Here is a 72089-nt window from a genome sequence, read left to right as displayed (position 1 = left end):
TACTTTTTTAATTTGCAACATAATTTTGTGCCTTGAAAAGTACAGAAAAGAAAACAGCAGTCAAATACAGAAGTACAAAAAAGATTGTAACTAATCTGTCATATCAAGTTCTGTACCTTCATTCCTAAATTCTTTCGGATCAATCACCTCCCAAATCCTAATAGTAATACTTTGCATTTTTATAATGCCTTCCATTCAAGGTGCTTTATAAACATTAATAGAGCAATGAAGTAATTTTGGTCAAAATCTTGAGAGGCAGAAGGCCACGGCACCAGGAGAACACCTCCCTTCTGTGCAACCCGAACACAAATTGCAACACAAGTTCCTCTCTCATCCTTCCATCCCTCCTCACTCCTATTTAAAAACACCCCTAAAACCCAGCACTTATTTGGCCTCCCCCAGCCCATCTTCCCTATGATGCCATCTTTGATCAACTCTATTCCCAAACTGTAGCAGTCTTCAGAAGCAGAGCTGTTCAATAATCATTTTGGTTCACTAACAGTTCCCCTTCCCCTTTCTGCCCGCCCCCCTCCTAATTGTTTCAAGTTGAAATTTTTCAGCACTGAAAAGCCCAAAAAATAAATATTTTTGGTCCAATAAAATGTTTTGTTAATATTGAGTGTTTAATGGTGTTTGATTATTTTTAAATAAAATTAAAGGCAATGCCAAAAGGTGATTAAAATAGGAAAAAAATGAAACATTTCATTTCAAAATGTCAAAACAAAATGATTCAATTCTTTTAATTCTCTCCCCCAACACAAACAATTCACTCCTTTTCACTGTTAAAAGTTTCAGATGAAAAATTGTGCCTACTTCTATTCATAAGTCAGGTTGTATTTCCATCCTCCCACTAACTCCCCCAGTCTCTCCTCTTTCCCCTCCAGAACGTCTCAAACTCTATTTCCTACAAACTCGTCTGTCTCCTCACTCTCCTTTGAGCCTCCCCTCCACCTCAAAACCCTTCCCCAAAATCTCAGTCTCTTATTCCATTACCCTCCTCCAGTCTCTCCTCTCTCCAGACTCATCTTATTTTCTCCCTCTTGGCCAAATCTGTTGTTCTCTTCCCTAAAATATGTCACAGCCCAGGCACTTTCACTTCTCAAAAATCCTTCCATCCCTAAATTCTGCTCTAAGCTGCCCCATCATACTTGGATCCCCCACAGGGGCCCTCTTTTCATGATGTCCACTGCGCTAGGTTTTGTGTAGTTTCATGTGTGAGGTTTTATGCAGACTATTTAGTATGCCAATTTACATATAACCATACATTTCAACTTATGTTCAATACACCTTGCCCTAAGTAGGGGTCGGGTTGGTACATAGCTGCACAAGCTATGGCTTGGGTTGGGAAGCTGTTGAGAGGTGCTGGACAGTGGGGATTCTTGAATTGGAGGGTGTCTGAAAGGTACTGAGATTGCTAGAGTGGGTTTATGCTAACGTGTCTGTATACTGTATAGTAGACCGAAGGGTCAGATTGTCCAGGAAGTAGCTAGGTGTTGTCTGGGGGTAACTGGGATAGGTGGGTGACCGTGTTGTTGCTTGTCTGGGAAGGTTTCTAGGATCTTTGGGGAAGGGTTCTGTTTAGAGAGCTGAGAGGAGGTAGGTAGTTTTTAGAGTTTGGCTGAGAGACCCTGAGGCTAGTTTTGAGTGCCCTTATCTGCTGCCACACCTAGCCCCTATTGCTGCTGTAGAATACTTCTTCCCTGCTGGGTGCACCAGGGAAAAACCCAGTGGTCACCCTACAGGCCTGCTCAGCACATCCCGCAGTGTCCCCATAAGACAGAAAAGCAGAAGTGCATGCAAATACCTTCTGCCTCCACACCACACAGCTGGATGTATGATGATCCAGATGAGATGTGGTAATGTGGAACAGAGCTGCCAGATACACGATACTTGGCAGTCCAAGGTAATTATTACTATCTCCATTGTACAGATGAGGAAACTGAGGCATATACAATAGTAGAACAGTGAAAAAGATCCCATATCTCTTGGGTCCAGAACCTTTACTATACCCACTAGATTATGTCTTCCCACTGTCTGGGAGGGTTCTTTCCCTCAAAGCATAAGAAATACTCCCTAGATTGTGCAACAATTCACAGAAGACAAGCACTTTCTCTTACTCCCTCAGTCCATGAGCCTCATGTGTAAAAATTTCACTGTGTCTCAAATGCTTTAATTAGAGATTGTTCATTTAAAGGTAACATTGTGAACATTAAGCTAGAATGAAGCTCAATATGAACAGCTCATGCTCTGAAATAGTTACTCAGTCCATTTAACTGTATCCCAAATGACTATCATAATGGGTTCTATATCTTGAGAGTACTTGGGTACTCTTTTCCAGGCATTTGAGGAGCGGGTGTTTTGAATGGGGAGTTTTTATTTAGTTAGAACATTGGCCGCTAGCTATTTACTTTTGATGGAATGAGCAGTCTAATTTGCTACATGAGACAATGATTTGATTGTTACTTTTACTTTTTGTCAGAGTGCCAAAGCACAGGATGGGTGCCCAACAGTTAGAACATCTTTATTATAAATGGAAAGAATGAATCAAAATTAATTCACCATCACCCTGGGCAAAATGTTGAGGTTTTATTCAGGCAAACTCACATCAGAGTCCAATGGTCTATATCAGATGTGTGGTTTTCTTTTTTTTCCCTGCATGAGGCAAGTACAATTTCTCATATAAACTATCACCCTGCAAACTGCAGAGAACTTATTTTAGTCAACAGGAGTTGTGGGGCCCTCAGTGTCTGTAGTTTCAAGCCCACACTCAGGCTGTCCTGCCTCACTGTGCTCGTGGTATCTGAGACTTCTCTGTCATGGAAGATGCAGCTATCCCAGTGCTCATCTTTCTGCGCTATAGAGGATTTTGAAATAAAGTGCCACACAAGCCTGGCATAACAACTGTTTAAAATGTAAAAATAGCAGAATCTGTGGAAGCAGCTATTCTTTTTGAAAGTCAAGCCCTGTGACTAAAGAGAGCTGCTTAGCAACAGATGGAGAAAATTAGAAGATTATTACATCATCTCTCACTGCAGATTAGGAGCTAGATTGTTCACTCCCAGTCTGCCCTAGGAAAAGGGCATCAGGTACTCATCTAAGCACAATTCCTTCCCTGTCCCCACTCCCACTCCTTGTTTCAGGGGTGTATCATAGCTTTCCTACTCAGATTTGAACCTTAGCGTTCATAAACTGAGAAGCTAGCATGAAACCCTCTAAGCTTAATTACCAGCTTAGATCTGATATCGCTGCCACCAAAAATTCCAGTGTTTTGGCTCACTCTGGTCTCCCCAAAACCTTCCCTGGGGAACCCCCAAGACTCAGATGCCCTGAGTCTACAACAATGGGAAATAACCCATTTCCCTTCTCCCTCTCTCTCCCACCCAGAATTTCCTCTCTGGGCTAACCTGAGAGTTACTGATGCAACCTCTTTACATCACAATACCAAGAAGCATGTCTCCTCTCTTCCACAAAGAGACAAACCCAAAGACAAGGAAACAGAAAAGATTCTCTCGTCTCTTCCCCCTCCCACCAATTCCCTGGGCTTGCAGAGATCACCCTCCGTAGATCTTACACAAAGAGAATTTCCCTCCCCTTGTTCCTTAAGCCTACCCAGAGAGAGAGAAAAAAAAACATCACCCAGTCTTAAAAAAGAACTCTATGATAAAGAAGGAAAAGACATAAAAACATGATCTCTGCATTAAGGTGACAGCTAACAGGGCTATGCTTTAAAAGAAAAATAGTGACTAAAACAGCCTTATTCAAAAAGAGAGTCCCATTTTTAAAAAACATTCAGCAAACTACACCATGATAAATACAAAAAAAACAATAACAGCTATTGTTTTTTCACTTTGTACTTACAACTTTGAAACTGAAGATTAGAAGCTTGAAGATAGAAAAGATCCCCTCTCATAGCTGAGAGCCAGACAAAGACACCGACCCAAACATTCCCTCCCTCAGCTTTGAAAAATCCGGTTTTCTGATTGGTCCTCTGGTCAGGTGTTTGGTTCCTTTTGTTAACCCTTTACAGGTGAAAGAAACATTAACCCTTAGCTATCTGTTTATGACAGGGTGTGGCACCATGCAACTGGTCTAGGCCCCAATGCCTCTGTTGAATCAGAGGTGCTGGCTGCTATCTGAGAGACTAGAGCCAAGGCTTCACCAGTTTGCTGCCCATCTGCCCTGGCTAGTGCTTGCTTACCCCTGGGGGCAGGTCACCTCTGTGCCATGCTTATCAATAATCTTTTAAAAGATTGTCATTGGTGGAGACCGCAGCATGCTATCAACTACCTTGTCCTTACTCCTCACACATGGCTACCTTTCATAAATTGTGTATTAGAAGAGGTGGATGAGGACAGCTTTACTTCATGTGCATTATTTCACAACTCCAGTGAGGCTAAGGTTGCTTATGCTTCTTAATTTGGTTTTACCCACACAGCAGTTCTCAACTTGTGGGTTGGGACCCCAAAATGGGTCATGTCCCCATTTTAATGGGGGTGCCAGGGCTGGCTTAGACTTGCTGGGATCTGGGGAGAAGCCAAAGTCTGAGTCCCACCATCTGAGGCTAAAGCCTGAAGGCTTCAGCCCAGGGTAGTGGGGTCATGTCACAGGCCCCCTGCCTGTGGCTGAACCCCTTGGCCTTCAGCTTGGGCCCCCCACCCAGGATGGAAGGGCTTAACTTTTGGCCTCCCTACCTAGGGGAGCAGGGCTTGGGTGGGCTCAGGCTTTGGTTCTGCCTCCTTGGGTCATGTAGTAATTTTTGTTGTCAGAACGGAATTGCGGTGCAATCAAGTTTTAAAAACCCCAGCCCTGACATACTATCAATATCCAATGTTGAAAGCCCTTATTTCACTAAAAAAATTATCCCCAGAATATATGTGGTAAGAATCATTACACTAAAGAGTTTGTATTCCAATCACTCCTGTTCACTTAATCTAATCTAGAGTGCCTGGAATGGGTGGGGTAGAGTATCATTATAAATTAGTGACTGATGTCTAATTTATTATTTGTAAATGATGTCAATTAAATTTCTAGGTTTGTATTAAGTGTGTCTACCTAATCATAACACTCATTCACACAATTAGCTGAGGAAGCAGTGATTTGCATTAACATGTAAATGACATGTGCCAGGTGTCAATGTAGAAAAATTCACTTCAGCAAAAAAATGCTCAAGGCACTCTGCACTACTCAACTCAATGTAGATTGTGAGTGAGTCTTAAAGGGGCTGGAGTCTCTCTTAGGGTGGTGAATTTTGGCTTGATAGTGTAGTTTTAACACATCTAAACATCCAAATTACAAGTATAAATTAGAGAATTACATTGTTTTAGCTTGTTTACACCCAAAGCAAGACATTGTGCTGGACTCCATTTTTTTGTCACATACAGAGCTGAGAAAACTTCAGTGAGGTGTCAATTAACATTAGATGATTCTAAAGAAGATTGACAGCATGCTCTAATAATGCCAGAGGAAAACATTCTTATGTGCAAAAACATTTTCTTCAAGTTCTCATCACTCTGGAAATAACATTTTCTATAAAGCCTCTATTTTATCTACAAGTTGATAGATAACTGAGCCTCTTTGGTCTACAACAACTGCTTTGGATTAAACATCTCTGCTATACAAAAGGGAAGATCCTTTGTATCAAAAAAATGAAAAGGCATTTACTGATATGTGACCAGAGACAAATAGCAGTAATTAGTATGGGAATCTATGGAAGAATGCATGATTAAATTGTCCTTCAGTCTTACAATTTGACTTGTGAGAGGTGCAGGCTCAAGATGGATTCCGATTAAGAGTATTATCAATATGCTTGTCAAGGCTGATTCCCCACTCTGGCACTTCGAGTGCAGAAGGTGGGGGCCTGCAAGGATTTTAAAAAATTAATACTTGCCACTCCAGGCTGGTATTAAACCCCCAAGGTTTCAGCTTTTCTCTGGCTTTGACTTGGTAAAAGCTGCCACCATCCAAGTGAAAAACTGCCTCTTGCAAATCTGGGAAAACCTCACTTGGGAAGTTTTCTGTGAGGCCCCTTGGCTTTTCCACCCCTCCCTTGGGGAAAGTCAAGAAAGAAAGAAACAAAAATGGAAACCCAGCTATTGCCCCTAGCTAATTGACCTTTTAAGGCACAGACCTTTTAAGCCACAACACCAATCAGATTCTTTAAAAAGGTAAATTTTATTAAAAACAAAAAGAAATAAAATACATCTGGAACTTAGGCTTTTGCTAGATTTTAAAAGAGCAATTCCAAAGATGAGGCACCGAAAATAGCTTTCTTGGGAGTTCAGCTTAAAGGTTACAGTCAAACAAAAGCATCTGGGGTTAGCATAGAGGAGTTCACAAGCCTTACAGAAAATAAAAGAAATAAACCTAATCACATCTATCTAAATATTCCCTGACCCAAGGAATTCTTCTAGATATGGACAATGAATTTTCATACCTAGTCCAAACTTTACATAGCATTCCAGCTGCCCCTGTCTCTTCAGCCCAGAGAGACAAAGGGAAAGCTTTTTTCCCCTCCCATTTTAAAAAGTTCTAGCCTTCCCATTGGCTCTTTTGGTCAGGTGTCCACTCCTTTACACCGGGGACTTTTTAACCCTTTACAAGTAAAGCAAGCAGCCACCAACAGCTAACTGACTGGCTGGCTGTCCATAAATGGGAGCTACCCCTCCTTCATTTATCACAATGCTTTTTCAATTTATATTCTAATCCGCTACTCATAATTACTCCAAATACTATAGGGTGTCCTGTATTTTTGATGCTTCTGTACTAATAGCATAATAATCAGGTGTGAGAAAGGCAGAGCATCTGGGACACCACTGAGTATTTTAGCAAGCTGGACTCAGTTGTGGGGAGACATAATCAACACTTAAAATCTTGTAGGAAAGACAAGGCCTATCATGTTAGAACTTGAGCTTGAAGATCCACGTTAACCAAGATGCTAACTATAACACTATAGTCAATATAGTCAAGGACAAGTGGTGTACAGCATTGTGTCAGCTAGTCATGGTTAAACCCATGTCCCAATAGTGAAGACAAGGCCTTACAGATCAAATTTTGCTCTTGGGTACATGTGCAGGGCTCCCCTTGAAGTCAATATGCAAATAATTTATTCCTTAGCTAGTGGGATAAAGCAATATTCTCCTTTTGTCCCTTTTATGAAGAAGAAGATAGTAGTTGGAATTTAGACTAACTATGAATTAATTGAGAAAAAAGTCCACAGAATGGGAGAGAGTAAATGCTTCATTTTAACTGCTGATTGGATGCCTATAGAACAGAGGTGTTTGAATCTCCAGTACTTCTGCTTGAGGGGATTGAGACATGGCAGGACCATATAGTAGAAGCAGATGACTGAATTTTCTTCTTCAATCTTCTGTTCCAACAGTCATCTGTTATAGAACATAAGAACAGTCATACGGGGTCAGACCAAAGGTCCATCTAGCCCAGTATCCTGTCTTCCGACAGTGGCCAATGCCAGGTGCTTCAGAGGGAATGAACAGAACAGGTAATCATCAAGTGATCCATCCTCTGTTGCCCATTCCCAGCTTCTGGCAAACAGAGGCTAGGGACACCATCCCTGCCCATCCTGGATAATAGCCATTGATGGACCTGTGCTCTATGAATTTATCTATTTCTTTTTTGAACCTTGTTATAGTCTTGGCCTTCACAACATCCTCTGGCAAAGAGTTCCACAGGTTGACTGTGTGTTGTGTGAAGAAATACTTCCTTTGTTTTGTTTTAAGACTGCTGCCTATTCATTTAATTTGGTGACCCCTAGTTCTTGTGTTATGAGAAGGCATATATAACACTTTCTTATTTACTTTTTCCACATCAGTCATCATTTTATAGACTTCTATCATATATCCCCTTAGTTGTCTCTTTTCCAAGCTGAAAAGTCCCAGTCTTATTAATCTCTCCTCATACAGAAGCTGTTCCATACCCCTAATAATTTTTGTTGCCCTTTTCTGAGAAGTACTTTGCCACAGAAGCAGAGAGAGAGAGAGAGTGAGAGAAACGGGCTTCAGTCCTAAAGGATGCAGCCCATAGATTGCAAAGAGTGTTGTAACAACTATTGTATTTACATACTTCATTCTATAATCATCTGTTATTGGCAGTACTCACCTATTTTTTGTGGGGTTTTTTTTACAGTTGAAATAAAATATAGATTAACGTGCAGACTGTCTGCCTAAATTTGAGGGAAGACTGACATGAAAAAATACATTAGCAAGAACTGTAAAGTAACGTACAGTTAATAACTGCTGTATTTTCACTCGTTCTTAGAAGAGATAGAGGGGGAGGGATAGCTCAATGGTTTGCACATTGGCCTGCTAAACCCAGGGTTGAGTGTTCAATCCTTGAGGGGGCCCTTTAGAGATCTGAGACAAAAATCTGTCTGGGGGTTAGACTAGATGACCTCCTGAGGTCCCTTCCAACCCTGGTATTCTATGATTTGCATCTTGAGCTTCTTATTTATCCTCTTGCAATAATTCAAGTTTGCACTGTTACTAATAATGGATTTCAATTTCAATTCAGGATTTCAATTTTGCCATTTTGCATAAGAGTTGTGTTATCTTTTAATGAGTGTGGGCATTTATAACTTAAAATGTTGCTTACATGCTAGGCTGAAAAAAGGTCACTCTGAAGGTCAAATGTATTGTCTCCCTCTCCCTTTCTGCAGCAGGAATAAAAGGCTTCCAATGGCTAACATATTGCAGGGGACTTCTACTGTCTATATTGCAAACTATCATGTATTTCTCATTCATTTTTAATTTTCCTCTTCACAGTTACTGTCATTGAGACTTTAAAAGATCAGAGGAAATAGCTAGTTAAGGTTTGTTTGATTTTTTTTTTTTTTTACAAAAAGGTAGCCACATAGATTTTTACAAACCAAAGTCAAAAAAGTTAGAAATAGACTTGGAAGCATACTAGTTTTGGGGGGTTTACACCTTGTTGCTGTCAGCCATAAAGGTCACATTACATTCAAGATAAATGTAAAGAAGCTGTTGAAATCAGGTGGCTGAAAGGATTAAGTGGTCTCCACCACCACAAAGAACAGTCCACATCTCTAGCCAAAATAGAGGCACATCCAAGACCACTCGGGCATTTGAACTATGTGGGCAGAGGCTTAGCTAGGTCTTTTGGGGTAAGAGGGTGGTGTGTGTTAATGAGAAGCAAGCCAGAGAGACAGAAGCAAAAAGAAAGCCAAGAAGAAACAGCCTGAAAGCACGGTGTGGTTGGGGTGCCAGCTGAAAGAGGTTTGGACCTGTGAACAAGGACACAGTCTCCCATTGTTTAATTCCTCCTGCATTCAGGGGAAACAGGGACTTTGTACATTCTTGCTAAATAAACAAAATTACACCAAAGAAATACCAGACTCACCAATTTTTCCTTCTAGTTGGAACAACCTTTAACCCTGCGCACCCTGTCCTCGCTCCTCCCCCCAGCCTTCTGAATGCTGCAAGACAGCTGATTGCTGTGGGCAGAAGGCAGGGGGAGTGGGTGGGAGGGAAGGTGAGCTGATAGGGGGGCTGCCAGCCATGGACAAAGCAGACGGTCAGACAACTTTATAGGGGAGCATTGCACAACTTTAAACAAGCACGTTCTGTAATGGAGCAGGGACGTAACATCGAAACAATGGTAAGTGAGAGGACATTAAGTGATGAGTTACTGTATTTGGGTATGATGAAAAAGAGACAAGTCTCATCAGCTTAATGATGGCAGTGCAGCCTCAAATCCCTGGACATCCAACGGTAGACCTAACCACCTACATTCACAATAAACTAACATTCTGGGCCCAGTTTTCAAATATTAATACCTTACAGGGTGCAGATAAAGTAAGAATGGAGCAGAGGTGGTGTGAGGTACAACTCCCCCTTCTCTGCTGAAAGTAGTGGGAGAGCTTCCCTTCTTCTTCTTCCTGTTTTGAGTAAGCAGCTCTCCCCTACAGCTCCCCCTCCTCCTTGGCTGGTGATGAGAGTTCCCACTCTTTTCCAGTCTACTTTAAACCCTGCTTATAGAATATCTAGATTCCTAATTTGTTAGGTAGATTAATTTAAAAATCATTCATTATGTGCCTAACCGCTCATCTGAGTATCCAAATTAAGGGGTTTCCACTTATTTGAAAAAGTTAAGCATTACATATTAAAAGTCCTGTGTCAGCTCTGGAAGTTGAGTGTATAATCAAATAAGACACTTTAAAATTGATGAGATAATTTCATTCTCTCTTCCTCATTAGGTTAAAATCTTTATGTCCTTGCCCAATTTAAATACATTCTTTATCCAGGCAAATCATCCATTGTAGTTAACGAGCATTTTAGCTAAGGACCGAGTCAGAACTGAAGTACTTAGGCCTGCTTTGGGATCTGCCAGCTCACATCCCTACAGAGTTCCATTGATCTCAATGGGACTCCACAAGGATACATAGGTTTGTGCTGGTGGATCTTGATGAAGTATTGGAGCCTTAGTAAAACTAAGATTTAGCCCTGTAGCTGGCAATAAAGCACAGTACCCTCAAAATAAGGAATCAGATGCGGGGACAGGAAAGATGGGTTTCTATTTAAGATACAGAACCAGGAGTCAGTATCTAGGTTCTATTTCAGGCTTTGTCACTGACTTGCTGTGTCACGTTGGGCATGCCACTTTATCTCTCAGTTCTTCAGATAAGCCATCTGTGAGAAAGAGAAAATAATACAGGGGTGTTTGAGACCGACTTCATTAATGTGTGTAAAACACTGAGGTTTTTAGCTGGAAGATGCTATTGAACTACAAAGAATGATTGTATTACATCCATTGCACAACACTACATTTCTGAATAGGTTTTCTAAAGAATTTCCAGTGGTCATAAGTATTTCAGGTCAAATAAATTTGATACCTTCAATCACTGAGACTTACAAAAATATGAACAAGAACTTGTTAGCTTGTTAAAGCTTTCACACATGTATTGTACTAAAGATTATAGTGTCTTAATTGCAATTCATCATTCCCAGGATGAGATTTTCTATAACCTAACCTGGAGGATTTCCATGAAAATTATGTTTTATAAATGGAGAGGCCTAAATTTATTTAGCCAATTAAAGTTCTAACCCATGCAATTTTATGGTACAAGGCATATTTCTAGTATCTGCATTTCAGAGACATAAAACACCAAACCAATGTGTCCCAATGGAAACTTCAATTACATTCACCATTAGTAACACTGAGACAATATGTAAAAAAGTTTGAAAGACTGCCCAGAGAAATGAGTCCACACTCATTATATGACTGTTGTAAATAAAGTCTAAAGATAGATTCTCCTTCAAGCTTATTACAATTGTCTTTCCAAAAATATTTGTAAAAGAAAACAATCAAATTTGGTTGCACAAGTCAACCAGCTTTACAAAAGTTACATTTTATCAAAATTAGGATTAAAGGGACATATTAGATCCTAGCTAGAAAAAGTCACATATGTTTATGAAGGGAAAAATAGAGAACTTAACTATCCAATGTCTAAATTAAGTTTGCAAAAGTTACTGTCTTGATGAAAAATATCAACATGATATAAAGTGGACAACCAGACTGGCTACTCTTTGCAAGATAATTAATTTGTCTTCAAAGAACTGGTTTATTAATGTATCTTTAGGTTAAAGTAAATTAAACCACAATGTTCTCAAACTTACCCTTCATTTCCACTATGTGGGTGGATTCTCACAGACTTTAAGGCCAAAAGGGACCATCATGGTCATCTAGTCTGACTTTCTGCATGTTGCAGGCCACAAAAATTCACCCACCCACTCCTGTAAAAGATGAGTTTAGAAAGGTTCGGACATCATGGTTAACAGGTCCAAAATTGTACCTGTCTCAGAAATAGTATTACTCTCCTTTGAAGATGCATCTAATACTTTGCATGACTTTAACTACGGTGTACAGCCCGCTGGTAACAAGTCAAAAATCTGTATTGATCACAGACATATGAATAAACATGCATTGCAAACTGCTCTTTTGGATCCCTTCTTCTGAGCAAGCAGGCCAAGTAAAACGTGCAAGGAATTTGCATGTTAGAGCTTCTTGAAGAATATGAGTCCTGTAACCTTCCAAGCCTATTATTTTAATAACATTTCTGCATTCCACTAATCTGTTACCTTAGTGAAAACCTTTTTGGCTTGTGTAACTACCAGCATACACTGTGTAACAAAAATGTAAACATTGAATAGTAATAGGCAGCAAAAGAAATACAGATAGTATATATAGGGACCTTTTTTATTTATACTTTTTTGTCACGTGCTACAGTCTACAGCAGTTTTAAAAGTGTATGTATGGTGTGTGTGTGGGGGGGGGGAGATGGGGAATCAGAATCTGAGGTTGCTAGTGGTAGCACTTTTCTTTTTCCCACCCTCTGCAATGAAGCGGCTGGTGGCACCTTCCCTGCAGACCTCACTGATTGTAAAGGAATGGTTACTCACTCTGGACCCAATTCTGCTGCTCACATGTGTCGACTATTTTTTCCCCCCAGTGGGCGTTCCATTCCAGCCCTGCAGCCCCACTTCCACTCAGCCTCTTCCTTGGAGGCCCTGCTCTCGTTCCACCTCTTCCCACCTCCTATGTCCCCAGACTCCTCCTCCTCTCCATCCCCTCCTCCAAATGCCTCCCGCCAGCCCCAGGGGCTGCTGAATAGTGGATTGGTGGCCAGCCTTGTGGGCTGCCAGAACCACTATGGCTGGTGGGTGCTGAGCACCCCTTATTTTTTTTATGTGGGTGCTTCAGCCCCAGAGCACCCATGGAGTTAGCGCCCACTGCTGCCCGTATTCATGCTGAGTAGTCCCTTCATTCTATGAGTAATATGAAACTAATGGATCTATCTGAAGTAAAGGTATTACTCAACATAAAGGGGTGGTAGAATAAGGCCTTTTGTGACCAAAGATCTATACTCCTTAGATTCATTGATTCTGAAGTCAAAAGGGACCATTGTGATAATCTAGTCCAGGGGTGGGCAAACTATGGCCCACGGGCTGAATCCACCCCTTCAGGGCTTTGAATCCGGCCTGTGGGATTGCCACTCCCATGGTGCTGCAGGCCTCACACCACCCCTAGAAGCCTAGGTAAGCAGCGGCAGCGGCGGCAGGCCGGATCCCACACCCCAAACCCTTCTTGAACCCCAACCCCCTTCCCTGAGCTCCCTGCCGCACCCCTCCAATACCCCAACCCCCTGCCCTAAGCCCCCCCCCACCCCCCTGCCGAGCCCCCCTTCTGCACCCGACACCCCCTCCTGCGCCCCAACCCCCTTCCCTGAACCCCCTTGTACACCCAACAGCACTCCTGCACCCCAACCCCTTGCTCTGAGCCCCTTCATGCACACTGCACCCCCTCCCACACTCCATCCTGCACCTCAACCCCCTGTCCCAGGCCTACATTCATGGCCCTGCATGCAATTTCCCCACCCAGATGTGGCCCTTGGGTCAAAAAGTTTGCCCACCCCGATCTAGTCTGACCTCCTGTACAATACAGACTATAGAACGTCCCTAAATTAACTAGAGCATATCTGTTAGAAAAACATACAATCTTGATTTAAACATGTTCAGTGATAGCGAATACTCCATGACCCTTCCTAAATTGTTCCAATTGTTAATTACTCTGACTTAAAAAGGTATGCCTTATTTACAGTCTGAATTTGTCTAGTTTTAGCTTCCAGTCATTGGATCGTGTTAAACTCTCTCTGCTAGAGTGAAGAGCCCATTATTAAATAGTTGTTCCCCATGCAGACACCTATATACTATAATCAAGTCACCCCTTAAGCTTCTCTTTATTACGCTAAATAAATTAAGTTCCTTTAGTCTATTACTATAAGGCCTGTTTCCCAATTCTCTAATGATTCTTGAGGCTCTTCTCTGGGCCTTCTCCAGTTTATCAGGAACTTTCTTGAACGGTAGGAACCAGAACTGGACACAGTATTCCAGCAGCAGTCACACCAGTGCCAAATAAGAGATTTCCCAGTTTACTCATCCCAGGATTGCATTAGCTTTTTTGGCCATAGTGTTTCACTGGGAGCTCATCATAACCCTCAAATCATTTTTAGAGTCACTGTTTCACAGGATAGAGTCTCACCCCCATAAGTATGGCCTACATTCTAATACAGGCAACAGAAAGCTCTTCCTAGAGAGTTGGCAGTAAAGGTGAGCTACTCACCTTTTCACAGAATATCAGGGTTGAAAGGGACCTCAGGAGGTCACCTAGTCCAAGCCCCTGCTCAAAGCAGGACCAATCCCCAACTAAATCATCCCAGCCAGGGCTTTGTCAAGCCTGACCTTAAAATCCTCTAAGGAAGGACGTTCCACCATCTCCCTAGGTAACCCATTCCAGTGCTTCACCACCCTCCTAGTGAAAAAAAGTTTTTCCTAATATCCAACCTAAACCTCCCCCACCGCAACTTGAGACCATTACTCCTTGTTCTGTCATCTGGTACTACTGAGAACAATCTAGATCCAACCTCTTTGGAACCCCTTTCAGGTAGTTGAAAGCAGCTATCAAATCCCCCCTCATGCTTCTCTTCTGCAGACTAAACAATCCCAGTTCCCTCAGCCTCCCCTCATAAGTCAGGGCTTCATGCAACATATCTTTAAGGACAGAACAAATTAGAAAGCTATCACTAGATGACTATTACAGAGCCATAATTTCAAGGCTCCTGTTCCTCCTCTAAGTCAATACATACTTTGGACAGACAGGATTAAAAGTATCAGTAAGAGCTGACATGGGACTTTGGGAACTGGTTGGCAGTGTGTAAGTTCAAAGTTAAGAAACTTTGAAGTGGTGGTTCTTTGTCTCTGTGTGTGCCTGTAATAAATGGACTACTTCCTATAGCCAATCAAATGTGCTTATATATTTACTTTACAATAAGTAATGGTGAATTTTGAGAGAAGGTTGAGTGGGAACAGTCACATGCTCCTGGCTTAGCTATCTGAGTGAGAGAGAGATAACTCTACAGTCCTAGCCAGGGCTAGATTCTTGCTGAATACAAAAGGATACATTTTTTCAGGCTTTTACAGATTACCCGGGATAGGGGCTGACTTTAGACCTGATTTAGCAAAGTACTTAAGCATGTGCTTTACTGTAAGCACATGGAGTAGTTCTACAGTCTCTTGCTTACTCAAGGAGTCTCACTGACTTCAATGAGATTGAAGGTGCTTAAGCACGCCAAGTGAATAGTGCCTTTCCCCTTGAGAGGTCCGATTGAAGTCAGTAGATCTACTCGTAGAATAAGATGCTACTTAAACGAACAGGGGCATCAAAATCTCGTCCTCCGGCCTGGTCTATGCAGAATTTTGTACTGTATAATAGTCAGTTCGGAGGGTGATTTTTTTACTTATATGGTACAACTCCTAGGGTAGGCACAATTATACTGAAATAAAGGTACTTTATATTGATATAATTTATAATGTTTCCTGTATGGTAATAAACTAAATCTATATAAGCAGACTTATACTGGTATAACTATGTCCATGCTATAGGGGTTGTACTGCTTTAAATATACCAGCATTGCTTCTTTTTGACATGAGTGGCTAGTCAAAGTTTGAGGCCCTGGAGATGTTCCGGATAGAAGCAGAATATTGATGGAAGTCTGGTATTTTCTTTGATGCCATCTTGTTTATTTACAATTAATGTACAGAATCCTGTCTCTCTGAATGCAGAAGAAACCAAGAACAAAAGGACCAGTTTCTTAGCCAACACCCAGCCCAAATGCACTCTCTCTCTCTCTACCTTTTTTCCAGGGTCTCACTGTGCTTACAGGCTCTTGCTTGGATTTCTTGCCTCTCCTTCTTGCTCTGTTCTCAGTTTCTGTGTGATCTCTTTCCTCATCTGCTCCCCCCTCCCCACCCAAAGCAATAAGACAAAAGCTCCTGGGCAGTTTCACACATACATACCTTATCTCTTATGTGGGGGCTTATGCTTACAATTATGTTAATTGAAGGGAGGGTGAGTGACAACGTATCAATCTCAATGGGGTTTTAACTCAACCCTTAACAAGGTTTCACCCAGCTCATAACACCAACATAATTAAAAAGATACAACTTTTGTGCGCAGACAAGTCATCGCTGTCTAGGAAGATTTTTAATTAAAACTTAGATTCAGAAGGGAGAATGTAGCTGTCCTGTTCTGTGGATAGAGAACTTGAGTGTCTATGGCTGCCAATCCAATATCATTCAACACCAATAAACTCACATAAGAAAAAGTTGTATAACAAGCCTTATATAAAAAAAGGACAGTACATGATGAAGTTATGAAACTGTGCTATCCCTTCACATCCCACTTCCCTTTCTATATATGCCTAAAGTATCTAAAAAGAAGAAGAAGTTGGTTGTAAGGATACAGTAATTAATTTTAATGAGTTTGGTGAGCTGATGGGGGAGTTATGGGGTTCCTTTCTGGAACGATAATATGTTATGGTTCAGTAACTTGAGGAAAGGATTAGAAGCCATGTTCTCCTGAGTTCCACTGCTTGATAAGCTCTGACACTAACTTCGTGTCGTGGGCAAATCACTTAGTGTGATTAAGGAGTGGCAGAACTGGTCCCTAAATAGCCCCCAAGGATGACTACGCATTTGAGCAGGGACTACTCACTGTACCAGTTGCAGAATCAGGCTCTTAATACCTCTCTATTAATTTCCCCATATGTAAAATGGGATCATCAGGATTCATTTATGTTTGTAAAACGTATTGAAAGTCAAATTCTGCTCTCAGCAACACCTGGGTAATTTGGTTAAATGATGTTGCTGAGAGGAGATTTTATGCCAATCACTGTGAAGTACCATTATTTAGTTTCTTAAAATTAACTTTTATCATCAGGACATTAGAAAACTCCCAATCAAATAAAAAAAATAACCCCAACACAGGTTTTGGGTGACCTATCCAATGCTGCTCTGCAGTGCAGTTATCTAATAAGTCTCCCTGAGCTATGCATAATCCTGATGAGATCATCTTTTCTGCTTGTGTACAGACCAAGACAAACAAAAAGAAAACCATATAAATGTCTGATATATTAGATGGAACACAGCAAAATACCACAGAGCAAAGTCAGGAGGGAAAGACCTTTTATCATCAAGCTCCTAATGGGCTATTGCAGCCAATGAAAAGTAAACAGAATAATTCTAAGTGATAAAAGGGAGTTGACTGTGCCCAAATAAATCTTTTTGTCAGGCTTACTATGTAAATAATGACATGGCTTATCAGATTTTTAATTCAAGTAAGTCTCCAGTTCTAACTGTAGCCACACAAAAATAAACATATGTACCGTACCTTGAGAAAAATCTGACTGCAGGTTCCACTAATTGATTGAGAATATCTGAAAGAAAGTATGTTTCTCTCTTCTGTATGGAAGGAACTTCTTGTTCAAAGTGGTTTGAATCCTGAATCTGGCCTTAGTATTTCAATGTTACCATGTTTTACATTCAATAAACAAAGCATTCAGGAGGACCTTTATATGCACAATGTTGTCCCTCATGCTTCTTCCTTGAAACACTATACTATTCCTAAACATACATTCTACTCTGGATAACTAAACTACTTTTAAAAACAAAGAAAAAAAGATGGCTATGATTTGCAGGAACAGTCATAAGCCGACTGTTCTGGGATCATCTTCAGGATTACCTCATTATTTATTCTTGGTGCAGTCCACAAATTAAACAAACAGTTTCTATATATAAAAGGGGATGGGCTTAGTTCACTTTATCAGGGGTCGCTTTCACAGAGACAGACGCTGAAAATGCACAGGCTCAAGTTACCCAGCACAGCAGATTGTGTGTTTGTGTGTACACTGTTGTGAATTATTTGGAAAAGTAAAACAAAGTAAAGGTTGGTAAATAAAAGGGAAGTCAAAGATCCTGCTGGATATGAGTCAGAACTCATGTGTCTGTGACAACTGTGCATCTACTACTGTAGCCTTCCAAACCCAAACCACTTGAATTATCTATCAGAGCAGTGGAAAACAGAAAAAGAGAAATTCCCACAACTTTAAAACTTCTGTTGAGCTTTGTGTGTCAGAATCTCAAATCCCTTTACAAACTTTAAACCTTACAAATATTTGTTTAAGGTAAAGTATTATTATTAGATACAGAAAGAAAACCCTGGCTCTCTGACTGGCCACCTTAAAGAAGAATTTCTAGACAACTGCACCTGAAACCAAGGATATACCCGGGATGCATCAATGATATTTTCATCCTTTGGACGGACGACTAAAACTACCTCACGGATTTCCACCACAACTTCAGCAACCACCGCCCATCCATTAAACTTTCTTTGGGGAATAGGCACTGACTTATTTTTCCTGGGGGATGCTACAACTCCCCTGCCCTAAGGCCCTGCCCCAACCCTGCCCTTTCCCCTGAAGCCCCACCCTTGCTCCACCTCTTCCCACCCACTCTGTCCCCTTCCTCAAGACCCTTCCCTGCTCCCCCCCCAGGCCTTCCACTCACCGCTCGCTGCTCTCCGCCCTCCCCGAGTGCCTCCCACCAGCTGCAAAACAGCTGACGGCCCCACCAAACAGGTGTGGCTGGGGGTGCTGAGCACCCCCTATTTTTTTCTGTGGGTGCTTGAGTCCCAGAGCACCCCTGGAGTGGTACCTGTGCTCTGACCCACACCAACATCAACTTCCTGAACACCACAATTAGCTTCAACAATGGAGCCCTACAGATCACCACACCTACTATCATAGATCCAATAACCACCTCAAACACACAAAGAAATCTGTTAGGTATAGTCAGGCACTCAGATACCACAGATTATGCTCCGAGGAGAAAGTCTGGGATATACACCTTAACATACTCAAAACAAGTACATTTCACCAGAGAAGTAGATCGCATCATGAAATGGGCCACCCAAATACCTCGATATAACCTGCTTCGATACAGAAATAAACCCTGCTCTGACTGCACACCCTTACTTGTCATCGGCCACCTCACACTGGAACCCATATGATACCATATGGGGTATCATCGAACAACTACAACCCACACTTTATGGGGACCCCATCCTGTAACAAACCTTCTGGATTTCAAACAATCCCCCCACCAATTTCTCCAAGCTCTTCATCAGAAGCAAGCACCTCACAGACCAGGACACATGAACTCAAAGCAGCACAAGACCCTGCCAGAACAACAGATGTAAACCTGCAGACATCTCTCCACTGCTACAATGATCAACATCACAGGCACCAACTTCCTTCTTCACCCAGAGGCGCTCAACCCCCATTCCGCCCCAAGCCCTATCCTCCACTCCACACCTTCTCTCAAGTCCCCACCCCCACCCTGCCTCTTCCTGTCCAGTTCTGACCCGTCCCCCAAGCATGCCCCATCCCTGCTCTTCCCCCTTTCCCCAGCACCTCCTGCAAGCTGTGGAACAGCTGATCACAGCAGGCGCTGGGGGGGAGGAGGAGGAGGAGGAGTTAATTGGCTGGGCTGCTGATGGGGCGGGGGGAGTTGGCTGCTGGTGGGTGCTAAGCACCCACTAAATTTTTTCCTTGGGTGCTCCAGCACAACATCCACCACAACACAGCTATCAAGAGCCATGAGTCCTACACTTGCCTATTACAACATGTGGTGTACCTCATTCAGTGCACTAAATACCCCAATAATCACTAGGTGAGTGAAACCAGATGATCACTACACTCTTAAATGAACTCACACAGGAAAATAATAAAAGACAAAAACATCACACTACCTGTGGGTGAACACTTTGGACAAAGTGATCACCTCTATATCTTGTCTCTCAGTCCCCATCTTCTTAGGGAACCTGCACAACACTTTCAAAAGATGAGCCTGGGAGCTAAAATTTACAATTTTGCTAGACACTAAAAGTCATGGTCTTAATTACAACAATCTGTAATCCACTAATCCCCCCCTTTTTGTCCTCTGACTACAGGGATGTTAATGGGACATTTCACTTTAGAATATGTGCCAACTACTTATGCTAAACTATCTGTTCCATCTTGTATTTAGCTATGACAGTGACTGCCGTTCCCAGATCTGAGGAAAAGCTCTGTGTAGCTCGAAAGCTTCTCTCTCACCCCAACAGAAATTGCTTCAATAAGAGATATTACCTCATCCACCTTGTCTGGCTGAAAACTGTTATGGCACGAGTTTCTACTATTTACCACTTCATATATAAAAATATTGAAGTCTGCAACAATATGAACCAGTCAAATCATACACAGAAATCCCTGACTCTGACTAGCCACATACATCCTGATTAGCTGCTGTTGAGTTCAGTAAAAAGAGAGAGTTACTCACCTTGTGCAGTAGTAACTAAAGGTTCTTTGAGATGTGTGTTCCTGTGGGTGCACCACTTTAGGTGTTCGTGTGCCCCTGCACTCATAATCGGAGATTTTTGGTAGCAGTGCCTGGTTGGGATTGCACATGCGCAGTCCCTGTTTCATACCACTTCAGGCAGTTAACTGGCGCTGTGCGACCAACCCCCTCTGTACCTTCTCTACCACAGAGTCTGAACAATAAACTCCAAAGTAGAGGGGAGGCGGGAGGGTAGTGGAGCACTCACAGGGACACACATCTCTAAGAACCCCAGTTACTGCACAAGGTAAGTAACCTTCTCTTCAAGTGCTGTCCCTGTGGGTGCTCCACTTTAGATAACTTCAGAGCAGTGCCCGCCAGTGGAAGGAAGGGATTTCAGAGTTCAAGTCATAAGAGAAGACAGTACAGTGAGTCCAAAAGAGGCATTGAACAGCTGCCTGTTGTTCTAAGGCATAGTGCTGCATAAAAGTATGGACTGGGGTTTTGGATAGAACGTTAGTAGGTAAATAGGTTGGTTAAGATGGAAGGCTGAGATGACTTTAGGTAAAAACTCGGGGTGCAGTCTCAGGGATACTTTATCTTTAAAGTAGTATATGGGGGCGGAGGGGAGTCTGCCATGACAGCACTCAACTCTCTGACACATCAACAGATGTAATGTCCACGAGAAATGCTACCTTCATGGAAAGATGTAGTAGTGAGCATGTGGCCATGGGTTCAAATGGGGAACCGGTGAGGGCCTGAAGGACTAGATTGAGGTCCCATGGTTTGGTAGAATCACGTAGGTTGGGGTAGATGTTAGTGAGGCCTTTGAGGAAATGTTTGGTGAGTGGGTGCGCAAAGACAGAAAGTTGATCTACTTTGTGGTGAAAAGCTGTGATAGCAGAGCAGTGTACTCTTGAGTTGATAGAGAGGCCTGACCTTTTAAGTTCTAAGAGGTAGTTCAATATTAAGGGTAAGGAGGCTGAAATGGATGCCAGCTGGTTTTGCTGGTACCAGGTTATCAAATCACCGCCATGTGTGTAAGTACATGCAGTGGGTCGTTGCTCTCTGACTCTTAAGTAATATGTTTTAACGTCTTCTCAGCAGGTCCCTTGAGCCATGGAGGAGTCACGCCCTGTGGTGGAGTCTGCGGATCCGGGTGCAGGATGCGAGCTGCGCCCTGTGACAATAGATGCGGCAGGAGCGGGAGGGTGTGTGGTGGATGCACCACAGTCCTGAGAAGGTAAGGTACCAGATTTGTCAGGACCTTGCAGGGGCTACTAGGATTACTGTGGCTCTGTCCTGTCTGATCTTATGGATCACTCGGGTCAGGAGGGGAATGGGAAGGAAAGCATAAAGGAGGGAGGCATTCCACTCTAGGAGAAAGGTGTTGCCTAGATTGTGTGTGCCGAGACCTGCTCTGGAGCAAAACTGGGGGCATTTGGTATTGCGTGGGTTTGCAAAGAGGTATGTACAGAAGCATGCTGTTGTCAAGCTCCCACTCGTGGTCCTGCGAAAAGTGTCTGCTTAAGGTATCTGCCATGATGTTCTGGCATCCAAATAGATACGTTGCTGTGAAGTGGATATTGTGTCTGATGCATCATTGCCAGAGTTTCATGACTTCCATGTATAGGGAGTGCGACTGTGCTCCCCCTTGTCTGTTTATATAAAACATATAAGCTATGTTGTCCGTAGGGATTTGAATGGCCTTGTGTTTGATGATTGGCAAGAAATGGGAGCAGGCATTGCAAATGGGTCACAGCTCTAACAGAGTTAGGTGAAGAAGGAATTCCAGAGGGATGCAGGTATGCCTCCCAGTCCAAGAGCTCATGGGCTGCATTGACCACCAGTGAACTGGGTGCAAGATAGGAGAATAGGAATTCTGTGCCCTTTGCTGGCACATAATACTTTTTGTTAGACCTCCTGCAGTAATCTGCCAAATAGTTGTGATGGGCTCCATTATTGCCTCATTCATAGGTAAAGCAATTTTGGAGGAAGAGGAGGTTTTCAAAAATGTCCACAAGTTTGTGCTGTGACACTTGAACCTCTTCCAGAGAGATGCCCAGAGAGCTAGCTAAATAGGTCCTGGAATTGCTTGAAATCATCCCCCATATTAGGGAGAGGACACATGACGGTATCATCTGGGGAGGCTGATGACTGAAAGATAGGTGTCGACTGTGCTGGGGTTGCATCAGTGCCAAGAATGGGAGAGTCAGGCGTAGATCTAAAAGATCTTTTTGCTGTAGAAACTGCTATGGTGTCTGCATGATCTGCACTGGATGCTGCATGAGCGTCGGTGCTGCAAGCAGCAGTGCATATGTCAGCACCATGGCCTGTACCGGAGTGGTCACTGAGTGTGCATTGGGCGTTGAAGAATGAAGCACCGTATGTTCTGATGCCAAGCCGCTGTGGATTGATTGCAGCTTTGACTGCATCAGTGCTGAGGCATGAAGTTTTGATTTCCCCTTAGAGCCTGTGTCTGAGCTGGCTCTTTTAGAGTCCTTAGCTTCTGCGGCACCGGCTGTGCTGAATGGTTCCGGCAGCTCAGATCCAGGCACCGGTGTGGTTGGTGTCAATGCTATTTGCCCATTAATGGAACGGCGCCTTTTAGTCAATTCCTGCACTGGGAGAGTAGTTACCCGCTTTTTGGATACTTTCTTAGTGGGCTGAACCAAAGCCAGCATGGTAGAGGAGGGACCTTTGTCAGAAGCCGTGGTTGGGGAGGCTTGTCCAGGCTGGATTCGGGGTTTGGGCTCAGACACCGGCTTGAGAGACTTCTCCCTGAGGAGGAGCTTTAGTTGTAAGTATCTAGCTTTTCTTGTCCAAGCAGTTAACTTGTGGCAATGAGGACACTTCTGCGTTATGTTTGTTTCACCTAGACAGTGCACACACTGATTGTGTCCATCTGAGACTGGTACAGAAAGCCTGCAAGTGAGGCAGCATTTAAAGCCCAGAGAACTGGGCATTCCCATTAGAGAAAGGCTTTTGCCCTCAGAGAGGATGACTATTATAAAGGGGCAGATGAAATAATAGCAATAAAGAAAGGGGTTTTTTTTGGAGGGGGGGGTTACAAGAAGGGGGTGATGGGGACAAGGTAATGAACTAAACTAAATAACCACAGTAAAAAGCCTAAAAGAACTAAGCAGTGAACGCTGCTAATGCTCTGACTAGAGGCCAAAGGTGGGTAGAGAAGGAACTAAGGGCGGGGTTGGTCGCACAGCGCCGGTTAACCGCCTGAAGTGGCGCAAGACAGGGATCACACGTGTGACCAAACTGAGCACTGCTATCAAAAATCTCCAATTATGAGCACAGGGGCGCACAAACACCTAAAATGGAGCACTCATAGAGACAGCACTCAAAGAAGAATTATACTCACCTTGAGACAAATAGCATATGCTTTTGTGATGTTATCTAATTAAAATATAACCATGCAAACCATTGTTGCTACCACTATTCTATAATTGCAACAAATCTTATACAAAATTAGAGGGGTAGCCGAGTCAGTCTGGATCTGTAAAAGCAGCAAAGAAGCCTGTGGCACCTTATAGACTAACAGATGTTTTGGAGCATGAGCTTTCGTGGGTGAATACATGCATCCGACGAAGTGGGTGTTCGAAAGCTCATGCTCCAAAAGGTCTGTTAGTCTATAAGGTGCCACAGGATTCTTTGCTGCTTATACAAAATGTAACACATGGCCAGAAAGGATAAAATGACCCAGATTCAACCTTTAGAGACATATTAGAAAAGTATATGAATGGTAATTAGGGCCACTCCATGCTAGATAGGCTAGAACTTGCAAACCTGAATTGTTAGAGAATTGGAGGTAGTACTAATTGTATGTGTGTACTTATATCTTGTAGAATGTTAGCCATGTAAACAGACAGTTTGTCTGTCACGATAGCTATTGATTCAGAGATCAAAAGGACATATTAACATTTAGATGGACTGTAAACATAGTAACATAACTGTATTCATCTCTCTTTGAAATGTATAGCAAATCATCTGCGAATGGTGGAAAAAACCAGCAATTGCCTTATGTTAATCTGTGTAGCTAATTACTGGCGATGCTCAGAATAGGTCTACTTCAAAATCCCCATGAGTGCCTATTGTTCACTAAAGCCACGTCTATACGATGCACCATTTCGGCGCGTTAAAATCGAAAGCTCGGGGTTCGATATATCGCGTCTAGACGAGAATATATCGAACCCAGAGCGCGCTTACATCGATTCCGGAACTCCACCAAAACAAACGGAGTTCCGGATTCGACATGGCGAGCCGCGCACATCGATTCGGCGCGGTGAAGAAGGGTGAGTAACTCGATTTTAGATATTCGATTTCAGCTACGCTATTCTTGTAGCTGAAATTGCGTATCTAAAATCGATTTTCACGCGTCGTGTAGATGGGGCCTAAAGGACTCCAAGCTGTCAAAGAAGGCCTGAAACTGTATAAAAAAAGGCTTCGATCTTTATTCTTTTTATCTCAGATCTGCTTGATGCTTCATGCAGGGGAATCTTAAAACCAAAACAGAGATCTCCAATCCTAATCTGGAATCACTCTGAATATGAACATTGGACTATAACCCATGGACTATTTTTGAAAGAACGCTTTGGAACTACAAAGATCACCATTGCTGCTATTAATCTGATCTCAAGAACGGTACTCATGTTTGTATATATACTGATCTTTTAACCAATACTCACTCTAATTTCTTTTTAAATAAATTTTAGGTTAGTTAGAATTGGCTGTAAATGTGTATTTGGGTAAGATCTGAAATATTTATTAACCTGGGAGGTAATGTGTCCAATCCTTTGGGATTGGTAGAACTTTTTTATATGATGAATAAGATTTTCAGTAATCCTCGTCATATTTGACTTGGGTGTCTGGGTGGAGGTCTAAGGCTGGGTTACTTTAAGGGAACTGTGTTGTTGGCTTCTGGGTAACCAGTGAGGTACTAGAGAAGCTGTTTTGTGCTGGCTTGGTAAATCTAAATATTGGAAAATCCACCAGCTTTGGGGATTGTCTGCCCCATTCTTTGCAGTTCACCCTAATTGAGTGACCTCAGTTGGCTCCCCTGGGACTCCGGTCACAGCTTTACACGGAGCTAAACTTGAAGACTACTTGAAAACTCCAACTAGTACAGAACATGGCTCCTTGCTTACTTAGAAGTGTTTGCCACATGGCACATAATATATGATTTCCAGTTTGATTCTAAAATTCATGCTGTTGATTTTGTTATATAAAACCCTATATGGCTTGGTCTTCTGTATGGGTTCCCCATTGGCTCAGAGGTCCTACTGGCCTCTGTAGGCATTTCCCCAAACCTATTCATACATTGTGCCAAAATGAGCTATCATGTAATAAATTGTTCATAATATGATCCTCTCTCTTCTATCTTGCATGCTTTGAAGAGCAATGAAATAGTTAATGATATTGACACTTAAAATATAAGAATCTGAGTTAGTACTAATTTCAATAAGTGAATGGAGTAGGTCAGACCTCTCATAGGTTTTGTTTCAAGTTCTGCAAATGCAAGCAGCTCTCACTGCATCACTTACACTCAAAAAACATGAACAAAGTGTATCTTAGCAACAAAAACAGCTAGAGACTCATTTAAAACATAAAAAGCAAACAGATTTTGGAGAACAAGGTGGCAGTATAACTAAAGTAATGCTAGTATGATGTACCACCACATACCAGCCTAGTCAGTGTGCTGAAATAATTTTTTATATAAATTTATAAAGGAATAATTCTTACTGCTGACTTTGAAAACTGGTTTTATGCTATCATATTGCTCCAGTGCATTACATGTGAAATAGATCCCCAGAATTTTGTTATACATAGAAGAATGCTTTGGAGGTTTGATTATTTCTAGAGCTCTGAATATTTTATACAGTTGTTTGTAATTCCGTTATATCTAAGGTCAGTCTGGTTTCACACTATTTTCAAAATGAAAAAAAAAAAAAATCAGAAGTACAGCTTGCAAGAACTGCCAACCTGCTGTTCTGTGTTCTCTCTATGTCAATTTTCCCACTGTGATTAGTCTCAGGACTATGAACTAAGTGAAAATGAAGCATAATATGTTTTTGATCCATGCCTCAAGATGTGAAATACTGGAGACGGCTCTATTGAGGCTAATCCTGTGAGGAGCTGTACCTCATCTGTGAGTGCTTTGTAGGAAGCAGTTTGCACTTCGCAAGATTAGCCAGTTTGACAGTTGAATTTCTAAACACTGTTCTATGATGGCTAATTGGCTGCTTTGTGTGTGGATTTATCATACTGCTTACAGTGGAATAACATGCACATAGAAGAGGGAGAATCTGGGACAGCACACCATCTCCATGATTCCTTACAAAAGATCCTTTCAAGGCCTTCGGATGGAACCGCTATAGTTAAGAGCTGAGCTCAGTGGCTGCCATTCCACTTTAAATATTTCACTCCTTCAGCACATGGTGAAACAGTTTTCTAGAGATCACAGCAATGCAGAAGCAGCATTACTAAGGGGAGACGATGGTACAAGGAAACAGGCCTGGGGTCAGGACTGAACAGAAAAATTGGGATTATGGCACACAAAAGTAAAAATGTAAGAAAAATGAACAAAGTTGAGGAAGAACATAAGCAGAGGTCAGATATAAGTAGTGTTAGAGCAACTGTAAAATATGACAATTCAGTGCTAAAAGATGTGCCAGGGTGTGACACACAGCAGGCCGCCAGTGCAGCTGTTGCATCATGTTACTATAGATCTTTGTAACATTCCATTAATCTAAGTGGACATTCTGTAGAAAACAGCTGACAGAACATACATGTCCCCGAGGGAGAAGCAAAAGGACTGAATGGGAAAAGCAGAGCTGAACGAACAAATTAGAATAATTTATTTAAAATTTTTTGCTTTTTGGAGCCAAAAGGTTGATGCACAAAAGTGCCTGCACAAATATTATAGTATTTTCAAATGTAGTCATCGTTTGCCTATTTCTTCAGTATGCAAATAATGCAGTACAGATTGTGGCATGCATTTGATATTTGAATCCATGTGTGTTACAAAAGACACATATGATATGATTTCTGCTCCTTAATAGGAAGATGCATCAGTATGTCACTAAGAAAGCATGAATCAGAATTATACAATTAAGGACACAAAATAAAATTAAACTTTTTATTCTTACCAGTCAAGTTCTACAGGACTGAAATACGTGCTTTGCTGAATTGGGGTTTATGGAAGCAGCCAAGTGATTAAAATACAGTTACTGATGGAAAATTTTAGACCTTAAAGAACTGTACCTTTTTAAAACTCATTTTACAGAACATTTAGGTGAGATGCTTTTGGTGTTACGGTAGGATTTTTAAAATCTCTCACAGCGCTGGCCTAAACTCTGCTCCCACCAAGTGCTTTTGAAAATCTTACCTTAAAGACAGAGGTGTAAAATTTGATTTCATGTAAAGATCTCATCTAAAAAGACTGTACCTTCTTATTTCCAAAACTTGCTTCACTGGTTTTGGAACTAATCCTTGCTAAATATAACCATTTACTAAGCAGAAGGGACATGAATGATTTTCTTTGGAATCACTATAAACAAAGTAGTGCATGCACTATGAAGATACCGTGGCTTACTATACAGACACCTATTTGTCTATAGTGAGCGACAACAAAAGTCATCTTTTAAAAAAGAGTTCTCAAGCAAGGACCAGTTGCAGATCTTTTCCCTCTCCCTACTGCTCCCCCACCTCCAGACACCACACTTCCACCTAATTCCCTGTCTCCAATTCTCATTCCTCACTTGTGTATATTTAGTTCTGGAAGAAGAGGTTGCATTACTGGGTAACAGTCCCATCTGGAAAGTAAAGAGCAGCAGGAATGAGTTAGAGAGGGGTCTATTTCTCCTTGACTAGAAGAATAGTAAGTGGTATGTTTCAAAGACTGAGGAAAAAGATGACATTCAGTGAGAGGACCCTATAAGGGAAACAAACTTGCAAATCCATATGGGGAACTTACAGATGGGACCATTGCCAAATGAATATAGGTCAAATTTGCAACCTAAATACCAGTGTCCTTTTAAACGCAATTTTAGATAATAAAAAAGCTGCTAAATTAGTAGCGCTGGGTGTTGAAGGGGTACCTTTTCCATGTTTGAGTCACAGTAAAATTAACATATATACTGCGTATTTTGATACATTGCAGCACCATTTTCTGTTTAGACAATAACAAATCACCATAGCAGCGCAGTAGCCCTGGTTACCGTAAGATCAGTACAACGAAAGAACACTACTCTTGGTTGAGAATTGGCTGGCTAAACTGCTGAACATTTGCTCTCAGTTTCCAAGACAACATTGCTGAGCACATTTTTTTACCTCATAAATTTATTGCAGAGAAGCTTGTAAAATACAGATCAAAACTGAAATGGAGATGGCTAGTCTGCTCATTAGAGCCAACTTATATCAAGGACTCAGAGCTTCACTCCTATTTTGTAATCAAAACAAAATTAAGCGCTGAAGCTTTAAAATGTATTTGAATATTCCCTCATACAATTTTACTATATCACAGCTGTCAATTTATACAACTCTCTCTGTTTGCCATTCTACTTTAAATGCAATTAACTTAGAAGAACGTATCTTTTGCAGACACTTCTATTAGATGGTATTAATACAGCAAATAAAAAAAGAAAGGAGACAATAATGCTAAGCAACTTCATTTCAGAAGAGTTCCTCTCTATTTATTTAGCACCAGCTTCGCTGAGCTTCTTTCATTCATATCAACCAAGTTAGCTGCAGTAAATTAGTGAAAACACATTAAACTTCCATTGCCTTATGCAAATGCTAGCCCACAAGCAAAGACAGTGTGTTTTTAATCATCCCTTACCACGGTCCTTTTCTTTTTCCTTGTGAGAGCCCCACATAGGTTTACACTAGGAAATGAACAAATTAAGAGGCCCACTTCTGTTCCCACTGAAGCCAATAAGAAGATATGTAGACCTAAACTCACAGCTGACTTATCAAATTGCTCCTGGAGCCACAGGTAGTCTCAGTAGGTTCTGGGTGAAATTTCATAGAGTGGCTGAGCTCCCTAACTCATCCCCTCCCCGTTTGGTTTTGGGGTATGTCTACACTACAAATAAATACCCACAGCTGGGCCATGTCAGCTGACTCAGACATTGGGCTGCAAAGATGTAAAACTGCAGTGTAGGCATTCAGGCCTAGAATCCAGGCTCCAGCTGGAGCCCAAATGTCAATACTGCAATTTTACAGCACCACAGCCCAAATCAGCTGATATGACCCACCCATGAGTGTTTAATTGCAGTGTAGATATAACCTTATTTAGAGGCCAGAAACAATAACTTGGGATCTTCTTCCAATATTTGGAGATTTTTCCCAGTCTGTTTTCTTTCATACTATAAAGCATGTGACACTTGATGATTTATAAATCTTCAAATTTGATCTTGGCAAAATATCATTACTGCTTAGAGAAGTTACCTAATTATTCTATGCTACTAGCCTTACAAGACTTACCTTTAACACTGTGTCAAGCTGCCATATTTATTAGTTTAACAGATGAAAAGCTGAGACATGACTCAGGTTTAACTTTTTCCTCCCCTCATAGTTGAAGAGAAAGGCTCCCTGTCAATGCAATTTGAAACCAAAAAGGAAACAAATAAAACATTAGAAATTAGAAAAGTCATTGCCAAGGATAGTGAATGTCCTCTGTGTTTTTATTCCTGGCTTTTTCATTAACCAACTATGTGGGAGGGTAATGGATGCATTATTTAATATGTGTAGCTTCAGTATAAATGTTTGTAAAATAATTTGAGAAGGATAAAAAGTGTTGTACAATTGCTAATTATGAAAATATGTTCCATACCTAGACAAATTAGATTTTCATTGTGAAACACACAGCTCACAGCTATTTAACATCTGGACTTTATATCAAAGAGAAAGTGATTTAATTCAATTTGAGATCATGTTGGCAGTCATCAAAATTATGGCCACAGTGACTGACGAGTATAAATGGGGCTGCATAATTACCTTTTATTTTACACTACTGAGTTCTAAAAGACATCATGGCCTCAGGACCTTACAAAATTTTCTAAAGTTGAATATTGTGGAAACCCATATTCATCACTTAATTAATTTAGGCTCAGTCTATGCATCTAGCTTTTTATAACAGCACTTAACAGAATTATTATGAAAGGGTCAGAATTTTCTTTATAAACTTTGCTATTAAGGATTTTACACCTAACTGGAAAAAAAAAGGTCTGAAGACTGGTACTGGAACATAAGAATGGTCATACTGGGTCAGAGCAATGGTCTATCTAGCGCAGTATCCTGTTTTCTGACAGTGGCCAGTGCCAGGTGCTTCAGAGGGAATGAACAGAACAGGCAGTATCAAGTCATCCATCCCCTGTCATCGATTCCCAGCTTCTGGCAAACTGAGGCTACCGACACTCTAGTTCTTTTTTGAACCCTGTCATAGTTTTGGCCTTCACAACATTCCCTGACAAAGAATATGAGCATACAGGCAAATTTGCTAACAGTCCTCTATTACTTTTGCTTACACTATGTTTTTATTTAACACATGGAGAATGTATTCTTTTAATATTCTTGTTTCTTTAACAGATATTTGCTTTATGGCCCACCTTATACTCAAAGAATTGGAATCCTGCATGACTGAAGTAGTGTGGCGAGACAAATTCCTCTAAAAAGATCTACTTAGCTTTTGTTTATACTATTATGTTTAAAACAAGATCTTGAATCAGACAAAGGGGAACGAACCCCATTATATTTGAACTTCCTATTCTTTTTCTCCTTGGCAATGTCACTCCCGTACTAGAAGGTGACTGCATACTGGTAACTAAAGGCAAGATATTAAACAAATAATATTAAGGTCAGACCAAGATCTGGTCTGCACTTAAAAGTTTTGCCAATATAGCTATGTCAGCTAGAAATGGCGCAGGGAAAAATGACACCTCTAGAGCCCTGCATGGACACAAAATTTGTATCCGCATCCTATCCACAAGAACGATCCACAGATGCAGATATCCATGGATATAAAGTGGATAGCCACAGATTTGCGGGGCTCTAGATACAAAATTTGTATCTGCATCTGATCTGCAAAAATGGCCCGTGGATATCTACTGCTATAAAGTGGATATCCGCAGATTTGTAGAGCTCTAGACACTGTTAACCAGCACAAGCCCTAATGTAGACACATCTACACCAAGAAAAAAAAAGTTCTTTTGCCAGTACAGCTTATTTCATTTGGGGAAATAGAATAAGTTATACTGCAACTCTCTCAACCTCAAGGCAGGGGCTTTGCTTGGACAGGAGACAGGGTAGTGGGCTCCTTTAAGAACTCCCCCTCCTTATGGACTAGGAGGTGATGGCTGGGAAATGGGTGGAAAGTATCACCTGGGGGCACGGGAAAACTAAGCCATTGGCCTCTGCACAGCTGGGGGAGGTTATATAAACCTTATCCCTCAGCCTGAGCCCCTCTAACACCTATACTGACTAGATACTTATTCTATAGGGTTTCTGGTTCCCTGATAAACTGGATAGGGAAGTGGACTATGGAGAAGAAATCCCTCAAAGAAGCTGGTGAACAGGGTTAAGACTTCTAATGTCTGGTAGAGTGAGCAGAGACACCCCTTTACCTTCATATGAGGGGACAGTGGTGGTGTCCCACCAATGGGCTGGGAACCAGCTGTGGAGGCTGGGGCGGGGGGCTGATAGCAGGAAATGATTAAACAATCATGGAAAAGCACTGTATGAGTTATTGCCAGTAGCTGCCAGATGAATTAAATTAATAAAGCTGCAGTGTAATTAAATGAAATCTCTTGCATCTTGTCTTTTTTTCCTGAATGTCCAGGACAACGGCAAAAGAACTCACTGGTATAAGCTGTGTCTTCACTAAAAGATTTGCTAGTATAGCTTACCAGCAAACCCCTTCTAGAGACGAAATCTTAAATCAGACTATAGAAATAAGATTACAACAGCCAGTTACTAGCTCATCTCCAACTGGCATATTCTTCTAGAAAGTGTTATACATTATCAACACTTCTAGATGTATATAGTCTTCAAAAATGTGGAGTTAGAACTCAGAGATCCCCAAACTAAAGGTAAGTTTGACCATTGTAAACGCACAACATAAATAGGAAAAAAAGGTCAGGGACTGGTAAGAACAACAGCACCAAATTAATTCCTTTAAATTAACACATTTAATTAATTTGTGGGTAAACAGAATAAGATCTTCAGGGCAGGGAACGTGTCTTAAGGATATGTCTACACCCTAACACAACTGGGTCCTGAATGGGGTCTTTGGGTGTAACTATGTTACTAATAATGCTGTATCAATACTAAATGCTATTTTTCCTTAAAAAACAGAAGTCCAATATAGAATTATGCTAAATTTACTCTATAGAAACAAAAAGCAACTTAAGTATTATACTTGATTTACTTATACCACCTTTATTGTATCACTGTCAAAGTCACATTTTCATGCCTTTCACTTTCACCATGTGCAATTCTGAGAAATGCATGAGGGAGCTTATCCAGCTGGCAGGCAGTACAACTAAAATGACAGTTCTTATACTCCCTAGTGATCCAAACACACAGAAGATACAGATGTGCATCCTGGTTTTGTTCCATTGTTTACTTTTCTGAAGGAGGCTGAAGGATAAACGTTCATGACAGCATAATCTTTATAAGATTAATAGACATGATTTTTCTTCTCTTCTTACAATCACTTGTGTGATTTATGATACTTAACAGCAGCTACTTATGATTCCTGGCCTAAGAGCTTTACATTTAGCCATGAAGCAATACCTTTTTATGCAAAGGGGAAAAGAGTTAGACTGTTAGAGTTCTAAAAAGCTGAGAAAAGCAAGGAAATGGAGGATCACATTCCACACGTTCAAAAATCCTGCAGACCCCTGCAATAACTAGTCAAATGGGGTGACCGAAGCACAGCATTACAGCTGTTATTGCAAAGCTTTTGTTTTTGGCCTATTTCACCTAGAACCAACACATATTTAATGTTGAATTTGGTTTCTGCAGAATAAAATTTTCCATTTGAAGGCCTGCAATAAATAGTACACTTAGATGAGTCCTTGAATGAAGCATTTAATGACAAATTCATAGGTAATTTAAATATTTAGGTATGTACAGTAAACACTAAAAGACAGTGCACAGTAAAAATCATGAGGCCAAAAACGTCAAACTCAAACACAGCAAATATATAAATTTTTCTGTACTGTAGTACATGCAGGTTTCAAATCAGTGAATTGCTAAAATATATATTACTCTCAAGTGGCACACAGTCAAGACTTTGTAAATGTCAAGTGTTAATGCATTAGTGCAGGGGTAGGCAACCTATGGCATGCGTGCCAAACGTGGAACGCGAGCCGATTTTCAGTGGCACTCACACTGCCCGGGTCCTGGCCACTGGTCCAGGGGGCTCTGCATTTTAATTTAAATTTTAAATGAAGCTTCTTAAACATTTTAAAAACTTTACTTTACATACAACAAGAGTTTAGTTATATATTATAGACTAATAAAAAGAGACCTTCTAAAAATGTTAAAATGTATTACTGGCACATGAAACCTTAAATTAGAGTGAATAAATGAAGATGAAGCACACCGCTTCTGAAAGGCTGCTGACCCCTGCATTAGGGCTTAGTGACTGGAAGCTGCATTTATCCCCATGGGCAAAAGCAGGCTCTGAGATGCAACTGTCATTTCAAACTTCTGCACAGAGCGTACCTCTTTTATAAAAAGTGACACAGAAATTACTGGAGAGAAATTAGATTTCTACTCCTATTCTGTGCTACCTAAAAATGCTAGAAGTCAGCTCTCAGGTGAAAAGTAGCAGCAGCACTGAATCTATGTACGTATCTTCCATTCAAGGCACTCAAGTGCAAAGTATTAAGACATTTAATAAACGTCAGGTTTTAAAAACTGTTCCCTTTTCAAGAAAGCTTCACTTTTGAATAATAATTTTATATGCTAGAAAAAAGAATCCTTTCAAACAACAGAAAGGCCAACAAACCCAAGAAGGTGCCACTTTTATGTATTCATATTTCTGACCAAAACAGAAACTTCTGATAGGAAGGAAGATTGTCAAATTAATGAGTCATCCACAGTTATTTTTCTTTCAACAGAAGCACAGAATTATGAGCATTTTAACAGCTGCCCCACTGTCAATGGAAAAGCTGTAATTTAAGGAATTCATATGTTGACAGAAAGGGTGGTTTATAAATATTAAGGGTAAAAGCAACGTATTATGCAAAATGGCACTCATATTCCACCAATTTGAAATTTAACACATCTTCACTTATATAAGTTAGTGTACATATCTATAGCTACTTTCTCTTATTTTAAGACTCTTCTTCATCTTTTAGCACCTGATTTTGGTAAGTACTAAGACACTCTTCATTTAAAGCTGAACTACTCCAGAGATGGCAAAGACATTAGGAAGAATAAAATGATGCACTAATTAATCCTGTTTAAAGACAACTTGCCTTTTGTACACAAAACTTGTTTTCAACAACAAAGACCTCAGGAATGTTGAAATATGGTGGAATGACATTAAAAGGACAAGACTGTCTATACCAAGAAATAATTAATATCTAATAAACTTTGCCAAAGTACTATTTAAAGCACATCAGTATGGCCTAATCAATCATCTTTTGGTTTTCGCTTTAGAAATGGCCTCTGCATAGGATATGTGAATGAAGTCATAAAGCTGCTTAGCACTGACAGCGTTGCCCAGAATTTCTAAGAGTTTTTCCTGTGACAGAGTAACCAGTTCTGAAATGCTCTTAACGTGGTTCATTAAGACACGGCAGTTTTTGGCATTTACACCTGGTATTTTTAATAAGAAGTCCTGTGGGCCAGGGTTATACTTGTCTGACTCAGGAACGATTTCCGAATCTGCTGTAATGGCCATTGCTATTGCTGCATCAGGCTGTGGCCTGTTCTGTTTCAACTCCTCAAACAACTCAGCAGTGGCATGGGGAGACGGACACCACAGAATACGTAACCTTGGGAAATGAAGAGTAAGGAGGGTGAGTTTAGAAGTAATATCGTTACTGGAAATCTCTTGATGTAGAGAGCCTCGTGAAGTGAGAGAGAAAGATTTGCTAGGGTCGAATTCAATCAGAAGAATTGGTCGCTTATAATAACGAGACATAGAAATGCATTGGGAATAGAGCCTCCCATTATTTAAGGAACCGATCAAATCACTGATACTCTTCCGCTCTATGCAGATATCAGGGGTGAGAATGTAATCTCCAACTTCCAAAGTAACAGGTTCAATGTCAATACCACGACGATGAATCAGAGATGGAAGCTCACTGCGAAATTCTCGCATATCCACTATTATAGTCTGTTGAACGCTCTTCTGGTCCTGTCCACCTAATGAGTAAACAATTTATAGTGAATCTCTTTCATATGAGTGACCTCTGATTTAGGTCTTTTACATCTGTATCTATACAGATGTATATTTACCATTGTATTTTGCATAAGACCACACATTTAAAATTCTGCAAATACTTTTATAAAATCTCACTGTTCAGAGTTTGTCATTTAATTAACAAATTAGAAAAATCCTACAAGCCAATATGTTGTATAGTTTGAATATCAGGGCACTAACATCACATTGAGTGTTGGTTTTTTTTTAAAATCTCAAATTGGAAAAACACCTTAAAGATATTTTCATTGCTTTCATAATGGATGGATACCACCCCTTCGACCTAGAGATCCCAAGTTTAGTATGGGATTTACTATACCACTGAATCAGCCTATCACTAATTAAAAAACAAACTAGCATGCACCTGCTAGACAAAGTTTTAAAATGCAGCTGTATTGAGCATATATAAGAATTTACTAAGAAGGCTTTGCAAGACCTGTGAGCCTTGTGAGAGGAATTTAAACTACAGTAAATGGCTATTGAATAATTATGATTCAACTGGCTGATAATGAGAATTTTAATCCATCTGTAGACAAAAATCTATTAAACACACTGGGCAAATGTAGACAAAAAAAGTTGTACTCAAAGAAAATTATGCTTACCTTACCTTAAACTCTAAAAAGCAAGGAACATTGACAGTTTGGTATGTACCTGCTCATATTTACTCCCAACCGTCCGCCACCCAAATGGGATAGTTTATCATATTATTGATGTATCTGGGCCTTTACATATTTGCAGGAGGACAAGATCCCACCCTTGAATATAAACAAGTTTGGCTCCAGAACTGGTATAGATGGGGCTGGGAAAGATATAAGTGATGGAAAGCTAAGTGAAAGTAGCAAGTTTTAAAGAGGGATTTAAAAGATAAAAGCAATTTTGTTTCTCACACAAACTAAAGTTGTAGGTGTGGGTGGAGGGTGGTCATTATTAAACTGAAAGTGGGAGGAGACAAATGGAGCATAATGAAGAACAGATTAGGTAGAGCATATGGCAAGAGAGGAATGCTGAAGGAAATGAGAGCCAAGATGTAGGCAGGGAGCTGTGAAGATAATGGCAGGGGCAAAGATGAGAACAAGGAATTTGAATTTCTAAGGAAAGGAGAGAAAAAACAGTGAAGAGATTGAAATAAAGACAAACGTTGTCAGAGTGACAGCAAAAAATGATGATTTTTTTTCTGCAATGTTTTGGATAGAAAAGATAAGAGACGAGACACATATTGAGGATATATTATGTATCTATTCTTTACTTTGTATCCAAAACACTGCAGCAAAAATCTCCTTCCTTTTGCAACCACTCTGACAATATTTCCCCCTTATTTGAATCCCATCACTGGGTTCTTCTCTTCTTTGAAGAAAGTATTTGTGGAACACTCAAAATAAATGAATACATTTGCTTTTGAGGATGAAAACTAAACCTTAATCTTCCATCAATAGAGCTGTCAGTTGGCTGTATTTGCTCATTTGTTAGGTATTGACTGAATTCTGTTTACCATAAGCACAGTCCTTTCTACCAAGTTTTTGGATATTCATATTAGTTTTCCTATATATGTTTATCTTTCTACATTCTAAGTAGTATATTCTGTGTTCAGTTTGCAAATGAAACCTACTCACTCTATAAGTCAATGGGAATTTTGCACATCTATCAAAGGAACAGAAGGCTCTGATGCCCAACTTTATTGCTTTAAAAGAACAGCATCACTTTAAACTCTCCCCCTTCTTAAGTCTTCACACAGCAGGCATCATTCACTCTGGCTAAGAAGAAATAAACAGGCCTCTTTACAGAATCAGTTAATACAGCTACTTTATCAGTCAGAGGAGCTGGCGGTGTGAGCTGCTCAGCACTGCTTCCTGCCACCTTCCAAAACTTATAGCACCGCTTCTGCGGCACTTCCAAACATTACTTGCCCAGGCAACTAGACTTTCAGTCAAAAGAGAGTTTTGTTTTTTTTTATAAGGCAGTGCAGGACATTTAAGCGACAGATCTGGCTCTGCATGCAAATTGGACCAAATTTAGTCCCAGAACAAGTGAGTTCAGCTCTCGATGAAGATAATGGGAATTGCACCCACTGCCAACAGAGCTGATTTTTGCCTTATGTATTTTTAAATGCTATGACAGGTATCTTGGAGCATTACGCCAGGCTTTATACAAAAATCCTTTTAAATGGCACCCAAAAGGTGTGCTAAGCACTTTATAGACACAAAATAAGACAGATTCTTGCCTTGAAATGCACATGGTATATGTAGATAACACATTCACAAAGGTGTTCAGAGAAAGGATACAACACAAGATGACTATAAGCAAGAATTTAGTTACACTTTAATCATATTCTAACTTGTTCTTTTATCCTTATGAGCTGATCTTGTAAATAGTTAACTTCTGCATGTCTTTTATAAATTTGAACCTTTGAATAAAAAAAAAAAAGCCAGCCACTTTCCCTCTTACTGCAGCACCTGTAGCCTTGCCCTGAGGAGTTCATCCCTACACCGATTTGTGTTCACTCTCCTCCATGCACTGACTTATAAAACAGAAGCATCTTGCGGAAAGATATTGCTGTCATTCCCATTCTCTTTCTGTCTTAAAATCTCATAATGAGAGAGAAGGGACAAGTTCTTTTGCCCACTGAAATCAACTGGAGTTTTACTATAACTTTAACAGATGAAGGATTGAGCTCTTATCAATCAATTTGAAACATTAACTGCATAACTGCAAGTCATGACATCTTCCCTCTAATCCAGGAGGGTAGGATGTGACTTTCTACAATACTCAGCCACAAAGATGGTTAGATTTACTACATGCCATTTCTACAGTGATCCAAGGTTCTCCATTTTCACCTCTAAAGAGCAGGGTGCACTGATTCTGTAGCACTTTCTAGACTCTGAGGACAGAGATCTGAACTCAAATGCCAATGTGTTACTGCTAGACCATTAAGAGCATGCACGACAGATTTCTGAAATAACAATATACAAGGTATTTCTGTCAAACATCTCTCATTATATAACCCAAAGCCCTACAAGTAGCTCCAGGAATTGCTAAAACTCACCTGCTTTGCGTGTGTCAGTAGAAACAGTTGCAGAAGTAGAATCTCTTACGAGATCCAAGTTTGTTTCATCTCTGCCTTCTCTTTCCTCAGGGATAACCATGCTGGCCTTCTCTCTAAAGAATTATTACCAGAGGAACAGACACATTTGGAATTACTTGCATTATATTTCATAGCTATTCAGGCCTGGGTTTTCAAGGATAAAAGTATGACAAAAACATTTTCTATCTGGCTAACAGGAACAAAGAATTCACATTGTTTAGCATTGCCTGCAAATCTGATCAGAATTACAATTTATTTTATCTTCCAGGTCATTAAGGACCAGATTCTGATATCCCTATTCATCATGATTAGTACTTCACTCTGTGAGGAGCCTCATCTGATGTGTATGGGATTCCTCCTGAAATAAGGCACTAAACACGTGATATTAGCATAATCTAGCCCTAAGTATCAGCACAAACATTAAACTCTGTGGTATCATCCCAAAATTTAATGCTCTCTTCCTCCCATGAAACTATATAAAGCCATGAAAACCCGCACAAGTTGCTTGGTATCTTGCAAAACTTACTATTCTGGAAACCAAGAACAAACTTTAAGCTAGTTTCCCTTACAATATTGGTACACAGCTGTGAATATCATCCAAAAGGCTGCTTGAGCCTGTCAAATTTCTGACTTTTTGGGCAAACAGGTGTTTCAGAAGAGGACTGTGGAAGATTCTCTGATTAATGTCGAAAAATTAGTAAAATTGGAAGCTTATATAGACATTTTACATAAATAAGAAAAAACCCTATATTTAAGAAGTGGACATAAACATGAAACAGTTGATGTACTAGAAAGCTAGCAAGCCCACTTAAGTTACCGAATGAGTTTTTCAAAAGCTTCTTTTTCTTTTCTCAGCACAGTGAGATAGCGCTGTTCTTCTGTCGAACCTCCATATATAAGGAAATAAACCCTGTAGGTCAGGAAATAATGTACTTCAGGTCACAAAACACACAATTTTATCCTGAAACCAACATGAACATCAGTATTGGAGATAAGCAGCTTTAAGTGCTTGAAAAATAAATATTTGACTAAAAATAGACCCCATTATTTACACTTCTAAAGTTAAACTGATTAAAATTCATCTGTTAGAGTTCTTCTATCCAAAACACTCCCCTTTTTTCAAAAGAAGGGGAAGTGTTAAACTCTGGAATGCAACTGGAGTGGATGAGACAGTGCCCTGCTCAGAGCTGGTTTATAAGACAAGCTAGTCCTTTTACAAAAAGCAAGGAGGAAATAAAAACTGAGAGGTCATGTCTTCCTTGCAGTTACATGCAGTCTTCTCAGAATGATGTTTATGAAATAAATGAAGAGGTGGGAATACTTTAAAGAAAGCACTACGAAAGAACATAAGTTATGAGAAAAACAACAAACAGATTTAGTATAACTTCTCTGTAAAGGGAATCATCGAGTCCCATTTTGCAAGTAAGTGTCACATTCACCACAGCCATCATGTATTTTGCATAAACACACGTGGACAAGTTAAGTTTCTATTCTATAAACATGCACATAAACAACTCATATTGATTCCTGTAATTAGTTTGAAATATTAATAAAACTATCAACAAATGTCTTCAGCAGAGCAGCGTTCAATTTTTGCTGTATCAAAATGTCAGGCAATTATGTCAGCTGATATACTTCTGCACCTCTTCCAACATTGTGTGGGAAAAGCTATTGGTTCTTGCACCTATGTGATGTTTACTGCATCTGGCTTTCCTGCCCTCTCCTGAAGGATTAGGGTTGACATGATTTGACTGCATGCAACTCCAAAAACAGGAGCAATAAATTGGATAATTAAAAATAAGATACATCAACTAATGGCCCAGCAGCTACACATTTAAGGTATCTTATGATTTCTGCAATTTTAGGTACAATTTTAACCCCACCCTCCCCAGTTGGAGCTTAACTCAGTATTAGATATACATTGCTTTCTCTATAAAAAACTGTTCTTTCAACTGCAAGGTGTACACATATTTATACTTGTATAGTAAATCCTCTTTAAATTCACACCCTACCTTATTGCAGATTAACTTCTAGTAAATTATAGCCTAACCTTGCATGTGAGAAGTCAAGCAGTAATTCAAATCAAGAAGATTGCACTAGCTCAAGAGGGCAGAGAGCACTGTGTTCAATTTTAACTTTTGCATTTAAGTTTGTATTCTCTATGCTACAATAAACGCAAGTTTTGCATTTTATCCATTTATCCACAGTCAACAACTTACATAGAGCTATTTCCATCATCTCTCTTCCTCCCTCCTCACCATGTTCAAGATACAGCCAAGTGTTTTCTTGATGACATATTTGAAGCGTCATTAACATTAGAAAACTTGAAGCAGAATGATCTTAATTTCCTAATCATGTTTTCCTGTACCTGCCCTAACAATGTTTCTGAATAATCTGCCCAACAGCAGGGTTAGGCTTCAGGATGAGTGTAAAGAATAAACTCTCAGAAGGAGCACACAAATATGAAAATGGAGAAGCTTAGTCGGGAAGCAGAGAGAATGTAGCAAGCTCCCTTTGGATGTACAACCAACATGAAATGCTTTATACATACCTAGTACTAAACCTCCCCTACACCACCCATGAAGAATATCTACAAGATTAAATGGGAGATCTCTAAAGCAGGGTACAATATATGCAATTGATTACTGGTGTATTGATAAATTGTTAAGGGGGTTTGACATCCATTGGAGAAATAAAATTATACATATAAATTTTTTTTTAAGAAGGGTAAATTACAGTCTACATGTTCAATTTTTAAACTGAAAAGGAGACAGATTAGGAATTAGATAGAGGAAAACTAAATAAAGCCATTAATTGATTTTCTGGGTTCACTTCCAAAAGATCTCAAACAACAAACATTTTGTTTTTGGTTTTGATTTTTTAAAGAGCTAAAATTAGAGCAACAGCATTCTGCTATTACCAAGTCAACTTGCCTCAAGGGCTTCCCAGGCCTGCTTGCCTTGTAGATTTCCAGCTGCCGAACAAAAGTTAGTTCTGCATCATACATCACTACATATCTTGGTTCCACTTCATGCAACAGCCGAGTGAGAGCATAGGGGTCACTACAACCCTGCAATGGATGAATAATAGTTAGGGGGTTTTTGAAGATACCATAATAAGCATCTGATGCTAAATTTAGATGGAAATCTTCAGGTTTGGTTTCCTCTGTATTGATTTCTTCACTGCTGCTTAATTCCTTATATCCCTCCATCTCCTCTGCTATGTCTTCCTCCTCTGTTTTTCCCATCATTTGGGTTAAAGTCAAGTCTTGTTTCTTCATGATTTTGTTTTGTTTTGAGGAGGCCTCTACTTTGGCTTTTTTGGCTTGAGGTCCTGTGTCTGATTTGGCATTTCCTTTGGACTTGACAGCTTTTCTATCCTTAATCCATGCTTCTGCAGCTCTTTCATCCTTCCCAAAAGTTTTGTTATAGAGCCTCATTAAAAGTGCCTCTGCTCCAGCAATAATATACTCTCTCAGTTGTGCACAAGTTCGGTCATCACTGGCACAAATAAGCACTTGCCCTGCAGTCAAGAAATAATATTATGTTTATAATTTGTTACACTGCACTTTTTTATATCCAATTACAAGAATCCTCTTGGCCGGACATATAAATTGTTTTAAAATAATCTCAGGAGTATGCTTGCCAAATGTCTTTACACTTTTTACTAGTTGCTGCTCTGGAATTTTGGGGACAGTCTTAAGTTGCGTGATTTTTTGTTTTGAACTGAACAAAAATCAAAGCACAGAAAGTCAATGGAAGTTCATTGTTCTTTACTCCCAAACTGTCAGAATCAGAAATGTTTTTCTTCTGACCAATTGAAATGAGACAGATGTAGCATATAGTGTATGCTTTTTTTTTTTTTTTTTTGCACCATGGAGTGAAATGAAAAACACCACATTAACTGAACCTGTTCTAATTTTCAACCATTTCCATTTGCATTAATGAGCCCAGAACACACAAAAGCACATAATGCTATTGTCATTTGAAGTCCCTGACTAACTCTTTTTGAAGACTGAAGCTTCCCCACAAGCTGCTTCAGGTGGACTCCTCCTCAGCAAGGGGTGGGGCCAGCTGATGCTACCATAAGAGCACGAGGGGTGGGGAGAAAAGAGCACTTGTGCCCCCTCATTTTCTCCCAATAGAATTTGGTACCGTTTAGGGGAAGGATAACTCGACAAAGAGGTGAGACAGTAAAGGAGTTAGTCAAGAGCAACTATGCGCCACCCCCACAATCCAGCATCTACAGCACGCAGGGGGTAGAGGGGTGCCAAGTAAGGTGCTGCACTCTCACAATGTTCCAAGCTTTACAAGATGGAATGAGTTGTAGCTCAGCTCCACCAGATTTTAAACCCAGAGCAAGATCATGGTGTCCCCCCAAACCTGGAAAGGCAGCTACACTACTAGGAAGTGCAAGTGAGTCACACACACTCTTGTGTAGCTCCTATGGCTTTGGAGGATTTATTGAGGGGGAGATCTACTTGTCAAATGTTTACAAGTACTGTAGGACTTCCTCTTCAGAAGGCTGGAGTATGTACAACTACTACAGGCTTACAAATAAGGTATACTAATTGTCATGGTAATTGACATGACCATGTAACAATAGACAAATATAGTTATTTCAAAGATTTTAGCTGTTTTCACGGTGGCACAATGAGGGTTAAGGGTGCTTGGGTGACCTTAATTAAGTATTGGCATCACTTGAATGTTTGGGTCTGGATTTTTTGAGGATAAAGTGGAAGGTTAATGTTGAACTTCCAGAATAATGTTCGTTTTATATTTTTTATTGAGAAAGCTATTCTCAAGGATTTGGGGGATGAAGTTAGAGTCTTTAATCTTTGAATACAGGTTAATTAAGTGTTTTGTCTGGGAAAAGTTATTTTCCACATATGGCTTAATCATATATCCTCTACCTCACACTTAGCAATGAAGAGGAGAGGAAAGTTTTCACCTCAGGAGCTTCTGTCGGGACCAGTTTTTATTACCTGTACCCTCTTTGAAATATAGATATGCTTGTATGCAAAAGACTTAATTAACTTTGCAGAGACTACACACCTAGTCCATCCCTTCATTGATATTTCACTATATACAAACAACTAGAGGGGTATAAAACAGAGTCTGCCTGTCCAGGAAATATCTCAACCTAGGTAGATTGTGGCTGGGATTTAAAAAAAAAAAAAAAAAAAAAAAAAAAAAAAAAAGCACATGATTTAGGAGCACAAGTTCCATTAAAACTCAATGGACCTTGTGCTGCTAAGTCACTTGTCTGTCGTGTAGACATAGCCTTTCTACCCATATAACTGCGTCATTCAGGGGCTCAAAGAGGTGTGAGCCCTAACCAGACTTTTGCTGCCACAGCTATGTCGTAGCATAGAGGCAATTATACCAGCATAACTGTGCTTTTACCAGTATAACTTTTTTCCCCGCTCGGGCAGAAGGTTATACTATATCGTTACAAACCACTGCTTTCTTGGTATAGCAGTATCCACACTAGGACCAATTTGCTGATATATATCAGCATTCCTATCCTGGCAAAACACCCTTACAGTAGACACATCTGCAGTGGTGCTACCTCTAGAATCTAATTGATTAGGAATATAGGCTCCTAACCTGTTTCACTTCACAGATGTCTCTAATCAGAAACCATAAGAGATGAGTGAAGGTGGTGGTGGTGGGAGGAGAAGACAGTTGTGGTAAAAAATGTAATAGTTTGTACTGTTTTATCCGCTTGACTACCATATCTATGTTTGGTTGGCTTAAGAGCTACTTTTTTAAGGCAGGCATGCTCCCAACTTGTAGGTATGTCCACAGGTTAGAGTCCCTGTGCGCATTCTTAGCGTCCTCCAGGTGATATGCATAGGGTTGCTCCTTAAAGTACTTGGTGGCAAAAAAGGGTGGAAGAGGGCCTGACAGGGAGCAGAGAGCGTCCCCTACCAGGTCAAACAAGGCAGGAGAAAGGAAAGATCGGGGGAAGTCACCAGGGCTAGTGGGGATGGGAAAAAAAGAGGCATATCCGAAATGAAACGAGAATAAGAAAATGGACAGTGAACAGATAAGATAGTGGCAACCATGGCACCAGGGGATAGGAGTGGGAGAGGGCTAGGATGCCCACATGCCAATCATAAAGGTGTAGTCAACACAAAATGTTGGTTGCAACACTGATTTTAAGTTATGGACTTTCACAGGTTAATGTGTTCAAAGGCACATTTCAAGTTCATAAATTTACAGTGCTTTCAAAAGCTCATACCTTTTTATTTTACACAGAACTTCTCTCAAATTCATAAATATTACACATCTAGTCCTTTGGTAAGATATATTTCAGAAACTTAATTGCAGTTCTGTTCTCTTAAAAAACAGATTAACCAAATGAGAAACATTTAGTCTTCTCTCACCTGGCCCGCCAAGATGCTCACTGTTGTTGTTCTCAGATTCAATCTCTTTCAATACTTCTCTTAAAGCCTCCCACTTTGGGTTGCTTTCTAAGACCAGTTCCCTTTTCAGTTCTGAAATACAATAAAGGAGAATTAATTTAATATAGCAGCTTTCACAGTCAACATATTCCTAAGAGCTTCAAAATAATGAGTTAGATGCTGATAATGTAATGGCTCTTGGCAAACTCAACAATAGCCCACATTTGCAACTTATGCTGGGAGATGGAGGAAGGCAATAGCTATCATATAAACCTATTTATAAATAGGAACAAATACTATTTTGAAACAAAGATAAACATTCATATTTTACTTGTTTAATTTAAAAACTCTTAATTATAAGATTGCTTTTATAACTGTGGTTACACACACACACACACAGAAAACAACATCAGACTAATATTAAACTAAACATTGTAGTGGCTCAAGAACAATTTTACAGGACTTCCACCGGTGACCTGCTGTGCAACCTGGGCAAGTCACTTTAACTCTCTGTGCCTTTGCTTCCCCTCCCATTTTCTGTCTTGTCTTGTCTACTGTAAGCTCTTTGGTGCTAGGACTATATCTCAATGTGTTAGTACAGCACCGAGCACAACATCATCCTGATCTCAATTGGGGTATCTAGGAGATACTGTTATACAAACGTACAGAACATTAGAAATAGCATAGTTTTGTAAACTGAACTAACAAACCAGTGAATTCATGCCTTCTTTCTGAAGTTATGAATCTAACTTTTGATTTATATTTTGGATTTATAATTAGCAACAGCAGATAGTCCTGCATGGAGTAAATTCATGTTTCTAGGTAGTCGGTGTGTGCTTTGCCTCTAGAACTCCTTACAAACTACTAATGTTACCTAACACCTATATGAGGCTTTCCAGTAGTAGACCAAAATATCCTTTAAAAAGTGGCTAAAGCACAACTAATCCCCCTTTTACAGATGAGACTCTGACATTTAGAGATGAAGTAACTTGGTTGAAGAAGATTTTTTGAAGGGATCTTTTAGTAAACATACTTCAGAATAAAAACAAATTCTTTGTGAACCAAAAACTCAAATTCAATGAAGTCAGCATTAGAAATGCTCACAATACCTTTTCCCTCTTTCATATCCATTTTTTCAGATACTTTGCTTTTCTTACTTATTTTGTCATCTGGAATGCGATAAACTCTCGCTCGAGCATTTACAAACATTGAAGTACTCGAATCAAGAAACAGCCATCCTAAACGTGGAGGAAGACAATATTAATAGTCAATTAGGCATTTGCAACATGATCACTTCAACCCCCTCAAAAAAAGAAAGCCCAAAATCTTCCCTCTGAAACAGTTGTACTACATGCTTGTTATATAATTACTGTCTTTGCAAGATACAAAAATGCAAGTTTCTGATATATTTTATACATTAACAGCAGTTAAGTGGGAGGGTGAAAGCATTAACTGTCTATAAAACCTCTGTCCTCATGGCTAAGTACATAAGCTTAATTAGAAACTTTAGTATGGGTTTTTGACTATTCAAAAAATAAAAATCAAGGTTTCACTCATATTAACTTCTAGGATGTTATTCACCTCATACCTGAATTCTGACCAAATGCTTTTTCAGTTGCTCTCAATGACTCCACAAGGTTAAGAAAAGTGACACAATCATACTGAGTTAGATATTGTAGCAAAGTACGCAATATCTTCAAATCCTGAACCAAAGATTTCGTCTTAGCTCCAAGTTGGTGCCAAAGAGGATCTAAATAGTGACGAATTGTCTAGAAATATAAATTGGAAAGTTAAGTGTTGCAAAAACACAAACTGCAGAAATCTATGCTGGAATGCATCAGTAGAGCCTTATGAAACTTTTAACATTTGTTTTTTTTGCTCAGGAATTTATTGTTCATTCTTCCCTCCCATGGGGAGGGAGTATGGCTCCAGCCCCCTAGGGGTGTGAAAGGCCCTGGGGGTGTATGTGGTTCCTGCCCCAGGAGGGAGGAGAGGAGACCCTGAGTGTATGTGTGTTGATTCCTGCCTCTGTGGTGTGAAAGGCCCTTGAGGTGGTGGTTGCAGAGCAAGCCTATCCCCCACTCACCCTGGAACAGTGGAACCTGTGTTATGGGGCTGGGCCTGGCATCTTGCTCCAGGTGTTGTTACCTGTAATATGGGTAAGCAGTACCACTCATTCAAATTTGGCCTGATCGCCCCTTCTGTCATGATGATAGAAAGGTAGCCAGGCCAAACCTCAGTGGTGCTGTGGATATGTACACCAGGTCTCAGTGCCTGGAGCTGGGAGCTGCGCTCAGCCCTGCAGGTCAGGAGCTGCCACTGCAGGGTAAATTTTTCATTTTATTTTGTTTTAATCTTTGTTTTATTTCATATCTGCAAAAAACCATAGTGTTCTACACATCAGCCCCTTTTCTTTGTAATAGATTTAGGGCCTGAATCAATATCCACGAATGTTTCCAGTGACTTTCACTGAGATTCAACTAGTTAGAGACATAAAGGGTAACAAGAAAACATTCTATAAATAAATTAGAAGCAAGAGGAAGATCAAGGACAAGGCAGGCCCATTATTCAAGGATGAGGGAAGGGGAACAACAACAACAACAGAAAATATGGAAATAGCAGAAATGCTAAATGACTTTTTTGTTTCTGTTTCCACCAAAATGTTTAGAAGCAATTGGGCATCTAACTTAATGAATGCCAGTGAAAATGAGGTAGGATCAGAGGCTAAAATAGGGAAAGAACAAGTTTAAAATTACTCAGACAAGTTACATGTGTTCAAATCACCATGGCCTGATGAAATACATCATAGAATACTCAAGGAGCTGACTGAGGAAATCTGAGCCATCAGCAATTATCTTCAAAAAGTCATGGAAGATGGGCGAGTTTCCAGAGGACTGGAAAAGGGCAAATATAATGCCAATCTATAAAAAAAGAGGAATAAGGACAATCCAAGGAATTACAGACCAGCCAGCTTAACTTCAGGACTTGGAAAGATAATGGAGCAAATATTTAAGCAGCAATCTGGAGACACCTAGAAGATAATAAGGTGATGAATAACAGTCAGCATGGATTTGTCAAGAAGAAATCATGTCAAACCAAACTAACAGCTTTCTTTGACAGGGTAACAAGCCTTGTGGATAGAAGGGAAGAGGTAGATGTGGTATATCTTGTCTTTAGTAAGGCTTTTGATACAGCCTTGCATGACCTCATAAAGAAATTAGGGAAATACAAACAAGATGAAGCAAGTATAAAATGGGTGCATAACTGGTTGGAAAACCATTCCTAGAGAGTAGTTATCAGTGGTTCACAATCAAGCTGTAAGGGTATATCCAGTGGGGTCCCCCAGAGATCAGTTCTGTTCAATATCTTCATCAATGATTTCAATAATGGCATAGTGTACACCTATAAAGTTTGCAGACGACATCAAGTTGGAGGGGGGGTTTGGAAGTGCTTAGGAGGGTAGGATTACAATTCAAAATGTACAAACTGGAGAAATGGTCTGAAGTAAATAGGATGACATTCAATAAGGACAAATGCAAAGTACTCCACTTAGGAAGGAACAGTCAGCTGCACACATGCAAAATGGGAAATGACTGCATAGGAAGGAATACTCTGGAAAGGGATCTTTGGGTCATAGTGGATCACAAGCTAAATATAAGTCAACACTAACACTGTTGCAAAAAAAGCAAACACCATTCCGGGCTGTATCAGCAGGAGTGTTGTATGCAAGACAAGAAGTAATTCTGCTCTACTCCAAGCTGATTAGGCCTTACTGGGAGTATTGTGTCCAGTTCTGAGTGCCACATTTCAGGAAAGATGTGGACAAATTTGAGATACAGTCTAGAGAAGAGTAACAAAAATGATTAAAGGTCTAGAAAATATGATTTATAAGGGAAGATCGAAAAGATTAGGCTTGTTTAGTCAGAGGAAAAGAAGACTGAGGGAAGAATATGATAAAAGTTTTCAAGTACATAAAAGGTTGTCACAAGGAAGAGGGGGGAGAAAAATTGTTCTTTTTAACCTCTGAGGACAGGACAAGAAGCAATGGGCTTGCTTATATTGCAGCAAGGGAAGTTTAGGTTGGACATTAGGAAAAACTTCCTAACTGTCAGCATGGTTAAGCACTGGAATAAACTGCTGAGGGAGGTTCTGAAATCTCCATTATTGGAGATTTTTAAGAGCAAATTAGACAAAGAGCTGTCAGGGATGATCTAGATAATACTTAATGCTGCCTTGAGTGCATGGGACTGGACTAGAAGACCACTCAAGGTCCCTTCCAGTCCTACAAGTCTGTGATTTTATAGTAATTGTATTAGGCCCATAGTGTCCAAATACAGGTATCATTACAAGTGTACATAAGTTTTGTTATAAAACACATTATAGTTACTTTGCCAAAAGTACCCAAATAAAAATATATTTAATAGTTATAATATTTACAATAAGTAAACGAGTATCTTGGAAATTTAGTGAAATATATGCAATTTTATATAAAACATAACTGAACAATTAACAGATATCTGCATCCTCTACTGCATTAAGTGTAGATTTTTCTTCAAATACAGCTGCTGGGAGAAGGAAACATACCTATCTAATTTCACTTGAGCTGCCTTGCGGCCTTAGTATTCAGTACACTTTATTCAGTGAAAGAAGAAAGCACCATATCATCTTATTCTCAGAATAGATGAATACCCTAGACATGGGCAATTCTGGTATCTTTATAAAACAAAAACATTTTCTACAGAAAGCCTCATGTTAACATAAAAGCAGAGATAATGAATGTAAGTAAACTGTGTCACAAAGTGAATGCTGAAGTATGTGGTTGTACTCTGCAAAAGTACATCAACTAAGTTGCAGCTTTACTACCTACGGCAATATAAAACATTGTTAACGATATACAGCAACTCGATACAAAAAAAAAAATACACTAGGGTATATGCTGCTTTCCATGCATAGGAAGAGATCCTACTAGTAAGAACATGAACATGTTGTCAAGAAAGAAGTACCGTACACCTTATTATCTCTTCTTTATATTAAGGACATATTTTGAGCAGAAACTGTACAGCCATCTTAAATCTTTAAAATGCTATTAGGACACAGTGGGTAAGATAATATATTTTATTGGACCAAATTCTGTGGGTGAGAAAGACAAGCTTTTGAGCTCTTCTTCCACCCCCTCTCTCTCTCTCTCTCATATCCTGGGACCAACCCAACTACAACACTGCATACATTAGTACACAGTAATAGATGGTAATTATAACTCTTACTTTCCCATTCGATATAGCTAATTACAAAAAATAAGGAATTAAACCTAAGACTAAATAGCTAAGCTACAGAGAAATAATTTAGTCTTTAAAATGTTAAAAATTGCCCCATTATTATTATTTGTGTTACCATAGCCCTAGTTATGGAGCAGGACTCCACTGTGCTAGGCACTGTACAAACAGACCAAAAAGATAGTCCCTGAGATTATAATCTAATTTTACAATGGCAACTAGACACAATCAACACTACAGATTACTACAATTCTCAATTTACAATGGCAATGAGCATGCTGAAGGTGAGGTTTTAAATTGCCTCTAGATATTTTTTGGAATTATAACAGTACATTATTTTAGAGAATGCTAACTAGTAAAGTGACCTGCATTCTTTATAATTATGTCATAGCAAACAAAAACAAAATTTACCTTGTCAAAAGGTTTTCCAATAGCATTTTCTAATGATAAGTCTTCTACTTCAAGAGCTGGGTTAAAGCGTTTGAGTTCTCTCAGACACACATTCAGGATGTCCAGTATAGAGGTCTGGATGGTGAGCATAGCAGGGGTCATGGATACATGTATTTCCACCACTTCAGGTTTGTGTTTCTCTAAAAATGAATTCACTGCTATATGAAACCTAGGGAGAAAATAGCTTATGAAGCAGTACAGAATCCTTGTAGGCTTAGTGCCACAATTATTTAATACATTCACATAAAATGAGGTTTAGAATCAGTGTAAGTTAAACCACCATGCTAACTGAAAAGTGCACAGTGTTCTATAGAAGTGAGGGCAGTTGCCAGGGTGTATTACCAGCCTCAAAAAACTATGCTTTGATCACACCTGTATTAGTCCTTGTCAAGTATCAATAGAATAACAAAAGCTCATACAAACAAAGAGATGGAGAATTACAACATTATATAGTATACCCCCAATTATCTGGTCTAATTGGGACTGGGGCCAGATCATCAAACTCCAGATAAACTAGAGAATGCAATGCTGCAGCACCATCTATAGGCCACAGGAGAGATCACCCGCTTCTGGCCCTAGTCCTGGTTGTCTGGTAAATACGGAGAGATGGTTAAGTGTGGGTCAGATAAAAGGGACTGTATTGTATTCCACAGAATAACCATGGATGGGCCAAATCCTGCAATCCAGTGGAAAGGAAAAATCCCATATCGCAGGCAGAAGAATAGGGTGTAAATCCTGTGTAGCTCAATAAATACACTAGGGTATATGCTGCTTTCCATGCATAGGAAGAGATAAGACGGTTACTCACCTTTGTAACTGTTGTTCTTCGAGATGTGTTGCTCATATACATTCCAGTTAGATGTGCGCGCGCCGAGTGCATGTTCGTCGGAAAACTTTTTACCCTAGAAACACTCGGTGGGTCGGCTGGGCGCCCCCTGGAGTGGCGCTGCTATGGCACGGGATATATACCCCAGCCGACCCGGCCACCCTTCGGTTACTTCTTGCCGGCTACTCCGACTGTGGGGAAAGAGGGTGGGTTTGGAATGGATATGAGCAACACATCTCGAAGAACAACAGTTACAAAGGTGAGTAACCGTCTTTTCTTCTTCGAGTGATTGCTCATATCCATTCCAGTTAGGTGATTCCCATGCCTTACCTAGGCGGAAGGGTCGGAGTGAGATGTGTCAGCGTGCAGAACCGCTGAGCCAAAGGCTGCATCGTCTCTAGACTGTTGGACCAGAGCATAGTGTGAAGCAAAGGTGTGGACCGATGACCAGGTAGCTGCGCGACAAATCTCCTGGATAGGTACGTGGGCCAGGAAGGCGGCTGATGAAGCCCGAGCTCTGGTTGAGTGTGCAGTGAGATGGCCCGAAGGAATATGAGGCAGGTCATAACATGTATGCATGCATGCCATTACCCAAGAGGAGATCCTCTGGGAGGAGACAGGTAGTCCCTTCATCCGTTCAGCTACTGCAATGAAGAGTTGGGGGGGGGATTTCCGGAAGGGCTTCGTCCGTTCGATATAAAAAGCGAGCGCCCTACGGACATCTAAGGCGTGCAACTGCTGCTCCTGTCGAGAAGAGTGAGGCTTCAGAAAGAAGACCAGGAGGAAGATGTCCTGGTTGGTATGGAAGGCCGACACTACCTTAGGGAGGAATGCTGGATGAGGTCGCAATTGTACCTTGTCCTTGTGAAAGACAGTATACGGTGGGTCCACCGTAAGGGCTTGAAGTTTGGAGACCCTTCTGGCCGATGTAACGGCCACTAGAAAGACTGTCTTCCATGACAGGTATAGCAGTGAGCAAGTTGCCAACGGCTCAAAAGGCGGATGCATAAGTCTGCTTAGGACTAAGTTGAGGTCCCAGGTGGGGGCAGGGCGGCGCACTGGGGGGTAGAGGCGCTCTAGGCCCTTAAGAAATCTAGTAACTAAGGGGTGGGAAAACACGGAGTGGCCACTCTCTCCAGGATAGAATGTGGAGATAGCCACCAAGTGCACCCTCAAAGAAGATATCGCCAGGCCCTGCTGCTTAAGGGACCAGAGGTAGTCCAAAACAGTGGGGACTGAGACCTCAGAAGGAGTAGTATTCTGCGTTGCACACCAGCAGAAGAAACGCTTCCACTTGGCCAGGTACGTTGACCGAGTGGAAGGCTTTCTGCTACTTAGGAGAATATGCTGTACCGGAGCGGAGCAGCGTAACTCCGATCTGTTCAGCCATGCAGGAGCCATGCTGTGAGGTGAAGGGACTGCAGGTCCAGGTGGCGAAGACTGCCGTGGTCCTGTGTTATGAGGTCCGGAACGAGTGGCAGAGCAATTGGGCTGGCTATGGACAGGTTGAGCAGTGTGGTGTACCAGTGCTGTCTGGGCCACGCTGGCGCAATCATGATTAGATGCGCTCTGTCCCTGCGGAGTTTTATCAGGACCTTGTGAACTAGAGGGAATGGTGGGAAGGTATAGAGCAGGCGGTGCTTCCACGACAGGAGGAATGCGTCCGTGATCGATCCCGGTGAAAGACCTTGGAAGGAGCAGAACGCCTGGCATTTCCTGTTCGTGCGAGAGGCGAACAGGTTTATGCGGGGAAAGCCCCACTTCTGGAAGATCGAAAGAATAACGTCTGGTCTTACTGACCATTCGTGACAGAGGAAGATCTGCTCAGCTGATCCATCAGAGTGTTCCAAACCCCTGGGAGAAAGGATGCTACCAGGTCTATCAAGTGGGCTATGCAGAAGTCCCAGAGTCGAATGGTCTCCTGACATAGGGGGAAAGATCGAGTCCCTCCCTGTTTGTTGATATAATACATGGCCGTTGTGTTGTCTGTAAACACTGAGACACAACGGCCATGTAGGTGCTGCTGGAATGCCTGGCACGCAAGGTGGACGGCTCCCAGCTCTCGGACGTTTATGTGGAGCCTTCATACCAAAGGCCCTGGGTATGAAGATATCCGAGGTGAGCTCCCAACCGAGAGATGACGCATCTGTCGTTAGGGACAGCGAGGGCTGTGGTGGATGGAACGGTAACCCTGCACACACCAGGGAGGGAGTTAGCCACCAATCAAGGGAGTGTAGGGTGTTCGGGGGAACGGTGACCAATGTGTCTATTGGGTCCCGGACGGTAGACTGAATTGAACCACGTTTGGAGGGGCTGGAGGTGGAGCCTGGTATATTTGGTTACGCAACTACAGGCAGCCATGTGGTCTAGGAGACCGAGACACGTGCAAGCCCAGGTTGTCGGGAAGTTCTGCAGATCTCGAATGATCGCCGTGATTGCCTGGAAACGTGGCTGAGGTAGGTAGGCCCTGGCTAGACTGGAGTCCAGGGTTGCCCCTATGAAGTCTAGCCTTTGTGTGGCAACCAGTGCGGATTTCTCCGTATTAAGGAGCAGACCCAAACGTGTGAACAGGTCCCTGATGATGTCCACTTGCTGTCTGACCTGTGTCTCGGAGGTACCTTTGATGAGCCAGTCATCCAGATATGGGAATACATGTATTCGACGTTGGCAGAGGTGTGCAGCAACTACGGCCATACACTTTGTAAACACCGTTGGGGCCGTGGAGAGACCAAATGGGAGGACTGTGAATTGGAAGTGCTGGTGATTGACTACAAAGCGCAGATACCTCCTGTGTGGAGGGAAGATGGCAAAGTATGCGTCCTTCATATCAAGGGCAGCATACCAGTCTCCAGGATCCAAGGATGGGATAATGGTCCCCAGGGAGACCATGCGGAACTTCAACTTTACCATGAACTTGTTGAGGCCTCGCAGGTCTAGGATAGGCCTGAGGCCTCCTTTGGACTTGGAGATCAGAAAGTAACGGAAGTAAAACCCTTTTCCCTTCTCGTCTGGTGGTACCTCCTCTATTGCTCCTGCGGAGAGGAGAGCCTGTACCTTTTGTAAGAGGAATTGCTCGTGAGAGGGGTCCCTGAAGAGGGACTGGGTTGGAGGGTGGGAAGGTGGGGTTGAAACAAATTGGAGGTGGAATCCTTGTTTCACCGTGCGTAGGACCCAGAAGTCTGAGGTCAATTGGGACCACGCCGGGAGGAAGTAGGAGAGGCAGTTGCAGAAGGGAGGAGAAGGATCCTGTCCTGAAACTGGTACGCTGTCCTCGTGCGTACCTTCAAAAGGCAGACTTAGGCCCTGGTGGTGGTTTTGAGGGGCCGTGGTTTTGACCCCCTTGGGGCCCGGACTGGCGTCTACGGCCACCCCGCCCGCGCCTTCTGCTGAAGTCTTGCCTGTGCCTGGGCACAAAGTACGGCCGGTGGGGCTGGGGCCGGAAGGGTCTGCGCTGGGTCACGGGTGTATGCATGCCCAAAGAGCGCATGATGACCCTGTTGTCCTTTAAGCTCTGCAACCTGGGGTCGGTCTTCTCCGAGAACAGACCCTTGCCGTCAAAGGGTAAGTCTTGGATGGAGTATTGCAGTTTGGGCGGCAGGTTGGAGACCTGTAGCCATGAGATACGCCTCACGGTGATGCAGGAGGCCAGAGTTCTGGCTGCCGAGTCGGCCGCATCTAGAGAAGCCTGGAGGGAGGTTCTAGCCACCTTTTTCAAGGAATGCAGCGAATTCCTGGTGAGAGTCTGGGGGGAGTAGTTCTGAAAATCTTATATTATATATATATATATATATATATATATCTGGTGCTCAGATCCAGATAGCACTGATCATAGCAGCACAGGAACAGGCACTGAGCACCAGATCCATTGAAGCAGGGGTCTACCACACTAGAGAGGACCCAAGGTGCAGACTGTGCAGAGAGGCCTCAGAGACAGTCCAACACATAGTGGCGCAGGATTAAGATGCAGCAGCACAGCAATAACACTGAACCAAGGCACAACCACAGTGGCTGGCATTGTGTACAGGAACATCTCACAAGCGTATGGGCTAGACCCTCCAGACCAGATGGGAGATTCCACAGGAAGGTTGTGAAATAGAAGGGCTAAGAGTCTGTGGGACTTCAGATCCAGACGGAAGCGCAGGTACTGGCCAATCAGCCAACATCCGGGGTTAGACAGGAGAGAAGACAGCGTGGTGATAAGATATAGCAAGTGCCAAGTGACAGCAACATCAGCGAAGAAGAATATGAGAAGCTGGAGAAGTAACCAGGGCCTGACAGAGGAACTAGAGAGGATGTGGAAAGTGGAAGGCCAAAAGTGGTCCAGAAGGATGGTGGGAGCCTCGGGCTGTGACTCCTAACTGGGGTGAGTGGCTCATCAACAGCATCCCAGGAACAACATCAAGAGCTCACTTCTGTCCGAAGAGTGCAGTGCTAGGAACAGCTAAGATACTGCGCAGAACCTCAAATCCAGGTCTCTGGTAGAGGAGACACCGAGGTGAGGAAAGACACAGACACCCATAGGGGTGAGAGGGGAATTTTTTTTTTTTTAATATAATATATATAAACACACATGCACACACACACACACCATAGGAACAATTAATAACTATATACATGATACACCAAACAGAAACTACCGACGTAGCTAGGGAGGTGGAGGTCAGCTAAGCTGGCACCCCACTCCACTGTTCCAACGACCGATACGGGTGGTAAGAAGGAACTGAAGGATGGCCGGGTCGGCTGGGGTATATATTCGGTGTCACAGCGGTGCCACTCCAGGGGGCGCCCAGCCGACCCGCTGAGTGTTGCTAGTGTAAAAAGTTTTCCGACGAACGTGCACGCAGCGCGCGCGCACACCTAACTGGAATGGATATGAGCAATCACTCGAAGAAGAACCTACTAATAAGAACATGAACATGTTGTCAGGAAAGAAGTACTGTACACCTTATTATCTCTTTAATATTAAGGACATATTTTGAGCAGAAACTGTACAGCCATCTTAAATCTTTAAAATGCTATTAGGACACAGTGGGTAAGATAATATATTTCATTGGACCAAATTCTGTGGGTGAGAAAGACAAGCTTTTGAGCTCTTCTTCCACCCTCTCTCTCTCTCTCATATCTTGGGACCAACCCAACTACAACACTGCATACATTAGTACACAGTAATAGCCCAGTAAATCCTGTAGACCCTCAGCTGTCCATATAAGTATCAGGACACCTTTATAATGCTCCTCTCAGCTATTCTATACCCCAGTACATAGAAGGGAATTAATGTTGATAATGGGGTATGGTATGAGGAGCAGTTGCTCATCTTATCTGCTCCCTCCAAACTTAAGTGCCCATCTTCCTGACCCACTGAAGCTCCAACTTGTAGAGGGGATTTCATGATTTAGAAGCAAGAGAGCATTGTGCATAGCCCGTTCACCCTTTCCTGCTCCAATTAGGCCCACTTTTGTTTTAGCTGTAGAAGGGAGCAAAAGCTTCTGAAGTTACTGCTTACAGTGGCATGTGACAGACCAAAGGAGGAAAAGGTGAGTGGACCACTTGACAGAGTGGGCTAAAGAAACAGTAAAGTGGGATACGAAAGATGACTTTCCTATCCAATGCAAAAAATGTTCTCTGCATTTTCAATGTTCATTGTCTCACCTGGAGTAAGAAAAGAGATTTCAATACTGTTCTGGGCCTTGCTCTGACTCACTATGGGACCTAAAGCAAAACAAACTCTGTGCCTTAGTTTCCATCAGTCATATGCAGATATTCTTCAGGCTTTATATACACATTTAAAGATCTTAGCTTTTGATTTAAAGCTGGATATTGAAGACATAAACCTAAGAAAAACTACCACAATCCAAAAAATAAGACTCACAGTTAATAAAAATACATTGTGCAGTAGCAAGGCATCTTACCTTGGCCAAAGATAAAGTTTCCGTACAAAGAGATTTCTCATCACTCTTTCCACATGACAAAAGCCAGTATTAAAGGCAATGGCATTGTCTGTAAAAGCTTTGATGAACCCTTTCTTGTTCTTCTGGCGAAAGAGTCGCAAGATAAATGCTTCCTGACAAGACTCAATGATTCTGTGTGCTTTGTATACCAAAATGCCTGGCAGAAGATGAGGTTTTCAAATTACACAAATGGAAAAAAAAGTTAAAATATTGTGTCTATTTTTCCACAAGAATGTTTTATTCTTTAAACGTTTTGCCAATTAAACAGCAATAAGAATTAAAATCTATCATATGCTGCAAATATGGCATCATGTAGGACCAGTTGAAACACTTCTCAAACCCCACAAAACAACCCCTTCTCCTGAACATTATAGCTGTGATAATAAGACATCTTTAGACAAAAAATACTAATACTTAAATGGAAAGGAGACAAAAAAGGAAAACAGTAGGGCTTAATTTGGATTCTTAGAGTTACATTAGAAAATTCTGGAAGTTATCCTAGAAATTTAAGATGCTAGTAAGTTAGATGTTAACACAGTATTATCAAATTGCAATGTAGGGATTTTAAAGGCCACATTATTAATTTATCTACAAAAGGTTGTAACTTACAGAACTGAAACACCTGATGCCATTTTGTTCAAGCTTCTTTCATTACTAAAGAACCCCTCGAGACATTTCTTTAGCATATTTTCTATGATTTTCATAGATTTTAATGGCAGAAGGAATCACTATGATTCTAGTCTGATTTCCTGCAAAACATAGGCCGTAGAATTTCACCAAGGCAACGTCTATGCTACCAAAAAAGGCGTATTTCTAACAACTGTTAAAATGCTAGGATAGACAAGGCAAGTTGTACTTTAAACATGTGTTAGGTGGTTGAGGTAAACCATATGGATAAGCCTAGGGGCTACCTCACCCAGTTGAAACCACACCTTGCCTTGTCTAGGATTTAAACCCATTATTTAAACACACATTAAAAAGTATTTTCTCCTAGTGAAGACAAGGCCAGTTAAACCAAGGACTTAAAAGAGATGCTATAGTTTAAGGACTTCAAACTCCAGAGAATCCACCATATCCCTAGGTAAGTTGTTCTAATGATTAACCATCTTCCTTCTAAAAAAAATTGCATCTTATTTCTAGTCTGAGTTTGACTAGCTTCAGCTTCCAGCCATTGATCTTGTCATGCCTCTGTACATTAAGTTTTGACACTTCTAATCATTCTTCTAGTACTTTTCTGAACTCCTTCCAATTTTTCAACTTCCTTTGCAAAGGACTGACCATATTTCAGTAATAGTCTCACTAATGTTGTACATAACAATAACACCATTCACCTACTTTTTTTCCATATTCCTCTGCTTAAATATGCAAGATCATATTTACTCTCTTCTATTACCTTATTGCATCGGAAGCTTATGTTCAGTTGGTTATCCACCATGATCCTGAATTCCTTGAGTCACTGCATTTCAAAATAGAGTGCCCCCAATCTTATAAGTGTGACCTACATTCTTGGTTCCTGAATATATGACTTTGCATTTAGCTATAGTAAAATGCATGTTGTCCAAAAAAGCCCATCTTGCAGTGTGATCCAGATCACCCTGTACATCTGACCCATGCTCATTATTTCCCACTCCACCAATTTGTGTTATTTGCAAACTTTATCAGTAATGATTTTATATTTTCTTTCAGCTCATTAATAAAGATACTGAATAGCATTGGGCCAAGAACCAGTAGGACCCCACTAGAAATGCTCCCACAGAATGTGCACTTACAATTAATTTGATGTCAATTGGCCAATTTAATTAAATTTAATATATGCTACATAGATTTAAAAACTACATTCCTATAAACTGCTTAAAGATACTTATCTGTTTCATTGTTCATGCAATGCTGATTATATCTCATCTATTACTACTGTGTGAATTTGTAATAAAATTGCTTGTGTTCTCTAGCACTTAAGAATATAAGCCATATTTTTACAACAGGAGAGGACTCTATCCTGGGGAACGGTGACTCTGAAAGAGATTTGGGGGCCTGGGGATAATCAGCTGAACATGAGCCCCCAAGTATGCTGCTGGGGCCAAAAAGGGCTAATGCAATCCTTGGATCGGTAGACAAGGGAATAATGAGTAGGAGTAGGGAGGTTATTTTACCTCTGTATTTGGCACTGGTGCAACCACTGCCAGAACTGTGTCCAGTTCTGGTGCCCACAATTCAAGGATGTTGATAAATTAGAGATGGGTCAGAGAAGAGCCAAAAGAACAATTAAAGGATTGTAAAACATGCTTTCTAGTAAAAGATTCAAAGAGTTCAATCTGTTTAGCTTATCAAAGAGAAGGACAGAAGGTGACTTTATCACAGTCTTGCAATACCTCCATGGAGAACAGAAATTTGAAAATAGAGGGTGTCATTGTTCCTGAAGAAACTTCACCCTTTATCCTTTCTTTAAAGGCATCTGCTTAAGACCCAGACCTCTAGTCGTCACCTTACTTGGAGCAAACTGTTGTGACTCTCTTCTTTTAGATTGGGTATTTAGGTTCCAATTCTTCCTTCACTTCATTACAGTTATTCCAGCAGGTCTGAGTTTAGTTCAGCACTTGCAACTCTTCTCTCTCATGGGGGTAATGACAGAATTAACCAGTGACCAGGCAGCTTTTGTAAAGTAAAGTATTATTTATTCAGAACAAAAGTATTACAGAGAAAAATAGATCTTAAAAACAATAAACCATTTACACGCAGTCCTTAGCTTAGCTGGCAGTCATCCATTTTCCACATGGAGACTATGGAATGTTTCATAGTCTTTAAGGCCCTTTCCACAAGGCCTGTTCCTCATCATCACAGCATCATGCCGGTTTTTGGATTGGTTAAGAGTGATCCCTGTCTCTATGTAAGGGTGGTCACATTATACATTTCTCACTTCTTTGTTTGCCAGGTTTCTTCAATCAGGTCAAACTATAATATGCAATTTCCCTCAGGGGTAGGGTGTGTGGGACTTCTCCAGACTTCTTTATCTGCCTAGGAATTTACATTTATTACCCCTCCCTCACCACAAGTTACCAGTGATTTTAGTTCTTGAAGGAAACTCCTGTAACTCCCTCATGGGACCAGAATATAATCCAAGCTCTTCAAAATACATACAATGTATACCAGCGGTTCTCAAACTGTGGGTTGAGAACCCAAAATACATTGTGACCCCATTTTAATGGGGTTGCCAGGGCCAACATTAGACTTGATAGGACCCAGGGCTGAAGCTGAAGCCCAAGCTTCACCCACACCCAGGGTAATGGGGCTCAGGTTGCAGCCCCCTTTCCCCTCACCCAGGGTGGCAGGGCTTGGGTGCCAACCCCCGCCTCCCCCCGGCCTCACCTTGGGTCATGTAGTAACTTTATCGTCAGAAGTGGGTGGGTGGGGGGGGTGTCGTGGTGCAAAGAAGTTTGAGAAAACCTGATGTATACATTTCATATAATAATCTTTGAATATCTCATGTATTCATAATATCTATCAGAAGTTTCTTCAGTCTAGCAGACAAAGGTATAAGAAGATTCAATAGCTGGAGGTTAAAGCTGGACAGATTAGAAATGAAGAGCAATTTTTTAACAGAGAGAGCAATTAACCATTAGAACATATTTCGAAGGGTTTTGCTGGATTCTCTGTCACCGGAAGTTTTTTTTAAATCCCAATTGGATGTTTTCTCTGAAAGACCCTCTCTATTCAGCCATAGCTATCGGACTTGAAACAGGAATTAAATTCACGTAAGTCCTCTGGCCTGTGTTATGCAGGAGTTCAGACTAGATCTCAACTGTCCCTTCTGGCTTTATAATCTATGCTTAGATAATAAAATGTAAGTTTTTTTCACAAAAGAAATGGATACATTGTTTGCATGTCTAGAGATATCAGATATATTTAAAAAGAAATGAGAACTTCATACAGTTTTTCTAGAGTTATTCCATCCTTTCCATTATATCCAATACCATTTCTAACATTCCAACCAACGTGTGTAGCAGTAAATGAAACTCTGCGTCTGACGAAGTGGGTATTCACCCACGAAAGCTCACGCTCCAAAACCTCTGTTAGTCTATAAGGTGCCACAGGATTCTCTGCTGCTCTAATAGCTATGGTCACACTGACATCTAGTGGTAATAGCATCAAAAGAAAAGAAAGTTATAAATGACCTGCAAAGGATTTTTTAAAAATTGGTTTGTACCTTTTGTTATTTCTTTTGTACAGAGGCCTAAAAGATGGGAGTTGGAAGGTTCTTATTTGTTCTTCAAAACTAGAAATATCAAGACTGTCAAGACTCATCTACCCCGGTTTTGCTGTAGGACCTCTTAAAGGTTCTAACAGAGTGGGAGCTCTCACACGTTTATTGAAGGGATGGAATATTGCATCTGTAACAAAGATTCACCTTTCTCCAAACTGTGCATTTATCAATTATGTTTAAGCATTAACAAAATCCAGAATTTTATTTTCTGGCTAAAAATTCCTTCCTCTTCCAAATTTTGAATTTTGGGGATCTTGTGTAATTATCGTACTAGCTTTGCAGTCATGAGTGTCTTCTAGGCTAGACAAGATCTAAAATTCTGATATTCATAAAACAACCAGAAAAAACACACAACTTTCAAGTCTAATTTATATAAAGCAGAATAAAAGGCCACAAGCTTTTCACATTGCCTTTAACACAGGCATTGTTACTGCAACTTTCACAAAGGCCTAATTCTTCAGCCCTTTCATCCATCAGTTGGACTACCCATAAGTAAGGGTTGCAAAACTAATCCCTCTGTGTACAGGTGAAGTAAAAGCAGAATAAATAGAAAATTCTTAGGTTGCGTTCACTAAACTCTTACCAGTTATAAGATCTGAAGGAATTCTATCTGTCAGGAAATCCACTACAAGAATTCGACTTGTTGCGAAGAGGACACCACCTTGTGTGTAAACTTCATATCTACAGTTGCTTGTAATTTCATTGGTAACACGCCGAGGAAGATGAACAACTCCATCTGACCTCAGCTGATCAATAAAATACTCCTAAACCAAACACATGATTAGAACACAGTATTTCACCAGAATAAATGCTTTGATTAAACAGATGCAAACAATTATAGATTTCTATATTCTTTGTTGATTATTTGGGGGCTGCCACAAAAAAATCTACAAAGTAGTAGCCATGATTTCCTACATAGCTAGATGCAACATATATTTTTCTGGTCAAGTATTATGGGTAACATTTTCAAAAGCATTCAACTGACTTAAGACCCTAAGTCTTATTTTTAAAAGTAACTTAGATTAATAGAAGAGTGAAGGATTGTCTTTCTGTTCTGTTTGTACAGTGATTAGCACAGTGGGGTCCTGATCCATGAGTAGGGCTACTATCACAATACAAAGAATATATTTCACCACATACCTGTATTTCAGCAGAGAATAAAGTGACCCATTTGTGTAGTCTGTGTACCTGTTTTTAAAAAGTTTTAACATCCTTTAGGATGAAGGACCTCAGACAAATGTAATATTGTAATACGTAATCAGAGAATAACATGATAATGATCTTATTTATATAGGGCTTTTAAAAATACACACATATAAACTGAGGCTTTTGTCAATCAGGGGTGTGAAAAAACCATACCCCTGACCAACATAAATTTCAATGGCAAAAGAGCTGGTGCGGACAGCACTATGTTGGCAGGAGAGGCTCTCCTGTGGAGAGAGCTAATGCTGCTCATTGGGGAGGTTTAATTATGCTGGCAGGAGTGCTCTCTCCTGCTGGCAAAGCACAGCTACATGGGAGACCTTACAAAGGCACAGCTGTCCGGCTCTAAGGTCTGTAGTGTAGATATAGCCTAAACCAGTGGTTTTCAATCTTTTGTTGTTTGCAGATCCCTAAAACATTTTGAATAGAGGTGTGGACACCTTTGGAAATCTTAAACATAGTCTGCAGACCAGCAGGGGTTCATGAACCACAGGTTGAAAACTACTAGACTAAACAAAAGGGTCACTTTATTCTACACTGAAATCCAGCTGTGTAGTGAAATGTAGTAACTAATTAATAGCAAGTATTTGCTTATACAAAATGTTTACAGGTAGCTAATAGGTCAGGTTACTAACAGTAAAGCAAACAAAGTTTTTATTTGATTGACTGTTCACTAGTACTTGGGTACAGTATTTGCCCAATTCCGTTCAACATACATCTCTGTCAATGAAACACAATCTTTAATAACCACTGATCAAGATCTAAGTGTATTGGCAACTTCAGGAGCCCCGTATCTCCTACCATTCTGCTGAGGTATTGGTTCAGCAACAACTCCTCAAGGCAACTCTCTCTCCCCATCACAACTAGTTCTGGGTACCAAGATGATTGACATACCCAGTCTAGAAAGTGGCCACCACCTGACACTTCTGAGGAAGGAGAATGCACTCTGACTATGAGGAAACACGGGGGTAGGTTTGGGGGTAGAAATCGCACCCCAATCCCTTGAAGGGGGATTTGGGGTAGGTGGGTGTGTACGTGAGGGAGGGATTTAAATTGCATCCCACTCGCCGTGGGAGTGATTTTGGGGACAGGGGTGCGCATGTGTGTGTCAGGACGATCATATCCCACTCCCCGTGACGGGAGGAAAGGTTCCCACTCCGGGGAGAGGTGGTTGGGGGCAGGTCGAGGGAACTGCCCCCCAAGAAGAGAGCAGAGGGAGTGTCCTCCCGCTCAGAGGAGCCCAGTAGCCAGTGACTCTCCCCACGCCCCGGAGAGCAGCCCCTCACCTCCTCGGCCGGGCTGGTGTTGAGCACTAGCACCAGGCTGGCCGGCTCGCAGTAGAGGCGGAGGAAGCGCAGCAGGATACGATCGATGCCCAGGCCGCGGGCGCAGATCACAAGCCCATCTTGGTGGAAGAGATCCAGGAATACCTGGTTCTCGTGCTCCAGCACCGCCGCCATGACCGGCTGCGCTGGCAGACTAGCAGCCGTTGCGCTCGCGCGCCCCAGAAAAGAACAGAGCATGCGCACTAGCGGCAGTGAACCCGCTGCCTTTAACCCAAACGCCAGGCGAAGGCTCCTCACGCTAGCGACGGGCGCCAAGCTGCTGCACTAGCGCCACCTGCAGGATGCAAGCGCCAGAGGGGAGGGAACCTCTCGGGGGAGGGAGGAGCGGGTGAGGGGTGTGTGTTCGCCTGGCCCCCAAGGTGTAACTCCAACCCCAGCCTGCTTCTTAGAAGGGGCAGGAGGAGGCGGAGGTAACTCCGCAGAGCCTCAGCCGTGTTCATGTGCGAGCAGGAAGAAGAGGAGGAGCCGCACCCCCTTCCCCAGTCCATACAGGAGAGGAGAGGAAAGAGACTCAGTCTCTCAAGCCTCCCTCGGGGGGCGGGCGAGCTGAGACCCTTCCAGTCCCCTTGCAGCGTGGAGATCCCTGATGTGCAGGAGACAGGTCCCAAGGGCATGATTGTTTTAGAGATGAAACCTTGGGTTTGGGGTTTTGACTAATTACCGGTCGGAGGCACCTCACAGCTTCCCTCCTGGGGAGAGGGAGAAAAGAGTAAACAGAGCCACCCACAGCAAGGGAGGAATGAAGGCAATCTGGAGACCTAGGTAAGTAGGTATGCCCCTCCTTAGGACTCAGGCAGCAAACTGAAGAGGTAAAATAAATAAGAAAGTTCACACCCCTTGGAGCTATTGTTTCAGGCTGTCTGCAGACTCAGCCAGGTATCTTGGGTCACGTTTTCAAGTTTTTCTTTACATGTGTGTGTGTGTGTGGGGGGGGGGGTAGAAATATATTTTTAATGAAAGCTGAGGTTCTGTTTCTATCAGGTGACCCCATTATATAGGGCACCAGGCCAACAGCACTTGTGCCTTAATCCAGCCCTGGCCTCTCAGTCTCTGATCTTGGGAGAAAAAACTGCTCATTGTCCTTTAAGAGTAAGAGAAGACTCCCCCCAGACTGCCTTTAGGGGTGAGTGAATGGGAAGGAGGCTTCTCAGAGTTGGCACAAAACTTAACATGGTAAGGGGCAAAGGGAAGCTACAACCTTGCCTCCAATCTCCTGCAATATAAGTGTAATTTTTTTAGACTTTTCCTGAATCTCCCTCAGTTGTGAAGGCTTCTTCTCTAGACTTGCCCAAGTCTCCCTCTGGGAGCGTGGAAGGAGAATTGTGACTTAGCATAGGATCATCACCCAGGCTCCTTTGGGCAGATGGACAACTTTGGGCAGCGTTATCCTACAGCTCCTTCATTTATATGAAAGTGTGGGAGATGCCCCAAATCTTCCATATCTGAAGTGGGAAGTAAACCCCCAAACTTGCTCCAAGTTTAGCTCTTTCTCCTTCCTTCAGGTGGCATTCATTTACCAGACCTGCTGGAGCAGTTGTCTGCTGTGATCTGGCAAATCCTCTCTAGAATTGTGTATTCCAAACTGTTGCATATTACCAGCTCTGTGGTAAGTGGGATTTTTTTTTTTTAAACTAAAAAAAACCAACCTGCTTGTGTAACACTAACAGACTTCGTTTGTCAGTGGGCGGGATTGAACCTGGGATGTCTGGAGCAAAATGCATGAGCCTCTATTTCCTAAGCTAAAAGCCATATGGTCCTTAGCTAAGGCTATAGAACAGACTCATTAATCTCTAAGTGGTCTCGGTGCCACTAGATGGGACAGAACACCACACCCAGAAGGTGTGTGGGTTACACTTGATTTTCTCAGATTAGTTCCCTACCATACTCCACTTTCGTAATTTACATATTAATACAGTTGTACTTGCTCTTTATGACACCAGTATTAGTATTTTTTGTTACCAGGCCTATGGGGCAGTACATGAAAATTTAAATTAAGAAAATTTTAAAATATTTTGTAAAAAATCAGTCTTATGCTAACTTACATTGCCAAATAATTTACCACAAGAGGGAGGGAACTGCAAAAAAGTTATTTCCCTCCAATTGTGCAAGATTGGTAGATCCATAGTACAGATCTTCAGACAATGATTATGTCTGTGACATATGGATGAGTGAATGAATTTTAAAATAAAGATCATCTGCTGTTAGGGTGAGCAGATGTCCTGATTTTATAGGGACAGTCCCGATATTTGGGGCTTTGTCTTATGTAGGCACCTATTACCCCCCCAACCTCCATCTCAATTTTTCACATTTACTGTCTGGTCTCCCTGTCTGCTGCTGTTGAAGGTAAGGGTAGCTGCATATCTTTCTTGGTTAAGAAAAGAATAGGATGGCTGGTACTGTAAGGTCACTCATACACATAGTCTCTCTCTCACACACATAGTCACTCATAGCAAATATCTGGAGAGTTCCACAGGAGTGCAGAGAAATGTCAGTTTAAAATGAGTGAGACCATAAAAAAGAGAGAGATTTTAAATGTCTCACTGAAATGCATTACAAATATCTTCATTGCAGCGCCTCTCTGTGGGGTTCTGCTGCAGTCTTCACCATAAACCACTCCTCCTCACTAGCTGGTCACCAATATGTCTTCAGGTCTCCCCAACTTAACACAGCTCTCAGTTATTTTGGCTTTTCATAACTTCCTTGATTCACATAACCAGGATAACAACACTTTATTATTCCTGCCCCAATAACAAAGAGACTGGGGATCCCACAACTGCAAAAGTGACCATTTGGGCAAGCAGTCTCATCATGCTAGGCAGGGTGGGTGTGCCCGTGCAAATGAGATCAGCCCCTGAAGTCCTTTTCTACAGCTCACTACCAGATGTTAGGGTAGAGCCCGTTTTGGCTCTGCTTACACACACACACACTGGCTCTTACACCCACATACACTGTGCCTCTCACGAATCACAGTCCCCCAATACAGATTCTCTCTCTCTCACACACACACACACAGACATTCACGCAGTTCCCCAACACACAGTTAGTTACACACTGTCTCTCTCACACATACACACTCACACTTGTGTTATTGTTATTACTGCTTTGTACTTCCTATCAAAATGTTCATGGTGAGCCAGGAGTGCCGAGGGGCTGCAGGAGGGCTGTGGGCTCTGGCAAGATGCAGCCCCCATGTGACAGCGCGAAGCCCGCCTTGAGCCAGTGCCACAGCATCTGCTGTGTATGAAGCTCGGTGTGTGTCAGCAATGGTGGGGCTCTGGGGGTCCGCAGGCGGGGATGGTGGCTGTGCCCCCTCGACACACTGGGATCTTTGGCACCAGCTGGGGACTGCTTTCAGTGGAGCATAGGGGCATCAGTTTAATGGTACTGCGTAGGGCCCCATAAATCCTAAGGACGGCCCTGCATGCGATTCTTAAAATTTACCATACATTAAGCTAGTATGAGTGATAAGTGGTAGGTCTGCTTATTTGCTCAGGGCAAAGCTTCACATAAGAGGGCATTCTTTCTTATGAAGAGTAGAAGCTATCCAATGAATGACTACATTTTTGTTGCAAGTGATACTGGTTTCATGGATTACCTTTGAGTGTCATTAACTTTCCAGAGCGTATTCAAAGTTTTATTACTGCACGTGGTAAGATACCAGAAAGTTTATATATGTACCTGTTGCACCTAAACTGATTTAGATTTAAAGTTGCAAAACCTAAAGCTTCAAATCACAGAGCTGTCTGCATCCGTGTGCCTGATGCTAGATGCAGGACTCTTGTACAAGACTAATCTTTGTGTCAGGTACTTGAACTGTGTATACGAACACAGAGCTAATTTTGCTGAGATACTCTGAGGCTAGATAATAAGTGTCCAACTTACTCCACTCTAGGAGCATAAGAGGACTTGAAATGTGTCTCTGAGACACAGGAATCTCACGACAAAGACCAAGAAAAAGGAAACCCTAGGAACTTCCACATTTGGGAAAAAGTTTAGGCTGAGGTTTATATTTTATGATTCAAAGACAAAGAAAGGGGGGCTCAGTTTGTGGATGTGCTTATTTCAGAGCATTTTGGGAACATTACCAAATCAACATTTTCAATGTGAGCCTAGGCACCCTAAGATGAGCAACTGAAACTTTAAAATATTTAATTCTCAGTCACTGCATAATAAGGAGTTTGGAATTACTGTCTCTTTATTCTTGCTGTATTGTCTGTTTACTACAGGCTGGATAACAATGGATGATTAAAGCAATTTATTTTTTGTTTAAATCATATTTTTAAACTTAAATCAAATACAGGTTTATATTTTAAAAATACACCTATTTAAAATTAAATTTGAAATTAATAACCTATGTTAAGGCCTAAATGTTTTATAATCTATTAAAATAATTTGTTAAATACAAACATAGTATTAAGCGATTCCCAGCTATGAATAAAAACTAGGTGTGAGAAGGTGATTTCTACTAGTTCTAAAATCTTGAAGGATATGTGTTCAAACAGTTCAATTCACTAAGGCTAATACTTCCTTTGTTTAATAATTCAATTAGTTGTAAATACAAAACATGTTTTGATAAACTGTCTCTTTGTTATGTATCAAGTTCATTGAAGGTAGTTTTATTTAAAAAAAGAAAGAAAGAAAGAAAGAGAGAGGAAAAAAAGCTGAATTTGAATTTCCATCCAAACAGGGCTTGGCACAAATCACAGGTTAAAAAAAAATAAATCATCATCTAGTAAATCAGAAATGCATCATTCACCATTTTCTAACACAATAAAAAAGTAAAATTTAAGAATCTGAATACATGTAAATTGAGCCATATAGTTGCTTAAATAAATGTGCATAGATATAGTGTATCCAGCTAGTTAGCAAAAAGTAGTACTAAATTTAGTGTAATGGGTATATTTATTTGCAGATCAAATAATGGTTACCAACAAATGAGAATGTATCCTTTCCTTAGGAAAATAACTAATAAGTACAAAAGCAAAACAATATTAAAATTGATGATTTAAACCATCATTAAAATCCGTGATTTAAATCACTTTGATTTAAATCAGCCTGTCCTGCTTTACTAGTCTCAAAGTTCTGTGTTGCTTAAATACAACTAGTGCTGCAGTGTAGGGCACATATTTCAGCTCTGCCTGGGGGAAATCTCTCTCTGATTGGTTGCTTTCCCCACTTCTCTGTCTCCTGGGGTGTAAGCATCCAATCATGCCTGCTACAGGAAGGAGACAGAGCTCTCCGGAAATGGGGAGGAGGGATCAGAAAGCATGGCAGCTCTTCTTTCCCTTTCCTTTCTGAGCAACTGGGCCAATCCTCTGCTCCTCCCCAATCCCTGTAACACCTGGCTTGGGATGGGGGAGCGGAGATCTTGCTGTAGCCGTGTCCACTAGGCCTGGAACATGGCTGAACTGTGGTGTTATTCTATCTACACTGCAATGTCATACTATTTTAATTGTCTAATCAGATTTCCCATTCCAATATTTTTGCCAGGACTCCAGATGAATTTACAAAAACTCTGTATAACCAGAACTCACCATAACTTATTTGTAGATCCTGATTTGGCTTTTCCTGTCAAAGATATGACTGTACAGAATATTTGACAGTCCATAGACAGGATGTTCAATGAAACAGAAATGCCTATTGACACACATCAGGGCTTTCCTAAGTGTGGCTGGACAAAGAGGGGGCTTTGTCACAAAACACCTTTTCTAGGTTCATCTGGAGCAAGAAAAACATATTTGATGACCTATGGGGAGGGAATACATGTTCACCGTCCTGGTAGGGCACTGATTCTGGTCTGGTTCTATCCAGGGAAAGATTGTGCGTATATAGATCCCTAAAATCCATCCTAGTCTCATATAATTTCTATATTCATACTTGCTAATATCCTCTAACTAAAAAAAAATATATTATTTTAGGATTTTATGCTGCCCATCACTAATATTTGAGTGCCAGCCACATAAAATCAATAGTGATAGCTAAATCCTTCATGGACTCCATGGACCTTCTGGCACTTCTCCCTTTCCAGGGTAAAAACTGTGCTTGTGTAGGGGTTTGGTTTTGATACAGATGTTTTAGATTATTATTATTTTATTTATTATTTGATCTAATTGATTATTTAATGCAATATTTTATTTTATTATTTTTTATTAGATTATTAATTTACTTTGTCTAGGCTGATTTATTTCAGAGTAATTTTTTATTTTTTATTGGTTGGGGGTGATTTATTGGCTAGAAGAGGGTGTTAATGTTGTTTGTGTCAGACTTAAGATATGCTAGGAAGATAAGAAAACCACCATTATAGAAGGATAATTGCATGCATCTGTACAGAACCCAGAGTGTTTGATAGGTGCCATATAATATATACATCAAATAATAGAAAAGTAAACTTCAAGCCATTCTTCCAATATTGTTTTTATGTCTTTCTATGGTGAAGAGGCCAAAGAAAATGGCGGGGAAGTCGTGTTGGTAATTCTACCTTGCCAATTAATTATATCTAGAAAATCCAAAAGAGAATGTACTAAATCATTCGATTTTAGCAACATTTATTAGTGTCCTTGGAGCCGGTGATGGGTTTTTTTTTTGGGCTGAACACTGAAAAGTGAGACACCCAAAAATCGCATTCTTTTTCCCCCAGGTATTTGCTGAGTCCAACTTAACTTCATTTTCATATCCCGTTTCTAACTTGAGTTGGATCATGTTAGAAATGTAGAAATGTTTGCTTCGAGTTACATTTTCAGAGCATCTGCTGAATCCTTGAGTTTGGATAATCTAAACTGAGAAAAGTCTTATGATCAGAAGATTACTTTGAAACAGCTTTATTCCAGAACCATTGCTTAAATATACACAAATTACTTACAAGTTTCTCATGAAATCATTCCCAACACCGGGCCCATCATCATTACAAACACTAGATTATAGACTTTTTATAGCTGCCTAGTTCATTCTGGGTACCACCCACAACCATACAGGACAACAGTACAGGTTTTAAATACTGCCTTAACGTGTGTACATGTGCATGAAAGAGACGTCGTTCTAAATTTGAAGAAGTGAGTTTATTCTTCTGCCACTGAAAGTATTTATGCTGAGTGTCTAGGAACTTTATATTTAGTTTACTCAGCAGGCCACTAATGATATCTTTTTCAATATAACATAATATGGTGGAGAAATGTGGGAATATTCCCCATTATAATTTAGGACTTATATTCAGCCATTTCCCTTGGTCTGTCTGTATTAGGAATCAGATACATTCCTAAGTGGCTCAGATACAATAGTAGACTAATTTAAAGGCATGAGCATTTGCTTCGTTCTGTTAGACATCACACATTCTTTCTTAGGCCTGGTCTACACTACTCGTTTAAACTGAATTTAGCAGCATTAAACTGATATAACCCTGAACCCGTCTTCACAACGAGGTCCTTTATATTGATATAAAGGGCTCTTTAAACCAATTTCTGTCCTCCTCCCCGATGAGAGGAGTAGCGCTGAAATCGGTATTGCCATGTCGGATTAGGGTTAGTGTGGCTGCAAATCGACGGTATTGGCCTCTGGGCGGTATCCCACAGTGCACCATTATGACCACTCTGGAAAGCAATCTGAACTCGGA

The 72089-nt window shown here is 41.1% G+C and overlaps 1 protein-coding gene across 1 annotated transcript; it reads right to left on the bottom strand.

The window, feature by feature from the left end:
- Nucleotides 1-33324: 33324 nt before the first annotated feature.
- ERCC4 (ERCC excision repair 4, endonuclease catalytic subunit) lies at nt 33325-64662 on the bottom strand. The gene is made up of 11 exons (XM_032779675.2): nt 64424-64662; nt 62518-62698; nt 57638-57833; nt 50864-51071; nt 46768-46948; nt 46289-46417; nt 45162-45272; nt 41704-42292; nt 39588-39680; nt 38732-38844; nt 33325-35636 (listed from the first exon to the last, which is right to left on the bottom strand). The coding sequence occupies exons 1-11, from the start codon at nt 64658-64660 to the stop codon at nt 34903-34905; spliced, it is 2772 nt and encodes a 923-aa protein (XP_032635566.1). The 5' UTR covers nt 64661-64662; the 3' UTR covers nt 33325-34902.
- Between the last annotated feature and the right edge of the window lie 7427 nt (nt 64663-72089).

This window comes from Chelonoidis abingdonii, chromosome 9 (assembly GCF_003597395.2).
Source record: "Chelonoidis abingdonii isolate Lonesome George chromosome 9, CheloAbing_2.0, whole genome shotgun sequence".
Classification (NCBI taxonomy): domain Eukaryota; kingdom Metazoa; phylum Chordata; order Testudines; family Testudinidae; genus Chelonoidis; species Chelonoidis abingdonii.
The sequence above is the reverse complement of the archived record's forward strand: the minus strand, read 5'-3'. Positions and strand labels throughout refer to the sequence as shown.

What these genes read in the sequence shown, in the direction of transcription:
- ERCC4 (XM_032779675.2), bottom strand. Translation starts at nt 64,660, where the DNA reads ATGCTCTGTTCTTTTCTGGGGCGCGCGAGCGCAACGGCTGCTAGTCTG. An exon ending in AAACTTTATCTTTGGCCAAG is followed by an intron (nt 51,072 to 57,637) that starts GTAAGATGCCTT and finishes TTTTCTCCCTAG; the next exon opens with GTTTCATATAGCAGTGAATT. An exon ending in AGGCCTGGGAAGCCCTTGAG is followed by an intron (nt 39,681 to 41,703) that starts GCAAGTTGACTT and finishes CCTGACCTACAG; the next exon opens with GGTTTATTTCCTTATATATG.